Here is a 72,089-nt window from a genome sequence, read left to right on the forward strand (position 1 = left end):
AGGTTTTATTGGCTCATGGTTCTGCAGACTGTACAGGAAGCACAGTGCCAGCATCTGCTTCTGGGGAGGCCTCAGGAAGCTTTTAGTCATGGCAGAAGACGAAGAAGGAGCAAGTGCTTCACATGGCAAAAGCAGGAGTGAGGGAGAGTTGGGGGAGTGTTACACACTTTTAAATGACCACATCTTGTGAGAACTCACTATCACCAAGCAGCACCAAGCTGTGAAAGCTGCATCCCCATGACCCAAATGCCTCCCACCAGACCCCCACCTCCAGCATCGGGTATTACAATTCAACATGAGATTTGGGTGGAGACAAATATACAAACTACATCAGTGTGAAGCTTTATTTCTGAGTTCTCTATTCTGTTCCATTGGTCTGTGTGTCTGTTTCTGTATCAGTACCATGATGTTTTGGTTACTGTGGACTTACTGTAGTTTGAAGTTGGATAATGTGATGCTGCTGCCTTTGTTTTTGTTTATTTGTTTGTTTGTTTTGTTTTTTGCTTATGATTGCTTTGGCTTTTGGAGTTCTTTTCTGGTTCATATGAATTTTAAAATAGTTTTTCTAATTCTGTGAAAAATGACTTTGGTAGTTTGGTAGGAATAGTGCTGATCTGTAGATTGTTTTGATAAGATGGATTAAAGATTTAAACATAAGACCTGGGAACTACAAGAATCTAGATGAAAATGCAGGAAATGCCATTCTAGGCATCAGCCTTAGGAAAGAATTTATGGCTAAGACCTCAAAAGCAATTGCAACAAAAAAAGAAAACTGACAAGTGGAACCTAATTAAACTAATGAGCTTTTGCACAGCAAAAGAAACTATCAACAGAGTAAACAGACAACCTACAGAATGGGAAACAATACTTGCAAAGTGCATCTGACCGAAGTCTAATAAAGGCTAATATCCAGAATGTATAAGGAACTTGAATCAACAAGAAAAAAAAAACTACATTAAAAATGGGCAAAGGACATGAACGGATACTTCTCAAAAGAAGACATCCAAGCAGCCAAGAAAGATATGAACAAATACTCAACATTACTCATTATCAGAGAAATGCAAATCAAAACCACAATGAGATACCATCTCATACCAGTCAGAATAGCTATTATTTAAAAAGTCAAAAATAACAGCTGCTGGTGGGTCTGTGGAGAAAAGGGAACACTGTACTGTTGGTGGGAATGTAAATTAGTTCAGCCACTGTGGAAAGCAGTTTGGAGATTTCTCAAAGAACTCAAAACAGAACTACCATTCGACCCAGCAATCCCATTACTAAGTATATACCCAAAGGAGAAGAAATTGTTAAAAGACACATGCGCTCATGTGTTCATGATAGCACTATTCACAATAGCAAAGACATGGAATCAACATAGTTGCCCATCAGTGATGGGTTAGATAAAGAAAATATGGTACATACACACTATAGAATACCACACAGCCTAAAAAAGAACAAAATCGTGTCTTTTGCAGCAACATGGATGCAGCCGGAGGCCATTATCCTAAGCAAGTTAAGGCAGGAACAGAAAACCAAATACTGCATATTCTCACTTTTAAATGGAAGCTAAACATTTGGTACACTTAGACATAAAGATGGTAACGATAGACACTGGGGGCTACTACAGCTGGGAAACAGGGAGGGGGAAAGGGCTGAAAACTACCTGTTGGGTATTATGCTTATCACCTGGGTGACAGGATCATTTGTACCCCAAACCTCAGCATTACTGAATATACCCATGTAACAAACCTGCACATGTACCTCCTGAATCTAAAATAACACTTGAAATTATTGGAATAAAAATAAAAGTGATACCTTTGGAACATGCCCAGTACAACCACAGGACAGCGAAGCAGAGGAAATTCGAGGTATCAGCTTTCAGTAGAAAATCAAAGTGATGTGTTTCAGAACAGATTTTGACGTTGACATGACTTTCTAGTTGACTTTTTTAGTATTCCTCTTGCTATTCAGAACATTGTGATTAAAAGTCAGTTTCTTTCACTTTTGTTATATACATATATATTTATATATTTTTGATATATATTGTGTATAAAATAGATTATTAGGAAAAAAAATCTTGGTTTCTTCAAAGAATCAAGTAAAGAGGGTGATGTTTTTAAGACCCTTTTTCCTAGTGGTTGCACTTCATGAATTTATAATTCTGGAACTTATGCTGTTTATTTTATGTTACTTTTTAATGTATGTTCCTCTACAAAGTAAGCTTCTGAAAAATGAATGCAAAAGTCCCACGGGCCGGGCATGCTGGCTCACGCCTGTAATCCCAGCACTTTGGGAGGCCTAGACGGGTGGATCACCTGAGCTCAGGTTTCAAGACCAGCCTGACTAACATGGAGAAACCCCATCTCTACTAAAAATACAAAATTAGCCAGGCATGGTGGCACATGCCTGTAATCCCAGCTACTCAGGAGGCTCGGGCAGGACAATCGCTTAAACCCAGGAGACGGAGGTTGCAGTGAGCTGAGATCGCGCCATTGCATTCCAGCCTGGGCAACGAGAGCAAAACTCCGTCTCAAAAAAAAGTCCCTTGTATATATTAAAAGGAGATGGTTTTGCCACAAACTGTAGTTAAGGCAAACAGTTAACTTAAATTTACTATGGACCAAAAGTAGAGATTATTAGATTATTTAATTTAATTATACAATGTATAGAAAGTTTTTTAGTGTAGTGCTTTTCAGATGTAACTATTGGGAGTGTATTTTGAAATACATATCACATATAGCAAAAAGAAAAGGAAAACAACCTATTTTTAAAATTACATTGCAATATATACATATATAAATATAAATACATATATTCACTGTGATAGCATCCAAAATGGCCCACATGAACTCCCACCTCCTGATATTCTCAACTCTGATTCTCTCCACATTGTGCCATTGTTGGTCCATGCGACCAATATCATGTGGAAGAAGAGATGTCACTTCTGTGATTAGGTTTTCAAAGACTGTGGCTTACATCCAACTTCCCTCGCTCTTTCTCTCATGTGCTTTCTCTCTCAATATCATTGCTCTAGGAGAAGCCAGATGACATTTTGTGAAAGTTTTTCTAGCATCCTACAGAATGGAGGCCTGGCAACAACCGTGAGTGAGCTGAGAAGCAGATTTTCTCCAGCGCCACCCGAGCCTTGAGATGATGGCAGCCCTGGGGACAAGTTAACTACAACTTTCCAAAGGCCCTGATCCAGAACAACTCCACTAAGCCAGTCTCGGATCCTGACCCTCAGAAACGCTATAAGATAATAAATGTTTGTTGTTTTAAGATATTAGTTTGGGGGCAATTCATTACACCACAAGGGGGACCTACTATAGTTGTCAATGTGGAGCAGAAAAGAAACATTTAGGATTTTTTTGAAGTTTTTAATAATTCAAGCCTATTACCAACACATCAATCTGTTTTCTGTTTTACATTGAAATTATATGAGAGTATGGAGACTTGCTCTGAGAATTCCTGTTTCTAAATGCATTATGGGCTTTCTTATTTTCTCTTAGGTCTTGAAAAAAAGCCAATGTCAGTTAATGTCACCCAAAAGCACAGGGATTTTACTCAAATATTTCTTGGATGATATAGTACTTTTTAGGAAAAACATCTGCCACAAAAATGTTTGTCTCAAAATGATGTTTTGCTGGCGTAGATCACTACTGCAAGTGCCTAGCTCTCCTGTGCAGAAGGGCATGCTTTGCACAGTGCATGGCTATTATCGGTGCTATGTAATTGTCCATCATCACAGAACTATGATATTAGTGCTCAGAGTCTATCAGTCAGTTGGGAGATGTTTTGGCTTAAATGATGTTCTTTGTTTCACTGAGTTGTGTCATGTCAAGATATTCTGCTGTTACTAAAATAGAACACATAATGCTAGATTAAATACCTAATTTCTTAAAATGGGACTGTCTGGTTTTCTAATTCCAGAGGAATTCAATGATCTAATGGTTTCACTATCAATCCATCAGCAATCCTTCTCTAAGAGTGTCTATTGGAGTCTTAGGGACCCAGACTAGCTGAATATTCTTACCAGGTAAGCCTTTTGTTGAAGCTTCAGATTACAGTGAAAACAGTAGTGGTGGGGAGAGGAACAGGAATGGGTCTTTGATTCATTTGCCAGGGCTGCCTAACAAAGTACTATGAACTGGGTGACTTAAACAATATAAATTTATTTCTCACAGTTTTGGAGGCTGGAAGTCCAAGATCAAGGTGTTGGCAGGGTTGGTTTCTTCTGAGGCCCTCTCTTCTTAGCTTGTAAAGAGTTGTCCTTCCTCTGTGTCTCCATATGGTCTCGCTTTGTGCGTGTTGTGCCCTACTCATCTCTTATTTTATGATCATCAGTCATATTGAATTAGGGTCCATCCTAATGACCTTATTTTACCTCTTTAAAGACCCTGTCTCCAAATACAATCACATTCTGAGGTACTTCAACATGTAAATTTTGGGGAGACATTATCAACCCACAAGAGAATCAAAATGTATTGCTTAGGTAAAAAACTAAAATAGCAAACAAATAAAATCATTGGAAATTTTCAGCAGAGCTGAATAAGTGATATGTAATATAATAAAAGAGGTAACAAGAGCAGCCTTCTTGTAAGTAAATTTTATGATAGTTCTTATATGTTTTTTACCCGTAGTTTTTATTTCTTCTGCGTAAAAGATTTGTGATACTTATTTGATATAATTAGCTCACTTCCAAGAAAGACCAATGTTCAAATATAGTTTTTTTTATAAAATCTACATTAACAGATAATCTATTAAGCTTATATTATCTGGTGTGTGTGTGTTTGTCTAAATAAAGAGAAACTAGTAATTCACTTATACTAGACAATAATATTAACCCGGACCAATCTTTCTTTTCTCATCCATCATTTTTTAAATTATCCCAAATAAAAAAAGAGAAAATGTCAATATTCTACCAACTTAATGAGTATACAATAGGTGCTATAACTATTAGCATTATTATTCTTGCTTGTGCTGTGAGGCCTGATGAAGCAATTGATGCCCAGTCCTTCTCATACGACCTCCCAAACAGAGTCACTGTTAAGACAGGTCCAGATGTTGGCTTCAGACTAAACAAGCGTCCATCAGTTGACACCTGATTAAAACAAAAAAGTAGGCAAAGGCTACCTTCAAGTTTTACAATCCCATAACTCACTTTTAAAATTTACTATAACAGAATGAAGAAACAAAAATACTGGCCAAATTCTGTTCTATCAGAAAAATTTGAAATGTTGCTGAGTACAAGAAAAATTGGAGCTATGAAACTGGCACTGATTCATTTATTAGTGAGATGCCCATAATCAATATCTTCTAATTTACTTACCTGTGGAAGTGCCGTAAGAGTTAATAAACACAAACCAGTGGATTTGGCAGTATACGGAAGAGAAACCTCGTCCTCTCAGACAAGATAAAGACTCCCCACAATGGCCCGAAGCAATTGACTAACAGGGGTTTGAACTGAGCATCTGTCATCTCCTGTCTCTTGCTCACCACAACCGCCTCACCATTCCATTGTCCTCCCTCACCCCAGCAGTGGTTTCTACCAGGAATGGGGAGTGAGAGGAGAACTTGCAGGAAGTCAGCGGAAGAATGTGGCTGGGCAGAGCACATGTGCAGCAAGGGATTATTTCTGAACTTTAAAAAGTTTTTACTTTTTTGCCAACATCAGCCACTGTCGAATTCCCTCTTCTTCAGCTTCGCCTTGTCTCTTTTCCTTCTACCATCACACAGAGCCTTGACTCACTTGATGAGAGGGACTCCTTTCAACTTTCCTAGGCCATCACTCCCCAGTGATCCTAAGGGGCTCCACTGGGACTGGTTCTGAAACTACTCTTCATTGAATCTTGTTTCTACTTGGAAGACCTTAAACTCCCTATAATACCCAAAATAAGATTTTTTTTTATTCTCAAGGACTCAGTAATTATTATGTTAAGAATTTCCAAGCAAGAAATGCAGCCTGCTCAATGTCCTTCATGATCCCCAAGGATAATCTTACCCTTTCCAGATGGAAATTTTTATGATATTTGTAAGCATTTGAGCAGGTTTTTATATCAAAAACTGCTTCCTCTTACATGAAACTAATTGGCAATATTCAAAGATTCTTACCTGAAATTCTCCAGGTGCAAGCTGATTTTCACTCAGCAATACCTCAGGAAAGACATACTGGGTTCCGAAAGTGCCACTGAGGGAGAACATTTCAAACCTGGTAGAAGCTGTTTCGACTGAGTCACCGCAAGTGTTTAAATTAGTCGTTTTACACTTCAACAGGGTACAAATCTAGGGAAGTCATGAAAACCAGTAAGTCATAAGAAAGTCATGTGGGATATGTGAATTTGCTTGATTTAATCATTTCGTGGTGTATACACATATCAAAACATCACATCATACACTGTAAGGATATATAATTTTCATTTGTTAATGACAATAAAGCTAGGGTAAATTTTAAAGATAAAAAATAGAATAAAATAATTAAATAAAATGCTAGATGCTCTTAAAAAAACATGAGAAATTCAACTGAAATAATCTCTTGATCTAGAAAAATGCCTATGCCACTTTATTTGGTAAAATAATGTTACTTCTTCATTAGAGTCATCCAGCTTATTACTGAATAATTAATACAACTAATAATAAAAATAAAGAACTTTAAGCCCCAGTGCCTCCTGCAATTCACTGTCAAAAAGATTAGCCATGTAAAAGCAATCAGATCCTTGGCCTATAGCCATGAACAGCTATATCTTCATTGTTCTGAAGTTACTAATGATTTTAATTATCAAGAATTTAAATGTGTTTAAAGGTTTAATTTAGGCACCTGTGTAAATCATATCTTATTGCCTGTTTCACACAATAAAAGAGCTTCAGAGTTGTAATGAGCCCTAGAGTGGACCTAGAGGCAACCCCTGTAATCTGGAAAAGTCATATCCTCTATACTGTGCAAGAACTGAAACACTTCTCCATTCAGTTTTTCTTCCACTATAGTACGTAGCTATTTGAATATAAAATCTAAGTATGTGAGTCATCTCACCATGCAGATGAAAAGTTTCCAAAAGGAGATCCATATTCATTTAATGCCATCTGTACGGCATATTCCAAGTCACATTCATTTCTTGCTTGACTAAAGCAGTAGCTGCTAACTGGTCTTATTGTTTCCACTTTGCAGGTGGAAAGTAATCACTTCAGTGCAAGTGTATTAAGATGGGATAAAAGTAAATTTCAGGTAAAGGTAGAATGAACACATGCTTCAATTTTATTTCCTACAGTTCTTCAAAAGAACACTAATTTTTTAACCCACAAAGATAGGAAAATAGGAGGATAGACCACAGCACAGTTTTAAAAACTAGGATGTTGATACAAAAAGTAGTAATTGATTTAGCAGACCCAAGAAAACCAGGTCCTAAACTAGCAGTAGAAACAGCCAAGATTCGACCCTATCTACACTGCAAAGCACTCAAATTAATCACTGGGATTGCTCTGTACCTAGAGCTGGGAGTAAAGTTGTGGCAGTCAAAGGAAAATAAATGAGCAGAAAGTTGTGAAGGATGCCTTGGATACTAAGTCCTCCAAAAAACCAGGTAACTGATCCTCCCCTACTCCAGTAAATAACTGAGAATGTTTCCAGACAGGGTAAAGTGGATGGTCTTTAGATGAACGTTGAAGAGACATAGGTGAAGGGGATTACCTGAATAAATAATACTGAATATTGAAAACCCTCCCCCTCCACCCCCACCCACACCTTGCAAGGCCATTTTCCCGAGTTGGATCCCTAATGCTGTCAGCAAGGATTTATCTTTCAGGAATAGGGTTGCCAGGTAAAACACAGGGCAAGACTCCCAGTTAAATCTGAAGTTCAGATACGCAACAAATAATTTTTTAGTATAAGTATGTCTTAAATATTGAATGGGACATACTTACACTTTAAAAAAGAAAAAAAAATGTTTATCTGGGCTGGGAGCAGTGGCTCCCGCCTGTAATCCCAGAACTTTGGGAGGCTGAGGCAGGCGGATCACTTGAGGTCAGGAATTTGAGACCAGCCTGGCGAACACGGTGAAACCCCATCTGTACCAAAAATATAAAAAATCAGCTGGGAGTGGTGGCATGAACCTGTAATCCCAGCTACTCGGGAGGCTGAAGCAGGAGAATTGCTTGAACCCGGGAGGCAGAGGTTGCAGTGAGTGGAGATCGTGCCATTGCACTCCAGCCTTGGCAACAGAGAGAGACCCTCTCAAAAAAAAACAAAGTTTATCTGAACTTCAAATTTACCTGAAGATCCTGTATTTTGATTTCCTAAATTAGGCAACTGATTCAAGAAGGAAATTAGAAGAATCTTGAAACCTGGGAGACCTGACCATCCCAAGAGGAAGTCTCTAAAGACACTTACCTCAGAATTCCCCCCAGCAAAAGGTCCAGCTAGATCATTCTATCACGAAGCTCAAAATTGGCAAGTGTTACTCACATGCTCAGAATTTTCTGTGAGTTTGTGGTAATCCCCAAGAGTTACCAGATACGTGAGAAAAACTTTTGCATGAAAAAGCAAATAAAAAAGCAGATAAAAGCAACTTAAAAGAAGCAGGGGGGAGGAGCTTCAATAAAAAATTTCCTAAATAGCCTCAGAGAGAGAAGAAAAAATAATACACGCACAAAACAACAACAAGTGTTGAAGAAAAAGTAAAACTCCGAAGACAAGAAAAAAGAGTTCCTGGAAATTAAGAACATGTTAACAAAAATAAAAGATTCAGTACAAGATTTGGAAGATCAAGAGGAGGAAATCTCTCACAAAGTAGAGGAGAAAAATAAAGTAGTAAAAAAATAGCAGAGAAAATGTCGGAAAATTAGAGCCCCAATCCAAGAGGCAAAAGATCCCAATAATAAGAGTTTCAGAAAAAGAGAAAAAGAAAACGGAAAGGAAGAAATTCCGCATGCATTCTGGGGAAGGTGTGGAATGAGGAATACACATACAAAGAATCAGGAATCAGAAGAACTTCAGAATTCTCAACAGCAACATAAGATGGGAAGATATAATACATTCACAATCCTGAAGAAAAGTCATAACCACCTTTGAATTCCATGCCCAGGGAAATACTTAACTAAATTTAAGAGGAAAGGCACTTTCACACCGGTAAGTCTCAAAAATCTTGCATCCCGATCACTCTCTTTCCAGAAACTGTTAACAAGAAAGAGGGCACAAGCCCAAAACAAGGAAGACAGGGAACAGAAAACAGGAAATCCACACAGGGAAGTGGTAAAGAAAAATCTTCACCATGAGGATAAAGGGAGATTCCAGGATGACTCCTATCGTGTACAAGGCATGGAGAGCAGCCAGTTCAGATTAGAGCAATGTGACTAGACAGTGTTGACTACAACAGAACAAAGGAGCAAATAAATGTAGAAGGAGAAAAACAGAGAACCCAAAACAAGGAAATAGCTAAGAGAGCATTCCTAGGATGACAGTAAAGGAAATCTCAATATGACAACTGTGCAGAATGACTAGAGGGAAACCAGTGCAGGGAAAGGTTATTATTTTTAGCTCAAGCTAAACCTATGAAAATGATATTGTGGGAAAATTATTCTGAGATGCTGTTGGAAAATATGGGGTTTTAACAAAAAGTCAAAGAAAATTAACTAAATTTAAAAAAAAAGGCAATTAATAACTTTAGGAAAAACAGAAAAAATATAAAAGCAAAACTCTGAGTGATGTTTGCAATGACATATTGATATAAACAAAATTATGCATATTCGCTATAGAATGCTTGGAAAACCTGTGTGGCAAGATAGTGGTTTATTTCACTTTTACCTCTCTTTGTTTCTCTTCCCTTGGTTTGGAGGTAGCTTTTGGTGATAATTGAGATTTTTCAAGCATAATATATCATCACAGACTATGAAAAATTAAAAATATAATATTATACCAAAATTCCTTATCTTGGTATAATCTATCTAAAATTATAAATATAATATTATACCAAAATCCAAAATCCTCTGAAAATAAAGGATTTTTGTAGCCCACTGGCACATTGGCATTAAGACCTAACTTGAATTAACGTAAGGCTATAACATTTTTATTCAAGCTATTTAAGGTGAATAATCCAATGTTTTCCAATAGATATATTAATATGTTTGATTCTGGGTATTTTCCCAGACTCTGCTGGTAATATCAAGTAATATGTATTATTATCTTTAAGTAGGAAGATTCCAAAACATATCTGGTACCAATCGTTTAGGTGGAATATCACCGTCTAGCAAGATAAACAGAAAGCTTGGTTTTACTTGACAAAGCTAACCTACCTCACAACACTAAGAAAGAACTTCCCACAACTCTCTTTAGGTAGAGCCAAGACTCTGGAGGAGGCAAAAAGGTAGGAAAAGATTGAGGAGGCAGGAAGGAAAAGGAGGGAAGAAGAGCTAAGAGATTACTCTCTTGTTTTGTGACCAACTTTTTTTAACTTAAAAATAATACATCACAATTTATATTTTAATTTTAAAAATTTATATAGCCATATAATACCAAATGTATGTCACATATATAAGGCTATATATGTTAATATACCATATAGTATATGGTAATAATTTTATGGCAATAAATGTTCTTTTACAGTATAATTCATTTAATTTCCAGTTGTTGGACACTTTGTACCTGTGTTCATGATTCTATTTTTCCCTCTTTCCTCCAGCATCTTAGAACACTGAGTAGGAGTAATGATTCCTTCTATATTTTATTTTATTTTGAGACAGAGTCTCACTCTGTTGCCTAGGCTGGAATGCAGTGGCACAATTTCAGCTCACTGCAACCTCCGTCTCCCAGGATCAAGCAATTCTCCTGTCTCAGCCTCCCAAGTAGCTGGGATTGCAGGCGCCTGCCACCATGCCTGGCTGATTTTTGTATTTTTAGTAGAGACAGGGTTTCACCATGTTGGACAGGCTGGTCACAAACTCCTGATCTCAGGTGATCTGCCCGCCTTGATCTCCCAAAGTGCTGAGATTACAGGCCACTGCACTGGGCCTGATTCCTCTCATATTTTATGTATTTTTTCCTTTTGTAGCTCTTTCTCTTAGACCTACAAAGGCAATCAAGGCTCTCTCGTTTGTTGAGAAACACACACACACACACACACACACACACATACACACATACACACACATTTCTCCTGACCATGAGTCTCTGTTAAGCCCTTGTCTTGCTTCTCTTCTTCTTGTCTCAGATAAGATTTCTTGGGGAAAAAAATGCATTCACTTTCCTTTGACTTTTCAACCCAGTATAATCTGCCCATCATCCTATCATTATGAGCTCAGGAAATTCTGCCAAAATTATACTCAAAAATGCTAATAATGGTCAACGTATTGTGTTAATACACCTCATGATTTCTTTCTTCCAAGAGTCTCTACTTCCTTGGCATCTACCAGATGTTCTCTTTTTAAATTTTCCTTTATTTCTCAATTGTAATTGCAGGTTTCTTGTCCTCTGTCCTTTCCTGCCCCAAATACCGAAGCTCCCAAAGGTTCTACCTTGTCAATAGTTCTTTACTGTCAGTACAGGCTCCTTTGTCGTGTCATTCAGTCTTGTTTGCTTAATTGCCCCTTGTATCTTGCTGATTTTTGAAACAATATTTCTAATTCTAGTATCTCCCTTAAGCATCAGACCAAAGTATTCAACAGACAACTGGCTGGGTCCAGCTGAATGTCTAATAACTACTTCAAAACCAGCACATCTATAACTGAACTCAGCCTCTATCCACTGTCAGCCAGTCTGCTCCTCTCTTGCCTCCTGATCTGTCAGAGGCATCTCACCCACCCAGCCATTCTTGCCAGAAACCTGCCACATTCTGGACTCTTCATTACGTTTTCCTGTTCCACATCAAATTAGCCACTGAGTTCCGTTTTCTAAATATTTCTAGACTCCATGCCCTGCTTTTATTCTGACAAACACAATCTTGGTCCAGACCCTTAATAAGACTATTTTAATAATCTAGTCTTTTGGGTCTTTGCTCCATCATCTACAGAGTAGTAAAAATGATGTACTCAAAGGTAGATCTGACCACATCATTACCTCAGTGGACCACTTCCACCAGCTGACCCGCAGAATAAAGGCTGAATCGTAAGTGTGCTAGGTAAGATCCTGCAGGACAGGATGTTGCTCCCAGGCTTATTTCCCACCAACCCCAGCTTCGCAAGCTATGCCTTAGTTGCCTCAGTAGCACTGACCTACTTGCTGTTCCCTGCAGACCCTGCTCCTGCCTGCATCCACTCCCTTGTTCATGCTCTTCACACCACAAAGAATCCCCTCCTACTCTTTTTCATCTGGATAATAGCATCAGCTCCAGAAACTTCCCTGCATTCCCAAATTAATCTAAGTGGAGCTCTTTAGTACTCCTGCAGCAAAATGTGCATTCTAGGGACTATCACATGCCAACCTATGCTGAAATTACCTGTTCAAATGTCTTTCTCTATTACTAAAGACTGAATTCTTCAAGAGGAGGATCTATGCTTATTTATCTTCATATCGTTAACACTAAATAAATACCTGGCATATAGTAGGCCTTCATTTGCTAAAATGGAAAAGTATCGGTAGAGTAGCTATCATAGAGCAAACAAAATACTGTGCAGTTGGCATAATTTCAGCACTCAAGGGGTTCTCAGTCTCAAATAAGTATGTGAATACTATGACATAATATGTCTTTGATAAAGCTAAACATGGTACGCATAGGGTGTCCTGGGAGCACATAAAGGATGTACTTAACTCAGCTGGGGAGGTAGGCGTAGCTCTGTGGGAAATATCCAGGCAGCCTCCTTGGTGAAGATAACACCTGAAAAGTGCTATGAAAGATGAGTAGGTGGGGCTCGCCATGGATAAAGGACCAAACAATCTGTGCAAACACTTCGAGGTTCTACAGGTGCTAGCAAATAGGAGATGGGAAAATATCTCAATATTGCAGAAGCCCAGGATATATGTAAGTAGAAGTGAGATTAGAGGATAGAGAATAGGAAGGGACCACACATCTAGACTTTGTGTGTCTTTCATGTTAAGAAATTTGATTTGTCAATTAGAAGTCAGTGAAGAATTTTAAGCCAGACTGTATTATAATCAAAAACAGCTTTTTGTGATTTCTGTAACCACAGTGTAGAGAACTGACTGGATGGAGCTGAGATTGTCAGACTGTCAACAGGAAGCCCTGTTAAGTGACATAAGATGGGGGCCAGACCAAGGAAGAGAAGAGCAGAATGAGAGGACCATGGAGGCCACTTGCGAGCAATGAGAGATTGGATCTTTGCAGCAATAAACCATTCCATTGAACAATCTTGGTGGTCAACTCCATTCACATCCAGGATATACTTAGTGTCAAACTCTTTATAAAGCAAGATAGGCGTTTGTGAACATATAGGGAAAATGGCTTAATTTGTTCAGGCAGGAAATAAAATAGGTTTTCAATGAACTCCTGTTATAATTATCTGTAATTTGAATATTTATTTTTAATACTGCTACTGCCAGTAAATGTTCTGCCTTTTCCCAATCAGCTTAGAATTGAACTGACATCTAAGATTTCAAGATTTAGCAAATAGGCTGGGCACAGTGGCTCACGCCTATAATCTCAACACTTTGGGAGGCTGAGGTGGGCGGATCACCTGAGCTCGGGAAGTTCGAGACCACCCTGGCCAATATGGTGAAACCCTGTCTCTACTGAAAAAAAAAAAAAAAAAAAATTAGCCAGGCGTGGTGGCACTCGCCTGTAGTGCCAGCTACTTGGGAGGCTGAGGCGTGAGAATTGCTGACACACCACTGCACTCCATCTTGAGCTACAGAGTGAGACTGTCTCAGAAAAAAAACAAAGATTTAGCAAATAAATTTAGCCTGTATTTATAGGCTTCCCAGCTAAAGTTGAATTTCGAATAAGCAACAAAATTTTTAGCATACGTAAATCCCCAAGAGTGGGATATGCTTATACTAAAAAATCATTCATTATTTATCTAAACTGTATACTTAACTGAGTGTCTTTATTTTATCCAGTAACTCTTCCGACATCAAAATATTACCTGTAGATAATAGCGCCCTTCCACAGTGTGCAGTCCATCAAATGCCCCTAGGGCGTACACTTCATCTGGTATGTTCTCAGCCATCTCGTAGCTTAGATGACAGCAGAGATCTTTCTGACAAACTGTATAATTTCCTGCAACTCCTGTGAGCTTCACAAAAGTGAATTCATCGAAAAAGACAGTGCCCTTAAATTCCTGGTTTCCTGACGAGAGCGCTTCTATACTGCTGGCATAGGAAGTCCAGTTCACCACTGCAGAATGGGATGGGTGGGAATCCAGTTGTGAGAGGAGGAGTTTTCCCTCTTCTGTCTTCATATCATAATGAAAAGCTCTTGAAGAATTGGGTGCATAGATGCCACTTCCTGGAAGTAATAAGTTGAAAACATCATTTGAAATGGGAAAGTAAAAAGGGAGTTCATAATTGTTATTACTATTTTAAACACATATTCACATTTTACTCCCTCTAAGTCATATGTTTTATTAATTTCAGTAAAACATGCTGATAAAGACAGAGAAGTGAGAGGAAATCAATTAAAGTATGAAACCAAGAAGCCAAGAAGGGAGAGTTGTGTGTAAGAAGTCATATATTTTGAAAAAAAAAATCAAGTTAAATAAAACCAAATAAATCTACAAAACAATTTAGACTGAGATTGATTCTATAGCATATTAACAGCTAGATGTTCAAAAATTAGGAGCTGGAAAACATTGTATTAAGGAGTGTGCGTTAGCTAGAAAAACATGTTTTTTTTTTTTTTTCTTTTCTTTTCTGATTACTTCAGCCTGCATATCTTTAAGATCACACATTACCTGTCATTTTCTTTGAGGGGTAATGTATGTTGGATGCAAGGAAATTGACCCTCATGCCCATAGCCCAAGCTGAGTGGAATTCAACAGCTGACAAATGTGGCAAAACATTCATCCAAGCTGTTGGGAATAGTATGGTGTCCACGTGGAAATCTTTCACCAAGGTAACAGCAGGATCATGGAAGAGTATATCAAAGCATGTGAAAATGCCAAGACTTCCAAAGGTGGTATTGAAAGTCACAATCTCAGGCTCCTTGGGGACATTGAATTGATCTTCACCCATGAAAAGGTTTTGCTGCAATAAACAGAAGATAAAGAGAAAAAAATTATTTTAGGAAGTTGATCTGGACATCACAGTGTGGGGAAAAATACAAGCTCACATCTTAGTGCCAGTTTCATCTATGATCAGTGTTTTCATGGGAAATGAGTTTGCTTTAGAGAATCAGAGGCCATTCCAGCTAAATTGGGCCTTTAGTTCAGTCCCCACATTACAGATATGTACATGGGTATCTTTATCTATAAAGACCCTTTGGAATCTTATAAGACATAAGAGTAAAATAGATTACTTCTATTTGCCAAGTATACTTAACTGTTTTCCTTGGCAAGGAACTTTGTTTGCTCCATTCTCCTCAAGACAGAGTCTATGTGGTAAGCAGTTTTTCATTCTAGCCTTGACCCATTGCCAGGGTATGTCTTTAAAAGGACAAAGTCCAAAAGGCAACATTATGCAACATAATGCACTTAGCACTTTCTGACTGCCACACGCTCCTAAAAACACACTCCTGTGTTCTTGTATGTGCACGGAACCCCTTAAGCCTCTTTATAGGAGCTTTCCACACTTCATCATTACTTTCTATGCTTTGCCTCTACTCTGTTTCTAAAGTATGCTTATAATTATCAATAACATATTTTTCTCCTTGCCCACTTTATTTCATTAGGCATTAATTAATTGGATTATTTGTAAATTAATTTTACCTTATGGTAGCGTGCCACCAGTTTTCCTTGAGAATCAAATACCACATCAGTGTTGTATTGGTAACGGCCATCAGGGGGACACCGAGGATCACTGGTATTGCATGGCTTCTTGTCCCCAATGTTTGCCACAACATAGATAGAGTTGTTCTTGGCCAGGCAGCTGAGTCTTTCTTGTACTGGGGTCTGGCCAAATCTGATATGTTTATTGGAGGAAAAAAATCTTTGTAAATCAATCTTGACTTTCAACAAAATCCTGAATGATAGTTGCCTGAACCTATTATTTGATATATGCAAAAATAAATTCTAAATAACAATAATTAGAGGAGAAGGATTAAGACAAGAAAGGAGTTCAGAGGAAGCCCATGCTTGAGTAAAATTGTTTGTAGGAACCTACTGTAGGATAAGATTCCAGACCACGTATTTTTTCTTCATAGCATTTATCATAATCTATAGTCATATTTTCACTTATGTGTTTGTCTTATAATGTCTGCAACATCCTGTGGATATCATAGGTCAATGACTTACATATCCTGTTTACTAAACTTATGTCTAACAGAAGAGAGGCATTAAAAAACATTTTGGGGTGGGTGTGGTTGCTCATGCCTGTAATTCCAGCACTTTGGAAGTCCAAGGAGGAAGGATTGCTTGAGCCCAGGAGTTTGAGACCAGCCTGGGCAACAAAGCAAGACCATCTCTCTACAAAAAATGAAAAAAAAAAAAAAAAAAAATAGCCAGGCATAGTGGTGTGTGCCTGTAGTCTCAGATATTTGGGAGACTGATGTGAGAGGATTGCTTGAACTTGGGAGTTTGAGGCTACAGTGAGTTCCACTGCATTCCAACCTGGGCAACAGAGCAAAACCCTGTCTCAAAAAACAAATTTTGGGGGGCCGGGTGCGGTAACTCACGCCTGTAATCCCAACATTTTGGGAAGCCGAGGTGGGTGGATCACCTGAGGTCAGGAGTTCGAGACCAGCCAGACTAACATGAAGAAACCCCGTCTCTACTAAAAATACAAAATTAGCTGGGCCTGGTGGCACACGCATATAATCCCAGCTACTCAAGAGGCTGAGGCTGGAGAATCGCTTGATCTTGGGAGGCAGAGGTTGTGGTGAGCTGAGATCATGCCATTGCACTCCTTCCTAGGCAACAAGAGCAAGACTCCATCTCAAAAAAAATTTTTTTTTGAATGAGTTAACAAAAATTTAGAGGTAGGGGGATGCTGGGAAGATAGCAGAGCAGGGAATTTTTCTCCCCATCTAGATAACAATTGCACTGTTGGAATCTAATGTTACTATTTTGGAGCTCTAGTGCTTGCAACTTCCAGAGGAATGCTTGGAAGGTAACTTACAGTTAATTTCAGTCCATTTTAGCGCTTAGCTCAGTAGTGGTTACCAATTCCTCATCCCCTGTCCCTGTGACAGGCTGCCATGTCTGTGTTCCTAAAGCAGCTTGCAGGCAGCTTATGGGAGCAGGGTGGACAATAATGACCTTGTCTTTCAAATATACAAGATCTGCATTCTGATCACTAATTGCTGCTTCTGATCATGGAGGTACAAACCCAAAGGCAAGCAGCTATGGTTGTGTATACACACACACACACACACACACACACCATTTTTGCAGGCTCTCTCTCTCTGGCTGAAGTGCCTTCCAGGAGATTTAAAGAGCCAGTGTCTTATTTATTTATTTATTTTCTCTTTTTCTCCTTTGAGTAGTGAGACATTTAAGGAATAAACAATTAAATATACAGGGAAATTTAGAAAGTCGCCATACATGCCCAGGGAAAGGCACAGACTCATAAAAGGTCTAAGAAGACCTTAAATTTACATCTCAAGCTGATCCTCAACACAAACATCCTACAACAACAACAGAAAAACAAACGAACAAACATAGCAAACCCAGAGAATCTGATTCCCAGAGTAACCATGTGATAAGATTCAAATGTCTAGTTATCAACCAAAAAAAATCACAAATCATACAAAGAAACAGGAAAGTATGACTCATTCAAAAGAAAGGAAAAATAAACCAACTAAAATCATCCCTGAAAAGGACCACTTGACAGACCTACTAAACACAGACTTTAAAACAATGGTTTTACAGAAGCCTAAGAAAATAAAGGAAGATGTGGAGAAAATCAAAAAACAAAACAAAGTAGAAATATCAATAAAAAGATAGAAAACCTAAAAGAAATCTGGAGCTGAAAATTACAATAACTGAAATGAATATTTTACAGGAGGATTCGAAGACCAATTCAGGCATGTAGAAAAAAGAAACAGTGAACTGGAAGACAGGACCATTGAAATTATTGAGTCTGCACAACAGCAAAAAATATTAAAGAAAATTGAACAGAGCCTTAGGAATACCATCAAGTGTCCAACACATGCATTGTGGGAGTCTCAGAAGGAGAAGAGAGATTATTTGAAGTAATAATGGCTGAAAACTTCCCAAACTTGAAGAAATATATGAATATAAAGATCCAAGAAGCTCAACAAACTCCAAGAGAATGAATTCAAAGAGACTCACACTAAGACACACTATAATCAAATTGTAGAAAGCCAAAGACAAAATGAGAATCTTGAAAGCAGCAAGACAGAAGTGACTCATACATACAAGGGATCCCCAATAAGATTATTGGCAGATTTCTCATCAATAACTTGGGAGACCAGAAAGCATTGAGCTGATATATTTGAAGTACTGAAAGAAAAAAAAAATCTGACAACCAAGAATTCTATATCCATCAGAACTGCCCTCAAAATTGAGGGAGAAATTAAGACATTCTCAGATTTGAGAAGAAAGGAAAGAGAGAGGGGAGGGGAGGGGAGTGGAGGGGAGGGGAGGGGAGGAGAGGAGAGGAGAGGAGAGCAGAGGAGAGGAGAGGAGAGGGCACAGTGGCTCATGCCTGTAATCCTAGCACTTTGCGAGACCAAGGCCAGTGGAACACCTGAGGTCAGGAGATCGAGACCATCCTGGCTAACACGGTGAAACCCCGTCTCCACTAAAAATACAAAAAATTAGCCAGGCGTGGTGGCAGGCGCCTGTAGTCCCAGCTACTCAGGAGGCTGAGGCAGGAGAATGGTGTGAACTTGGGAGGTGGAGCTTGCAGTGAGCTGAGACTGCACCTGCACTCCAGCCTGGGTGACAGCAAGACTCCGTCTCAAAAAAAATAAATAAATAAATAAAAATAAATTAAAAAAAAAAAAAGAAAGAAAGAAGGGAGGCAGGGAGGAAGGAAGGAAGGAAGGATGAATATTGAGCTTTGCACAAGAGGCTAAGATTTGTTCCAAATTTAGTAACAAATAGGTACTATTAAAGCCTTTGAAGACAGAAGCAACCTGGTCAAAATTTTCTTCATAAAGATAAATAAAACATGGATTACAGAATGTACTGGAACAATGAGAGACTAAACGCAGGGGACTCATTAGGAAGATGTCACCATAGTTCAAATAAGAGGTAACAAGGATTGGCTAGGGCAGTACCAGCTAGAATGAAACTATGGAAATCCTGGAGCATTTGTTAATGCCTGATTTTTTTATTCTTCTTCAAAGTTACCAACAATTGTCCCAGTAAAGCAATTAAAATACAATTTTGAAAATAATATTTAACATATTGCTATATTTATCCTCTATTGCACAACTTTGAAATGATAAATGGTTATTGAAGAATAGTCAAGAAGGCTAAGATAACTGTTGTGTGAATAAAAATTTGGTGACATCAAATATTGGCTACTAGATCTACAAACTAATTTGTATAATTAATATAAGGAAAGCCATAGCAATCATCTATAGAACATATCCTTGAAAAAGATCAGAAAAGGATATAATAACACATATGGAAAATTATTATTTCAATGCGTTTCTAAGAAAGAACAACCATTCAGTAGTTTAACCCACCTTTGCTTCAATTAATATCTGAAATGCATAGATATAAATTACAACACATTGAACCACTTGAAACATGTTTACCCCCAGTCTTTTTGGATCACCTGAAGTGGTGGAATAGGTAGGTTGGTGTTTTGGATTTCTGAAACAGTTCTGCTGACAAACATATTTTCCTACTGTCTCTATTAGTCTTCATGTATTCTAATATATTTCAATTCAAGCTACATTTCTCAGGCTGTTTGGCATATACATAAAATGCTCCAAAATTAGGCCACATGTCCTGATCTAGGGTTTAAAAATTCAGTTTGCTTATGTATGCCTGAAGTCTGCCTGTTGCTTCATCCATGATATTTGCTGAGTCCTTAATCCATGCAGAGTTTTGTCCTGGGCACAGAAGGAGGAGGTGAAAGAGAATAATTGAAATGCATTTTCTAAGGCTGCTTTCAAAGTGTTCAATCTCTAGGTATAACAAAAATCATCAATTATCGAAAAGATATTTACTAATCTAAAATCAGCACATGTTAAATATTCAACAAATATTCATTAGGTTTTGACGCAACACAAAGCATTATATTAGACATGTGGGCAACTAGGGGAAGAATATTCCAGGCAGAGCTGTCCAAGCGCACAATGTGAGAGACATAGAAATGTCAGATGTGGTTGCTATGCTTATAAAGCATTAGGCTTACTGAAGAAACAATGTGTGCACACAAAACTCTGAAATAACAGTATGAAATAATATGCAATCAAATATCAAAATGCCTTTTCAGCCCTTCAGCTCCAAGCTGACCCTCATGAGGGCAATATGATCTTGGTGGCTCTGCAGAGACATCTGCCCAGGAAGGCTCCCCCTCCCTGGGCCTCTCTCTTTGCTTTGTTTCCTAGGCCTCTGAGATTGGATTTTGTGGGGTGAGGTGAGGGCAGGCCCAAGAAGGGTGGTTACCACTGAGCCTCAATCACTATCAATATGGTAGAGGTACTGACACCTGACTCTCAGAAACTGCTACACCAGCTGAACACCGTGTTGGAACAGAAGTCTAGATGTCAGTTAAAGATCTGTGGCTTGAGACTAATTGAGTTTGCACATGATAGACAATAGCCTCAGAATGACTGCAAGGCTACAGGACTTTGAAGTACAAGATGTTAGTCTAATTCAGTTCTTTGGCTTTAAGATAAAGGCATTTTCTCTGTGAATGTACTGGACAGATTCCTGTGTTAAATGAAGGTGCAGCCCAAGCACCTTGGATGTGTTGGACTGAGCTGCTTCTTTTTGGCTGTAAAATCAATAGAAGAGGAAAGGGATGTCCCATTGGCAACTGATGTGTTCCAAATAAGTGAATATAAGTTCATGGTTTCAGACTTGATGAGAATGGAAAAGATTGTATTGGAGAAGGTGTAGTGTAAAGTGAAAGCTACTACTGCCTTTCAATTTCTACAACTTCACTATTCATTCATTCAATAGAACTTGCCATTTGAAAGGAGAAGTGACCTCAATTTTGACTGGAAGCACAATTTAAGGCATGTCAAGATCAAATGCTCTAAACTTTAGAGTCTAAATCAAAGCCTTCTGTGTTGATACCGTCTATAATCATATTGGAGATCCAAAAACATAAGTTAATAAAATGAGTAGAATGTCTTCAGAAACATTCCAAGATAAATCGTAGAGATGTGACCTTCTGGCAAGAGCTTGTATCCAAGTGTTTAACTGAATGTTCATCAAACAAATGTTCCAAATCAAACATTCAGAAGTTGAAATGGATTGTTTCTGGGCATACTGCATTGCAACTGAAGCATAGTTACTGCAGAAAAATTCACCATCCAACAATTCCTGAATTGGTTCCCTAATTGGTAAATTTGGTTCATTGTTATTCTCCATATAGAGAAAATTTCCCAACGCTATAATTTTCTTTTGCAATTAAAATATTAATTATCTTCAAAATAAACAAAATGAAGTTGGAATCACACAGGGGAAAATGACTTCACTGATCTTTCAGTTAATGTTTGAAGGCATTTACTACACAGAAACTATAACACCTCAATAGTAAGGAATTATCCAACCTCTGATATGTAAGTTAGCCATTTCATGATCTTTTCAGCTTTGAAAACAGCATCTTTCTTAATAGCATGAATTTTGAAAGTAGCACTAAAATTGTGTTTTTATTACACATCTTGCTGTGTGTAGACCCACGCTCAGGCTCATTTTAAGTTACACAAGCCTGAGTAAGACAATAGGGACAAAAAGTTTAAACCATATGTGAACAAATTTGAAACTATTCATAGGTAAGCAAAATCAATATGAATTTGGATATTGTACCTAAAGAAAAAGTAAGATATGGCAGATGGTCTCCACTTTGGGTTTCTGAAAACTGTCAGGGTGTTTTGACACTGTAGTTACATATCATTGCTACAGCAGTTAGGCGACTGTAAAGCAGTTATATGCTTGGTCACTGCATATATGATATATACTTGTCATCTAAATTTTATTGAAAAAAAAATTTGCAGAGGCATTGTCTGCCCCAACCCTCTAGAGCTCTGCCCCTCAGATGCTGTAAGGTGAAAGAGAGGGCCCCGACAAGGATGGGACAATGGCAGCAGGCTGGCCACATGCACAGCCACCACTACCCCTGGCCTGTGGCCACTCCTGGGACAGGAACTGCTGGGCCACCCGCTGACACCCATCTTGGCTATCCCCACTGCTTCCCAAACCCTGTTCCAGTCTGGGGCTGAGCCTGAGTGGGATGGGAAGAAGTCAAGACCCCAAGCAGAACACCAGAGGCTGGACACAAAGCAGGGCACCCTGGGGATGAAACTCTGGGGAGGGTGGAGATGGGAAGGATGGAATGGACATGCTATGAGCTCGCTCACACATCTCCATTTAAATTTCTTAACTCACAGTAATTATTTATCTTTTTCTACTCGAAACTAAATGTTGACATTCATGTGATTATGAATCTTAGATATAAACACTTCACATTTAACAGTAATATTTAAGCAGACTTCAGATAAGTTTGGGGTCTTTTTTTGTTTCTTTAAATAAGGTTATAGTAGCAGCAAAAAACTCCTCTGAAGCCTTTCTCCATAGCCCTGCTCTATACATTCCCTAATGGCATAATGGATTTAAGCTATGAAGCCTCAAAACATCACAACTACATTAAGGCGATGTTCTCAAATTTAGGGAAACTGCCTAATTAATATGCTATGGTGGAACTATGTGTTGATTTAAGTTCATCTGTGAAACATTCAAATCAAAGCTAAAACTGTAAATATGAAATGCTAATGACAAGTCTGGAAAGGTACACTGTGACTCTTCATTTCTAACATTGATCTAACTTTTTATATTGGATCAATATATTGTATTTAGGTGGTATTAAAAATGATAACCTATTTAATTTAAATGTTAAATTTTAAACTATGAGGTCTACATCAAAACCAACAATTGACTAATGAACTCTTTAGGCATAATAAAGGTTAATATTCTAGGCGGTATAAATAATTTCTTGGCACCCACAAGGCAAGTAATATATAATTCAGACATGTGCACTTTATTATACAGAAGGAATATACCTCAACATAATAAAGGCTATAGATGGCATATATGTCAGCACCCACGGCTAACATCCTATGGAATGGGGAAAAGCTGAAAGCCTTTGTTCTAAGAACTCTAACAAGACAAGGAAGCCCACCTTCACCACTTCTATTCAACATCATACTGGAAGTCCTAGCCAGAGCAATCAGGCAAGAGGAAGAAATAAAAGATGAGGACGAAGCAGAGGAAGATGGCCAAATAAAACCTTCCAGCGATTGTCTTCCTGCAGGATCACCAAACTGAACAACCATCCACACAAGAATGCATCTTCATAAGAGCCAAAAATCAGAAGAGTAATAACAGTACCTTGTTTTAAAATCATATCAAGGAAAGAGGCACTGAAGGGGGTAGGAAAGACAGTCTTTAATTGCCAACACCACTCTCCCCCATCCTCCAGGTTACCACATGGTGTGGAGAGAAAATTTGTGCCCTTGGGGGAAGGAAAGTACAGTGATTGTGGGACTTTACATTGGAAGTCAGCGTTGCCATGTAACAGCAGAAAGCAACATGGCACAGAATTCAGCCAGTGCCCACAGAGGGCACATTTAGAACAGCTCTTGTCAGAGAGGAATTGTCCTACCCGGCAGTCAGAACCTGAGTTACACCAAGCATCACCAATGTGGGATAAAGTTCTCTGAGATTCTAAATAAACTTGAAAGGCAGTCTAGGCCAGGGGTTCCCAATCCCTATGCCACGGACTATGGCCTGTTAGGAACTGGGCTGCACAGCAGTACCAGTCCATGGCCTGTTAGAAACTGGCTGCACAGTAGGAGATGAGTGGCATTACTGCCTGAGCTCCGCCTCCTGTCAGATCAGTTGCAGCATTAGATTCTCATAGGAATGGAAGCCTGTTGTGAACTGTGCATCTGAGGAATCTAGGTTGCATGTTCCTTATGAGAATTTAACTAATGCCTGACAATCTGAGGTGGAACAGTTTTATCCAGAAAGCATCCTCCATCCTGTCCATTAAAAAATTGTCTTCCACAAAACCAGTCCCTGGTGCCAAAAACGTTGGGGACAGCTGATTTAGGCCACAAAGACTACAATTCCTAGGCAAGTCCTAGTCTAGTGCTGTACTGAGCTCAGAACCAGTAGCCTTGGAGTGCACATAACCTAGTAAGACACCAGCTGGAGTAGTCAAAGGAGTGGTTGCATCATCCCTCCTCCAACTCCGGGCAGCACAGCTCACAGCTTTGAGAGAGACTCCGTCCCTCTGCCTTAAGAAAGGAGACAGGAGCATAAAGAGGACTTTGTCTTGCAACTTGGATAACAGCTCAACCACAGTAAAATAAAACACCAAGCAGAGTACTGAATCCCCCAACCCAGGCCCTAGCTCCCTGATGGTATTTCTAGACATACAGTGGGCTATAAGGGAACTTCCTGCCTTGAATGGAAGGACCCAGTCCTGGCAAGAATCATCACCTGCTAACTAAAGAGCCCTTGGGCTTTGAATAAACATCGGTGATAGCCAGGCAGCACTCACCACGAGGCTTGGGTGGGACCCAGTACCATGCTGGTTTCAGGTGTGGTGGCCATGGGAAGAGATTCATGCTTCAGGAAAGGAGAGGGAAGAGTAAAAGGACTTTGTCTTACAAATTGGGTACCAACTTAGCCACAGTAACATAAAGCACCAAGCAGACTCCTAAAGTCCTCAATTCCAGGACTTAGCTCCTGGATGGCATTTCTAGACCCACCCTGAGCCAGAAAAGAACCCACTGCCCTCTCCTATAAGAAATGCTAAAGAAATTCCTTCAATCTGAAAGGAAAAGACATCAATAACCAATAAGAAAGCATCTTAAGGTACAAAACTCACTAGTAAGTACACAGACAAACATGGAGTGTTATAACTCTGTAATTGTGGTGTAAACTTCTCATATCTTAAGTAGAAAAACTAAAAGATGAACCAATAAAAAATAAAAACTATAAAAGCTTTTTAAGACATAGACAGTAAAAGATATAAATAGAAACTATTAAAAATTAAAAGTATGGGGGATGAAGTTAAAGTATGAAGCGTTTATTAGCTTTCTCTTTGCTTATTAGTTTATACAATCAATGTTAAGTTGTCATCAGTTTAAAATAATGAATTATAAGTCGTTATTTACAAGCTGCATGATAACATCAAATCAAAAAACCTACAACAGATACACAAAAAATGAAAAGCAAAAATTAAAACATACCATCAGAGAAAAACACCTTCACAAAAAGGAAGACAGGAAGAAAGGAAGACAACACCACAAAACAACCAGAAAACAAAAAAACAAAATAGGAGTATGTCCTTACTTAACAATAAAACATTGAACTAGATACCCATATGCAGAAGAATGAAAGTAGACCCCTATCTCTCACCATATACAAAAATCAAATGAAAATGAATTATATACTTAAATATTTGACCTCAAACTATGAAACTACTAAAAGAAAACTTTGGGGAAACTCTCCAGGACATTGGTCTGGACAAAGATTTCTTGAGTAATACCCCACAGGCACAGGCAACCAAAGCAAAAATGGACAAATGGAATCACATGAAGGTAAAAAGCTTCTGCACAGCACGGGAAACGATCAAGAAAGTGAAGAGACAACCCACAGATTGCGATAAAATATTTGCAAACTATCCATCTGATAAGGGATTAACCAGAATATGTAAGAAGTCCAAACAACTCTATAGGAAAAAAATCTAATAATCCAATCCAAAAATAGGCGAAAGATTTGAATAGACATTTCTCAAAAGAAGTTATACAAATGGCAAACAGGCATGTGAAAACGTGCTCAACATCACTGATCATCAGAAAAATGCAAATCAACTGGGCGCAGTGGCTCATACCTGTAATCTCAGCACTTCTAGAGGCTGAGGCAAGAGGATAACCTGAGGTCAGGAGTTCGAGACCAGCCTGGACAACATGGTGGAACCCGTCTCTACTAAAAATACAAAAATTAGCCGGGTATAGTGGCGGCACCTGTAATCCCAGCTACTCGTGAGGCTGAGGCAGGAGAATCGCTTGAACCCAGGAGGCGGAGGTTGCAGTGAGTCAGTATCCCACCATTGCACTTCAACCTGGGAGACAAGAGTGAGGCTCTGTCTCAAAAAAAAAAAAAAAAAAGCAAATCAAAACTACTATTATATCATCTCACACCTGTTAAAATGACTTGTAACAAATGCTGGTGAGGATGTAGAAAAAAGGGAACCCTCATACACTGTTAGTGGGAATGTAAATTAGTACAGTCACTGTGGAGAACAGTTTGAAGGTTTCTCAAAAAACTAAAAATAGAGCCACCACACGATCTAGCAATCCCACTGCTGGGTATATACTCCTCAAAAAGAAAATCAGTATATAGAAAAGATATCTGCACTTTCATGTTTATTGCAACTCTGTTCACAATAGCCAAAATTTGAAAACAACCGTGTGGTACATGTACACAATAAAGTACTATTCAGCCACAAAAAGAATGAGATCCAGTCATTTGCAATAATATCAATGGAACTGGAGATCATTAGGTTATGTGAAATAATATAAGTTAGGCACAGAAAGACAAACATCACATGTTCTCACTTATTTGTGCAATCTAAAAATCAAAACAATTGAACCCATGGAGATACAGATAGAGAATAGAAAGATGGTTACCAGAGGCTGGGAAGGGTAGTTAGGGGAGGGGTGGAGAGAAAGTGAGGAGATTAATGGATACAAAAAAAATAGTTAGAATGAATGAATAAGGTCTAGTATTCGATAGCACAACACGGTGACTATAATCAATAATAACTTAATTGTCCATTTTAAATTACCTAAAAGAGTATAATTGAATGGTTTGTAATACAAAGGATAGATGCTTGAGGGGATGGAAACCCCATTCCTCATGATGTGATTATTACCATTGCATGCTTGTGTACAAACATCAAAACATCTCATGTACCCTATAAATATATACATCTACTATATACCCATGAAAGTTAAAAATAATTAACAAAAAAAGTTGAATAAGTAAATTCATCTTTAATTTAGGTTATTAGACGTAGTTTGTCTCTGAAGAAATATGCAAGCTTTCTTCTATGATGCAATGAAAGTATCTGAACAAAACGGTACTTCTCTTAGCTGCTCAGAAACTCTTAGAACTATACTTAATATCCAGTTGTAATGAGCAGCTCTTTACCATGATGCCTCATAACAACGGCTTCCTCTATTCGTATGGGTTCTAGTTTGTTGTTAGAACTAAAGTATCCTATTTTTAATTATATTAGATATAATTAGAAACTTCAAATCCTTCTGGAACGATATGACATATAAATGCTAAATAAATTAATTAAATAAAAAAGAAAAGTGATGAGAGCCTGTTCCTTTAACACTCAGTCTAAGAGGTGATGTAGGTCCCAAAAGTTTGGTGAATATGAGAAGAGAAAGCAATCGACTATGTGCATACCTCAAACATACTCAGTAAGATGAGATCTGATTCTATGAGAGCAGGGAAGGATATTGAGTCCTCCCTTTCTCTCACATCCTACATCCAGTCTTTCAGCAAAACCTGCCAGTGCTACTTTCAAACTTTATTCGGAATCTGTCCACTTCTCAATACCTAAACTTCTACCATCTCTTGGTCTCAGACCCATCATCTCTCTGCCAAAATGATCACAACAGCTTTTTAACTGCCCTGTACTTCTTTGGTGACCTATACCCTGGAGTCTGTTCTCTACATTGCGTTCCTCCTGCCCTTCTGCCTCCATTTCCTACTTTTCTCCACTTCTGTCACATCCCTGTAACCACACTAACCCTTTTTCTGTTCCATAGGTTAGACACATACTCTGACCAGAGGATCTTGGAATTTAGAATTCCCTCAGCCTGGAGTGCACTTTTCTCAGATACTCATATGATCTATCGCCTCATTTCTTTCAGGTCTTTGCTGAAATCTCACTGTGATGCCCTCTGACAACCTTTTAAAAATTTCAGCCCCACGCTTGCCACCCTATTCACCTTCCCCATTTTATGTTTTCCATAACATTTATTTCCACCTCATATCATAGATAGGTAGACAGATGAAAGAAACCTATATAAAGACAGGTAGATAGATAATAGATAGATAGATAATTATCTTTTAAAAAAATTTATTACCTCCCCACACTAGAATATAAATTTCAAGAGGACAGGAATTTTTAATCTGTTCTGTTCACTTCATTGCCCAGAACAATGTCTAGACATAATAGGTACTCAAAAAAATTTGCAGAGTTAATAAATTAAGGCAGCTGGGCGTGATGGCTCATACCTGTAATCCCAGCACTTTGGGAAGCTGAGCAGGTGGATCACTTGAGGCCAGGAGTTCAAGACCAGCCTGGCCAACATGGTGGAACCCATCTCTACTGAAAATATGAAAAACTAGCTGGGTGTTGTGGCTCACACCTGTCATTCTCGGGAGGCTGAGGCACGAGAATTGCTTGGACCCGGGGGATAGAGGTTGCAGTGAGCTGAGATCACACCACTGCACTCCAGCTTGGGCGACACAGAGTCTCTCTCTCAAAAAAAAAAAAAAAAATTGAGAGAGAGAATTAAGGCAAGACATTCAGACATCATTAGTTGATGGAAAACACAAATGGGCAACCGGGTTCCTTGAAATGAAGTGAATGGGACATCCTTGTGGGGACGTTCAGGAGGCCCTTGGAGATGAGGTTCTAGGGAAAGGCCATTCAGAAATAAGTCAATTCAATTCATAGTGGAAGTGATAGCAGAGAGCTTGCCTTTTAGAAACTGAAGCACTGACATATGACATGATTAAATAAGAAATAATTATGACACAATTCAATATGAATAGAGTAAATGATTATGATTAGTAACACTGGAATTTGTCAAAATCCACCTTGTCAAAATCAAGGTGTCTTTGTAAGTTTTTGTGGGTTGGTTGGTTTGTTTGTTTTTGAGACAGAGTCTAGCTCTGTCACCCAGGCTGGAGTGCTGTGCCACTATCTTGGCTCACTGCAACCTCTGCCTCCCGGGTTCAAGAGTTCTCCCTGCCTCAGCCTCCCAAGTAGCTGCGATTATAGATGCCCACCACCATGCCCCACTAATTTTTGTATTTTTAGTAGAGATGGGATTTTGATTAACTGGCCAGGCTGGTCTCGCACTCTTGACCTCAGGTGATCCTCCCGCCTCAGCCTCCCAAAGTGCTGGAATTACAGGCATGTGCCACCACAGCCAGCCTCTTTATGTGGGTTTTTTTCTTTTATTATTATTATTATACTTTAAGTTCTGAGATACATGTACAGAACGTGCAGGTTTGTTACATAGGTATACATGTGCTATGGTGGTTTGCTGCACCCACCAACCCATCATCTACATTAGGTATTTCTCCTAACGCCATCCCTCCCTTAGCCCCTGACTCCCCGACAGGCCCCGGTGTGTGATGTTCCTCTCCCTGTATCCATGTATTCTCATTGTTCAGCTCCCACTTATGAGTGAGAACATGCAATGTTTTGTTTTCTGTTCCTGTGTTAGTTTGTTGAGAATGATGGTTTCCAGCTTTATCCATGTCCCTGCAAAGCACATGAACTCATCCTTTTTTATGGCTGCATAGTGTTCCATGGTGTATATGTGCCACATTTTCTTTATCCAGTCTAACATTGATGGGCATTTGGGTTGGTTCCAAGTCTTTGCTATTGTGAACAGTGCTGCAATAAACATATGTGTGCATGTGTCTTTATAGTAAAATGATTTATGATCCTTTGGTATATACCCAGTAATGGGATTGCTGGGTCAAATGGTATTTCTGGTTCTAGATCCTCAAGGAATTGCCACACTGTCTTCCACAATGGTTGAACTAATTTATACTCCCACCAACAGTGTAAAAACATTCCTCTTTCTTCACATCCTCTCCAGCATCTGTTGTTCCCTGACTTTTTAATCATCACCATTCTAAGTGGCGTTGTGTGATTTTGAGAATAGTTCCAAAAGAGGAATTCCTAAAACAATTTTAGCCATGTGTATTCAGAAAGAAGTATGTGAACCGACGTGATTTTCTTAGGTGTGTAAGATATTGGTTTCCTTACATTAAAATTAATAGTGCTGCTTTCATCACACTTAATATCTCTTTAGCCTAGACCTGACTTAAACCACTTACAATACTGTGCCATATCACCTCTTAGATTACAATCAGCTTACACTTTAAGGACTTTACTACATTAACCTCATCAGCTATCTTATCAATGAGAAAGGAAAACTATTCATCTTAAACTGATGTGACTCTATTTTGCCATTTACTCATACAGTTTTCAAATCACAGACCCACACAGGGAAATATTTTTCTGTTCACTGGTGAGGAGTCAGAGACCAGAGATGTTCACATTGAATGTGATGATTTCTAAGCTACCTTCTCACTCTGATTTCTGTGACTTCATAATTCATATTTACTCTCCCAGTAAATATACCCATAGTAGATGAAAAATAAGCTATACTGAAACTTAAGAGTTGATCGTGGATCTATGCAATGATCATCAACAAAGTTTTCCCAGCTAAATCAAGTTAGTGTTTACTAGTGAATTTTTCACAAGTTGTTTCTTTACCTGTTAGGATCATTACAGGGGATCCAGTTTACTTCAGCGTCTGGGATGTCCTCCAAGTATGGGTAGAGAGAGTCCCTGTTGAAGTTCCAGCCATAAATAGCATCTTCTGGAGTCACAATAATATGCGCACCCTGTTAAAAATGCAACTTAATCCAAAGGGGGGCCTGCAAAAGGAGCTGAGGAACTGAGTGGCTGAGTAACAACTATTTGGGCTTCCCCCTACACCCCTTAAATCTTATTTTGTTTTCTATATTTTTATAATTATTTTCTTTTCCAAAGCATTTTAATTTCCTTTATTTCAGTGCACTGTCGCTTCTTTTCATTTTTCTTTTCTTTTCTTTATTTCTAATTTTAGATTCAGAGGGTACATATGCAGGTTTGTTACATGGATATGTTACATAATGGTGAGGTTTGGGCTTCTAGTCAAGCATTATTTTTTCTCTCTCTGTCTCTTTTTTTTTTTTTTTCAGATGTAGTTTCGCTCTATTGTTGCCCAGGCTGGAGTGCAATGGCGCGATCTCGGCTCACCACAACCTCCACCTCCCGGGTTCAAGCAATTCTCCCGCCTCAGCCTCATGAGTAGCTAGGATCACAGGCACCCGCCACCATGCCTGGCCAATTTTTGTATTTTTAGTAGAGATGGGGTTTCTCCATATTGGTCAGGATGGTCTTGAACTCCCAACCTCAGGTGATCTGCCTGCCTCAGCCTCTCAAAGTGTTGGAATTACAGACATGAGCCACCACGCCCGGCTTAGTCAAGCATTTTAATTTTCTAATCCTGCCATTGTTGTTTCCTATGGCAGTCGTTAACTATAAACCTAGCTCGTCCTGGAACCAAGCCTCTCCTTGAACTTTGGCTGATGATTGTGCCTGTGTCAAGACTGATTAATAACTTAAATGCTCTGTTTGTTTCCTCCTCTGCCCCAGCCTTCCCCCACAAACATGATTCCTGCTTCTCAGAAAAAGTGGAAACACAAACTGGTTACTTGAACTGTGCCATGCCTACAAGTACTGCCTGAGCTAACCTGGGCACCTTCCAATTAGAGAGTCACCTTAAAAAGCTCTGTGACCTTCAAGGAGATAGTTGGACTAAGGGTGAAAAAGAACATCAGAACTCCTGATAACCTTTTAAATATTAGTATATTTAAGAATATAGGGCAGTCACGGTAGCTCATGCCTGTAATCCCAGCACTTTGGGAGCCTGAGGCAGGTGGATCACCTGAGGTCAGGAGTTCAAGTCCAGCCTGGGCAACATGGCAAAACCCAGTATCTACAAAAAATATACAAAACTTAGCTGGGCACAGTGGCATGCGTCTGTGGTCCCAGCTACTCTGGAGGCTTTAGTGGGAGAATCACCTGAGCCCGGGAAGTCAAGGCTGCAGCGAGACGTGATCACACCACTACACTCCATCCTGGGTGACAGAGTGAGACCCTGTCTCAACAACAACACAAAAGAATATATATTTATAGATATATGTAATACACATTTATCCATGACTTTTGTCACACTTCATATATTCCTGGTCTACCCCTAATCGATTAATAGCTTTTAAAATAATATTCGTGTAAACCACAATTTATACTGCATGATTAACTTTAAACTGAAACCTTCACTCAACTTAAGGACTCACAATGCCTTACATATACTTTTATCTTGTAATTAGAATGAAGTATGAAGTATATAATGCATGCTGGCAAGGAATTGAAAACTTAAATTTGTTTTCAGATTAGAAATTTATTCAAAAACCTGCAAACCCTTAATAGCACATGAGTACATGAAGGCCACTAATACTCTGAAAATAGCACCTAGTCCCTGACCTATTTAGCCTCCATCCTCCATCTGTACCAGAAAAGGGGAACAAAGATGTTGAATTTACGGCCAGTTCCTCAAAGTTCTGCCGCTTCTTGATAATGAGCAAATTGTTCTTTTCTTAACTTTGTTCTTACTGTTAGGGAAGTGTCCTTGCTCTAATATTGAGAGGAAAGTAGAATTCTAACTGTAAAATAAAGGTTCTTGGCTACTCTGATACATACGTCGTCTTAAAGTGTAACTGACCCTGACAGTGGCCCTGTCTCCTAGGACCCCCTCCTTTCTCATAGAATCCAGTACACTGGAGAGATGGTAGAGATGGTACCTGATCCGCTGCTGATGTGATCGCTCCTTCCAAAATGTCCAGATTCCGATTCATTAATGCCAAAGCCTCCTCACGAGACACTGGTGTTAGGGTGGCATTGGGCAATATCACTGCATGCTCGTAAACAGCTGCAGTGAAAGTGTCCTGGCAGCTGGCTCTTGAGACATAGAAAAGCAAAATTGCCACATAAGCCGGCAACTGAGTAGTCATGCTGAAGTCCAATGACTGCTGAAAAACAGAGCCTGTCCTGGTATTTATAGAAAGAAGACACGTGGTGTCCAGAGCTTAGTACCTTAAAAACAAACTACGGAAGTTAATTAAGAAAACGCTAGGATTTCATAGCATTGTTAGATAACAAAAGACCCTCCCTTATTGCAGTAATTTGTGAAGATTAAATCAAGAACTGTATGTACATTAGTTCGCTAGGGCTGCCTAACAAAATACAATAAACTGGGTGGTGTAAAAAATAAAAAATTTATTGCTTTGCAGTTCTGGAGGGTAGGAGTCCCAGATGAAGGTGTCAGTAGAGTTGGTTCCTCCTGAGGGCAGTGAAGGAAGGATGTGTTCCAGGCCTCTCTCCTTGACCCATAGATGGTGCCTTCTCCTGTGTCTCTTCATATGCTATTCTCCCCATGTGTGTGCCTGTGTCCAAGTTTTCCCTTTTTATGAGGACACCACTCTAATCTTTAACACGGGGAAAGGGAAAATCCCAGCTCTAGCATTTTTTTGTTATCGTTGTTGTTTGTTTATTGTTGTTGTTGTTTCAGACGGAGTTTCACTCTTGTCATCAAGGCTGGAGTGCAGTGGCGCAATCTCTGCTCACTGCAACCTCCGCCTCTCGGGTTCATGTGATTCTCCTGCCTCAGCCTCCCAAGTAGCTGGGATTACAGGCACCCGCCACCGTGCCATGCTAATTTTTTGTATTTTTAGTAGAGACGGGGTTTCGCCATGTTGGGCAGGCTGGTCTCAAATTCCTGACCTCAGGTGATCCACCTGCTTTGTTTTTATGCCAACTAAGGGCAGAAGAAAAAAGCCAAGTGAAGGTCATAAACCCAGGGGTACTGGCTCACTGAAAGACTGAGACTTAATCACAGGACCAATTAGATTTAGTGCCCTCTGTACTCCAGTATAACTTCATCTTAACTAATTAGATCTGAAATGACCCCGTTTCCAAAAAAGATTACATTCTAAGATACTGGCAGTTAGGACTTCAACATATAAATTTTTGGAACTCATATATTTTGGAATGTCAACACATAGACATTCAAATAATTTTAAAACTTTATTATTATCTTCATTTGAATATTTCAGCTCCACACTTTGATTTACTTTATTTTCCTCAAAATAGGGAAGCCAGGACAAAGAGGAATACAACAGCATCTCCCACTTTCTCTGGGTCAGGAATCTGGGGGCAGTTTAGCTGGTGCCTCTGGCTCACGGTCTCTTTCACAAGGCTGCAGTCAAGCAGCTGCCAGGGCTAGCTATATCAAGGCTTGACTCCAGGAGGATTCACTTCCAAGCTCCAAGCTCCCTCATGTGGCCGACGGCAGGGCTCAAGACCTCATTCGTTGTTGCCCAGAGACATGAGTTCCTAGTGATGCAAACCTCACCATAGAGCAGCCCGCATTATGGTATCTGGATTCCCTTAGAGCCAGAGAGCAAGTGAACCCACTGGAGATGGAAGCCACGGATGCTTCGTAATGTAATTGGGGAAGCAACACCTCATCACTTTTGTTGTATTCTATCTAATAAAGCATTAGGAACCATCTTGAAGCTGCTTATCACAGAGGCAACAGAGGTGTATAAAGAATCAGAGCAAAAAAATAAATAAATAAAAAATGAGAGCTGGGGAGCAAGATCCAGAGAGAGGAGAAGGAAATTATATAAAATAGAAAAACTGTTCATAGATTTTGATATTGAGTAAGTTGGCAAATTTTGTTTCAGTTGTGCATTAAGTATAATATTTACAGAATTAGTGTTTATGTTTTTCCATTTTATTTTTAGATCTATTTGTCTTTGAATGGTATTTTTATAGTTCAATCTGCAAACAGGCATATCTAATTTTTTACTTTAGTAACTATAATGCATTCATTCTGCAATTGCCAAGGTAACCCAGAGGTTGTGGTTGGCTGGTCCTCCTGAGTCTCCAGTAAACAGCAGCTTCTCTGACTGCTTGCTGACCTCTTAGGGCCTTTCCATGCCCAGGTGGGTGGGAATACCACATATTTCACAAAAAGATGTCATTATTATGTAACAATTTATAAAAGGAAGCACTGAAATAAAAGTTAAAATTGAGATGAGTTGCCAAGAGGTTAAAAAATTACTTCTTGCCCTTCTTAGATTAAAAATATTAAACCTCCGATGGAGTTTCTAGTCCAACTCATAGAGAGCTTGGCAGTCATTTTTCCCATGCTCACAAGAAAAAAGCTAAACAAATGAAAATCAACAACTTTTCTAAGATGCATCAGAGAATTGAGATCACAGGATAAACTGCGGTCCTCACAATTGGAGAGATAGGCAGATACAGAGGTTAAGAGTGTACTGGGAGCAGAGTCCTCTGCGGCTGGCGCCAGTACCGTGGGGTCACTTGAACTGTAATTGACGAATTGCTGGAGGCACAGGGTGGACAACCTTGAGAGTTCTGGTCTGTTCTTCTTAACAAAAGCCTGCCCTCAAAGTAAAGTATTTTACCAGAGCCTAACCTACCTAGGGGAAGGAAAAATTCCAACCCCAGCCACTCTAATCTTTAACGTGGGGAAAGGGAAAATCTCATCTCTAGCTTGTCTTTATGCCAACTAATGGCAGAAGAAAAAAGCCAAGTGAAGTTCATAAACCCAGGGGTACAGGCTCACTAAAAGACTGAGACTAAATCATAGGACCAATAACCCTGTCCCTCCTCCAGCATGTCACTGCCACATGAATCTAGCTTTTCTGGTCTACCTAGCATGTACTAGCTGAGAGCAAATCTTCAGATGAAATAATGCAGTTCAGCCGGGTGCCGTGGCTAATGCCTATAATCCCAGCACTTTATGAGGCTGAGATGGGAGGATCACCAAAGGTCAGGAGTTTGAGAGGAGCCTGACCAACATGGAGAAACCCGTCTCTACTAAAAATACAAAAATTAGCTGGGCATGGAGGGGAGCGGTGTGGGGGGTGGGGGCGCCTACAATCCCAGCTACTCGGGAGGCTGAGGCAGGAAAATTGCTTGAACCCGGGAGGCGGAGGTTGCCTCGAGCCGAGATAGCGCCATTGCACTCCAGCTTGGTGACAGAGTGAGACTCAGTCTCAGAAAAAAAAAAAAGAAAAAAGAAAAAAGAAAGAAAGAAATAGAAATAGAAACAGTGCAGTTCTTGCAGTAGAGTATCATCAGCAGGACATGGACCTGGGAGGCACCAGCAGCCTCTACTACAACTCCTAGGCTGGTTCTCTGGACCCTTAACCCTACTGCTACAGCCGGCCAAGGTCCCCAAATGCAGCCCTTCTGCTAACACAGAGTAGAAACTGGGAGAATTGTCTCCAAGGAAATGACTTTGAGTGTAGACAAAAGCCCTAATTGATACCTCCAGACTCCTCCAACCAAACTTGCATAGATGGAGCAGATTGCCTTTTGCAAGAAAAACATGACATCACACTGTCCAGAATAGGGCAAGACCCACAGTATTCTGGATTTTGCCAGCAGAGCAGTGATCACCCCACCCCAGGCAGCAGGTCCCCAGAGGAACTCAGAAGCAAGTCCTGCCCAGCTTACACAGAGAGAACCAGAAACAAGGGAAAAGGAGGGGAGAGCAAGGACTGAGCGGAGTGGGCACTGCCTCTTGCACTTCACCTGGTGGACTCTGAAAAGCCATGTGCACAGCGTGTAAAAGTGTGTCCATATACTTGTGTCTGATAAAAGATTGATGAGCCGTCGGCCTCTGCATTGCTACTCAATATATACGCCCATATTTTAGTATTTAGTGGCTACAACACAATGTCAATTCTTTTGTTGACATTAATCTGGTTTTAGGAAAAACAATCCATTTTTCCTCTGCTCTCATACCACAACAACTAACACAAAAGACTGGTTACTCCCAAGTAGGTGGAGATTTCTTCCCACTAGAAAGCAAGCAATTGACTCTGCACAGACATCAGCTGGCTATCTTCCAGTTCAATCCAAACAGTATTTATCCAAAGATAGCATCAGATCCCGCATATTAAGGGCTCAGTCCCACAAAACCGCCCCCTCCTTCCCACCAGTAACAAGTCTGGGCTTCCAGATCTTCCGACCAAATGGCTCTGGGTTGGGGTTTCCATGACCCTTTTTTTTGGGTTCAGTTAATTTGCTAGAGCGGCTCACAGAACTCAGGGAAACACTTACCTTTAGTGGCTTATTGTAAAGGATATTACAAAGGATACAAATGAAGAGGTGCATAGAGCGAGGTATGGGGGAAGGACTGGAGAGTCTTCCACGCACCCCTAGATGTGCCACCCTCCAGGAACCCTCCACGTGTTCAGCTGTAAGGAAACTCTCGGAACTCTGTCCTTTTGGGTTTTTATGGAAGCTTCATTACACAGTCACGATTGACAACCGTGTAGAAATGCGATTGGACAAAAAGGATATGATCCCATACTAACAGTTTGAGTGGGGAAACCCAGTAAAGCTTGTCTGTTCAGGTTTGTCTTGACATCTATAACATTTCTTCCTCTAGGGTATGGGGTGGGACCCTCTCTGAAATGAGGGTCTTTTGAGCCACAATCAGATTACAGTCCTGACTTAGGCAGGTAAAGAGAGGACAGGGGAAGGTCAGAGAGGGAGATTCTGTTTCATGAGGCCTGCTCCTGAGGCCTAAAACCCCCTAATGTTAAAACAAACAAACAAACAAAAAACCCTAACAAAGGATATGGGAGTTATAAGCCAGGAACTATAATATCACAAGTTGTTAATGTTACAAGAATACATATTTTTGCATAGGACTTAATAAAACTATTTTTGCATTGTTAATGTAGCCTGTAAACATGATGATGTGGCTTGAACTTGCTCTCATGAAAGAAAAAATTTTTTTGCTTACCAGTGAGTTATACTCTGCTGTATCAGAAATATTAATTAAAGCCATGAAAGTGGCTTCACTCTCCGTAGAAAGAGTTTAGATGAGGAAGATATAGCTGTGAGATCTGAGTCTAGCAGAGTGCATCATTTATATCAATGACAAACAAAATAAGTGTGGTTGGGGGAGGGAGAAGAGACAAAAAGTTCAAAGAAAATAAAAAGTGAAAGGCATTAAAATGTGGGGGGTAAAATTACTCCAAGAAGTACAGGTTTAGTAAGAGCTGAGAACTGACCGCGAGATTTGACTTTTTTTTTTTTTAGACAAGGTCTCACTCTGTTGCCCAGGCTGGAGTGCAGTGGTACAATCTTGGCTCACTGCAGCCTCCACCTCCTGGGCTCAAGTGATCCTCCCACCCCAGCCTCTCCAGTAGCTGGGATCACAACAGCATACTCGGCTAATTTGCTGCTGTTGTTATCGTTTGTAGAGACAAGGTTTTGCTATATTGTCCAGGCTGGTCTCAAACTCCTTGGCTCAAGCCATCTGCCTGCTTTGTCCTTCCAAAGTGCTGAGATTACAGGTGTGAGTTACCGTAGCCTGCCCCGAGATTTGATTTTAAAGTTCCTTTTAATAAAGAGAGGGGGGCAGGAGTCAGCTTACATAAAAATGCCATGAGGTGAGAGGTGCCGAGGAAGCTGGGGCGTCCAGAGTGCATGATGCAGCCTCCAGACAACTGGCTTAGGAAAGAGAAGAAAGAATTCTAGAAGGAACCAATGTGAGGTGATAAAGAGGGAAGATGCCCACCTCCTGCACACAGAGGAATCAGGGGCACAAACCTAAGATCCGAGAGTGATAGCCCCTGAAGAGAGAATCCAGGAAAGATGGGAGAGGGAAACCGAGTGCATTTTCTGCCACCCAGAATGTCTCTGACTTCCTGGTACTGGACTGAATTATAGCAGGTGGAAATAAACACCTAGGAAAAGTTCAGCAATGCATTTTTCAAACATTCTGTGGACATAAGAGGTGTCTCCTACATAACCCAGAGAACCCAGCTGCTCTTCAGCATATCTCTTTCCAGAGTTAATCAGTGACCAACAAGAAAAATGACTAAGAGAGCCAGGACAGTGGGCCAGAGGTATTTGGGGAAAAGGTGACATGGTGGTCCCGTCTAGGAAGCTCCCAGCCTGGCACTGCCTGCAATAAACCCCTGACCACTGAAAAGGGCTCAACCAAGATTGGGTAGATTTCAGAACAGAATAATTTCAGAAGGAAATGAGATGTGATCTGAACGACATAATTTATTTGATTTTATTTATTTATTTGTTTTTTATTTTTTATTTATTTTTTTATTTTTTTGAGACGGAGTTTTGCTTTTCTTGCCCCAGGCCGGAGTGCAATGATGCGGTCTCAGCTCACTGCAACCTCCGTCTCCTGGATTCAAGTGATTCTCCTGTCTCAGCCTCCCAAGTAGCTGGGATTACAGGCACGCACCACCACCCCCAACTAATTTTTGTATTTTTAGTAGAGACAGGGTTTCACCATGTTGGCCAGGCTGGTCTCAAACTCCTGACCTCAGGTGATCTGTCCACCTCAGCTTCCCAATGTGCTGGAATTACACGTGTGAGCCACCACGCCCGGCTGACATAATTTATTTTTTAAAAAATTTCTGTTTTGGCTGGCCCTGTGGCTCACACCTGTAATCTCAGCACTTTGGGAGGCCAAGGATAGCAAATCACTTGAGGTCAGGAGTTCAAGACCAGCCTGGCCTGGCCAACATGATGAAACCCTGTCTCTACCAAAAATATAAACAATTAGCCAGGTGTGGTGGCATGAGCCTGAAGTCCCAGCTACTTGGGAGGCTGAGGCAGGAGAATCACTTGAACCAGGGATGAAGGGGGCCAGCCCCTCCGCGCCTATGGGTATTTCTCGTCAGATGGGATAAGAGACTGAGAAAAGAAATCAGACACAGAGACAAAGTATAGAGAAAGAATAGTGGGCCCAGGGGACCGGTGCTCAGCATACAGAGGACCCGCACAGGTACCAGTCTCTGAGTTCCCTCAGTATTTATTGATTACTGTTTTCACTGTTTCAGCAAGGGGAAGGCGGCAGGAAAACAGGGTGATAGTGGGGAGAAGGTCAGCAAGAAAACATGTGAGCAAAGGAATCTGTGTCACAAATAAGTTCAAGGGAAGGTACTATGCCTGGATGTGCACATAGGCCAGAGTGTAATAAAGAATAACAGAGCAGCATTGCTGCCAACATGTCTCACCTCCAGCCACAGGGCAGTTTTCTCCTATCTCAGAATAGAACAAATGTACAATTGGGTTTTATAGTGAGACATTCCATTCCCAGGGGCATGCAGGAGACAGAGGCCTTCCTCTTATCTCAACTGCAAGAGGCCTTCCTCTTTTACTAATCCTCCTCAGCACAGACCCTTCACGGGTGTCGGGCTGGGGGACGGTTAGGTGTTTCCCATCCCAAGAGGCCATATCTCAGGCTATCTCCGTGGGGAGAAACCTTGGACAATACCCGGCTTTCCTGGGCAGAGGTCCCTGCAGCTTTCCGCAGTGCATTGTGCCCCTGGTTAATCGAGAATGGAGAATGGCGATGACTTTTACCCAGCATACTGCCTGTAAACATATGTTAACAAGGCACACCCCACACAGCCCTAGATCCCTTAAACCTTGATTCCATACAACACATGTTTCTATGAGCACAAGGTTGGGGCTAAAGTTACAGATTAACAGCATCTTGAGGCAAAACAATTGTTCAGGATACAGTTCAAAATGGAGTTTCTTATGTCTTCCTTTTCTACATAGACACAGTAACAGTCTGATCTCTCTTTTCCCTACACAGGGAGGCGGAGGTTGCAGTGAGCGGAGGTCGTGCCACTGCATGCACTCCAGCCTGGGGGCCAGAGTGAGACTCCGTCTCAAAAAAAAAAAAAAAAAAATCCATTTTAAGTATCCAATTTCCATACAAATAGAACACAAGAGTCAAATTAGTCATGACTAAAGGGACAATACTAGCTAAAAAGTTGTTCATAGTTACTTTAAAAGATGTCCTTATTGTTTAACTTCCTGTATCTTAATTGGCTGGAATCAAATACCCTCTGCATATTCAAAGTTCATCCTATGTATTTACAAATGAAGTGCATTAGTCAGGGTTCTCCAGAGAAACAGAACCAACAGGAGAGAGAGAGAGAAAGGGATTTATGATAAGGTATTGGCTCAGACAGTTATGAAGGCTGAGAAATCCCACAGTCTGGTCTGCCATTTGCGAGCTGGAGATGCGGAAAGCCAGGGGTGTCATTCGAAGGCCTGAGAGCTGGAGAGTTGATGGTGTCAATTCCAGTCCAGACCTGAAGGCCTGAGAACCAGGAGCACATACATGTAGGCAGGAGAAGATCTCTATCCAGCTCAAGTAGTCTGGCAGAAAATGAATTCAAACCTCCTCCTTCTTGTTTTTCTCTGCAGACCCTCAAGGGACTGGACGATGCCCATCCACACTGGGGAGGACCGTCTGCTTTACTCAGTCCACCAATTCAAATGCTATGCTCTTCCTTGAAACACCCCCACAGACACACCCAGAAACAATGGTTAACCAGCTATCTGGGCATATTATGACCCAGTCAAATCAACACATAAAATTAACCATCATATGATGGAAACAACACTTGCATACATTAGTGCAGTTACTGCAAAAGGATTTTTCTAGGACCTCCTCCTATTTAAATATATGTTCCACTATACATATACATACTCACATATACTTAAACTCACATACATGGAGGATGAATGCAGCTCCCATAAGTGAACCTGTGCTATACCAAACATGTAAAATGTGAAATTTGCACACACACTTGTTGCTTTTCAAATCTGCTTAAGTTTATTGTATTTGTTTCCATAAGTTTATGACATCTCTTCTGAACAGACACTAACGGATCTCTTTTTTTTCTTCCTCTCTTAGCCAGGCTAATCCTAAAACGGCCTTGCTAAAGGAGATCACTGGAATTTCCCAGATCCCTGCCCTAAGCGTGGAGGGTCCTTCTCAAACACTCTTCCATACAGGGCCATAACTAAGACAGGCAAAGGGGCTCCACTTCGGCTCCTCAAGCATCCATCTCTTGAAATCTGGTCAAAGAAAGCAAAGGATTAACTTCAGTGCAGAGTTTAGGTTACAACCTAGAGCCCTTCTCTGGCAAGATCACTCCCTCCTAAAGCAGTGTAGAATGGTAAAAATCACACAGGATTTGCTGTTGGAAGACCCAGGTTCATGTTTCAAGTCTGAAAGTAGAGGGACTTTGCGTGAAAGTGCAGCAAACAAATTTGTTGCCCAGGTGGTCAAATAAGAATATGTATAAAAATATGTTCTTCAAACTCATGAAACACTATACAAAATATTAGTTATTACTATAATTATAACTTCTCAAAATAGCATACCCAGAAAATAAGTTGTAGATGCATTATTTAGTGTATTTAATTTGCACCTTCTACATCATGCAAATGACATTATTGCCATTATCAGCAGTCAATATTTTTATTTTAGCTTCTCTGTGAATTTACTGTTGCCTTGAATGTCAACATCACATTTATGTTAAAAAAATAAACCCTAAATTCTCCATCACAGCCTAATGGCAATCTAAAACCACAACCTGTATTCCATATCATAGTTTCCACGTCTTTAAAGTGTTTCTTGTAGAATGTGAACCACGATATTGCTATACTCTCATTATTTCAAAGATTTTCATTATGCTGCTCTACCCATCTGCTCTGCTCAAAGGAATTTATCATCCTGCACACCTCCTACCTCATAATGTCTTTCAGCGGCAAGCTGACTCCCACTTAGAATGATCTGTGGGAAAACATAACGTGTTCCGAATGTGCCACTGAGGGAGAAGTCTTCAAACTTGGTAAAAGCTGATCCCACAGGTTCTCCACATGTTTCCAGGTCAGTGGTTTGACACTTCAGTAATGTGCATATCTAAGGAAGAAAAGAAAAGAGGAGTCGGAAAACTTACAAATATTTTCTCAGCTAAATAATGCAATTTCAAACTATAAAGGAATATTTAAATTGCCTCATAAGAAGTATTTTTCAAACTGCAGGTAACAACTTATTAGTGAATCCTAAAATCAGTTTAGTGGGTCAGGATTAGCACTTTTTAAACTGAAGTCAAATAGAATAGACTAGGATTTTAAAAATCAGAGTGCATTACACATAATAATAGCTATTTCTAATTCTATTTTAAATTATTTCATAAACTATTTCTATTAAATATCTTTTTTTAATTCAGTCACACATCCACTTGGCTACACTGGGTTATGAGGTAAAATATCCTTCTTTCTCTGGATTTAGTTGAAGACAATTTGAAAAACACTGCTCTAAAGTAACCTGATGGGAAAAGAGAATACACAGAAATTGCAGTTTTTGAAACCTGAACCTGGCCTGCTGAGAACTAATCAATTTGCTTTATATTTTTGCCTTGCAATTAAAAGAACTAATTCTGTTCTGAACAAATAATGTGTTCTGGGGACAAAATTCAGTGATAAATATAACATTACTAATTATAAAATTAGCTAAATCCAGCCCAATTTTCAAAGAAAGGCAATGACAACCTAGAAGAAAAAGTAATAATAAGGCCACTCTAACATATTTAAGCATTTCTACCTGTAAGTAATATTGGCCTTCTACTGTGTGCAGTCCATCAAAAGCACTTAGGGCATAGACCTCATCTGTTCGCTTCTCAGACATCTTGTAAGTTAAATGACAACACAGATCTTTCTGGCAAACTGTGTAATTTCCTGTATTTCTCTCAAGTTCAGTGAAGGTAAACTCATCAAAATAAATCATCCCCGGAAAATCTGACTGTTCAGAGGAAAATGGCTTGACACTGCTGGCATACGCATGCCAGTCAACAGCTGCAGGGTAGGTGGGCTCACGGCGGGGCCGAGACTTCAGTTCTGATAGCAACAGCTGACCACTCTCTGTTTCCATGTCATAGTGATACACCTTGACTGCTTCTGGGGCGTAGATTCCACTCCCTACAAGCAACATAAAGAAAAACAAACATTGGTTTCAGATTTGTTATGGTGACCAACTAATAGAATATTCCTATGTGAAATTAAATACAAAGTTATTAAAGCACGTTTTCAAGATAGTTAAGGAGATAGCTGTTACATTGGCCTAAGTTCCAATTTGACTCTGTGTCCTCCATAAGGTACTACTGGCACTGAAATTATCATTTGACATGGAGGGCATAGTTTTAAGCTAACTTAGCAACAAACTAGAAAACTCCCCCAACGTGAAGAATAATTTTAGCTCTCCACTGATGATTTAGTTTATTTGTGTTTGGGATTTGTTATTCAACAAACAACAAAGCAGTTAAAGAGGAAGCCTGTATTACTTTGAACATGAATATGATAAAGGAGAAACTCTAAAAACCTGATTAAGTCAAAAGAGATTTTTATCGCTTCAACAAGTTTTTTTTAATGCTTGAAATATTTTTATTTATTTGTATTTTTTTCTTCCAACTTTTATTTTAGGTATAGAAGGGGAACGTGTGAAGGTTTGTTACATGGGTAAATTGCATGTTGCTGGGGTTTGGTGTGCAAATGATTTTGTCACCCAGGTAGTGAGCATAGTATCCAATAGGTAGTTTTTCAATCATCACCCTCCTCCCACCGTCCACCCTCAAGTAAGCCCCGGTGTCTATTGTTCCCTTCTTTGTGTTCATGTGTACTCCATGTTTAACTTCAACTCGTGAGAACATGCAGTATTTGATTTTCTGTTCCTGTGTTAATTCACTGAGGATAATGACCTCCAGTTGCATCCATCTTGTTGCAAAGGACATTATTTCATTCTTTGTTATGGCCATGTAGTATTCCATGGTGTATATGTATCAGATTTTCTTTATCCACTTCACCGTTGATGAGCACCTGGGTTGATTCCATGTTATTGCTATTGCAAAAAGTGCTGCAATTAACATAGAAGCGCATGTGTCTTTATGGTAGAATGATTTATATTCCTTCAGGTGTATACCTATTAATGGGATTGCTGAGTCGAATGGCAGTTCTGTTTTAAGTTCTCTGAGAAATCGCCAAACTGCTTTCTACTGTGGCTGAACTAATTTGCATTTTCACCAGCAGTGTATAAACGTTCCCTTTTTCTTCACAACCTTGCCAGCATCTGTTTTTTTATTTTTTAATCATAGCCATTCTGACTGGAGTGAGGTGGTATCTCATTGTATTTTGATTTGCATTTCTCTAATGATTAGTGATGTTGAGCATTTTTACATGCTTATTGGCCACATGTATGTCTTCTTTTGAGAAGTGTCTGTTCATGTCCTTTGTCCATTTTTTAATGGGATAGTTTGTTTTTTGTTTGTTGATTTGTTTAAGTTCCTTATGGATTCTAGATATTAGATCTTTATGAAATGCATAGTTTGCAAACATTTTTTTCTGCTCTGTAGGTTATCTCTTTACTCTAAACAACCAGACTTATTTTGATATTACTAATGCACATTGGCTAGGAAGTTTCTTAGAACTGGCTTTGATTTTTTTATGTGACTTCCTCCAGCTCCAATTTCCTTTCAAGTAAAATTGAGATAATAATGTTTGCCTCCTTTATTCACAAGGACAATGAATGTTCCTTAAGTAGGAACAAATGCTATTATTAATTTTGTGATGTTAAAATTGGTAATAAAGTTATTAAACAAAAGTTTGTGGCTTGAAAATCTATGAAGCCTTCCTAAGACTGTCACTCCCACTTGGTGCAGGCCCGTGTGAGTTACCTGTCATGTGCATGCTGGTGTTGTGGGTATTTGCAGCAAGTAGATTGACTCCCATGGCCTTGGCCCATGCTGAATGGAAGGGAACAGCCGAGAGGAGGGGCAGCGTGTTGTACCATGCTGTGGGGTAGAGAATGCTGTCAACTTGAAACTTATCCACCACCACCACAGCTGGGTCATGAGAAAAAATGTCAAAGCAAGTAAAAATGCCAAACTTCCCAAAGGGAGTGTCAAAAGTCACAAGTTCTGAATCCTTGGGGAAATCAAACTGAATTTCAGGTGCAAAAAGATTGTACTGTTAATAAAAAGCAAAGAAGAAGAAAATTAATAAGAAAACTGCCAAATAGACGTGACCAATTAAGTCTTTCCCCGTTAAATCTTTCCTCTCATGTATGTTGACATGCAGGTTTAAAACTGTTACACATAGGCCATGTGTGGTGGCTTACGCCTGTAATCCCAGCACTTTAGGAGGCTGAGGCGGGTGGATCACTTGAGGTCAGGAGTTCGAGACCAGCCTGGCCAATGTGGTGAAACCCTGTCTCTACTATAAATATCAAAAAAAATTAGCCAGGCATGATAGCATGTGCCTGTAATCCCAGATATTCGCAGGCTGAGGCAGGAGGAGCCCCTGAACCCAGGAGGCCGAGTTGCAGTGAGCCGAGATCACACCACTGCACTCCAGCCTGGGCAACAGAGTGAGATTCCATTTCCAAAATCAACAACAACAAAATAAAACTGTTATACATACATTTGTAAAAATCATCCCCACTATACCATAATCTATAAATTTTCTTACTGTGACATTAATAAAAAAACTTTATTTTTTTACAACCAATGAATGAAACCACATGTACAAATGATATTTAAAATGTGAAAATTTATATCTTAAAATCACAGGTTGAAATCTTGAATCCTACACTTCTCAGATTGTTTTCCACTGTATTCTTTAAATTTCAACAGCACTACCATGTTAATAAAATAAACTTTGTCCTGTGTCCCAATGATACTGCCAGGTTTATGGAAGTGAAGTCCGTTGAAAATTAATTTAGATAATGCAGTTGCTACATATTATTAATTAGTAAGCCATTAGTAATTTTATTTTACTTTTCAGCCTGATTCTTTTTCCAAAACTCCACTTAACCTGGGCTCAAGAGTACAGCATATGTTTTGCTCAGGTTTTTGTTTGGCCTGTTGTGTGCATGTGTGTGCTCTGGAGAGAGCTACTTCCCACCTCTGTGGTCCATGGAGGCCTCTTGCTCCTCCATTCTCCTCCCATGTGGCAGCCTATCCTTCATCCTTTGGTGATTAGCTCAGGAAAGGCACATCACCTATTGAATTAAGGAGTGATAAGGCCTTTGCAGGGTTCTAGGAGGGAGAAATGCACCCTTCCTGTAGATTTTGTTGATAAAGATGTGAATTTCGTGTTGCTCCAGCAATGTGGCTTCTAAAAGGAGAGTTCCCCTGAGAAAGAAGCTGTAACAAAGGACTAGGAGAGCTAGAGGGGTGGATGATAACTTTGGAGCCTCTGAGTGTCAGACTGCACTGAAATGAGACCTATCCTTTCTATGATACACATTTTTACATGTGCATAAGCAAGAAAATTTCCATCTTTTTAAAGCCATTTTCAGTTGAGGTTTTGTTTTCATTGCAATCAAAAAAGTCCTAATGGAATATATGGTAGCTTAGTATGAAATGCTAACAAATTGGGCTAAAAAATGAACCTGATATTAAATCATGAATGAAACAGAATGTTTACTTCTTTTTCAGAGAACATTAAAAGCTTTGTGTGGCTATTGTCACATCCATTTAAATATTCTACCATATTCTGTTTTATGATAAATGCAAACCCAGAACGCTTATATGGAACTGAATTAAATCTCCTTTTCAACTATGATGTAATAATTATAAGATACATCTATAACAGTTCTCTCCCCAACATTCAACAAACAAACACAAATACATACCACAAGCACACAGAAGAAGTAACAAGTTGAGCTAAGGCACAAGTGATTCTCACCTTATTGTAGCGTGCCACCAGTTTTCCCTGAGAATCAAACACCACATCAGTGTTGTATTGGTAACGGCCATCAGGGGGACACTGAGAGTCACTGGCATTGCATGGCTTCTTGTCCCCAATATTAGCCACGACATAGATAGAGTTGTCCTTGGCCAGGCAGCTGAGTCTTTGTTGCACTGGTGTGTTGCCGAATCTAATTCAATAGACATTTCCTCAAACTTACTATATTTTAGTGATTTCTGAAATACCAAAGTGATACTTTGTTTGCCCATTACCCATAACACAACAGCTCTAGGTCAAGAATCAACAGAAAATATTTTAAAACTCTCATGTGATGTAGTGTTTATCTTCCTGAAAGCTAACCTAATTTACTACGCCAAACTCCAGATTACAGTACAAGACTGAAGGAAAGAAAAGACGGAAGAGGAAGAGGAGGATGAAAAGAAGCAGCACGTTCTCTTATGAAGTGCTCGCAGGAAGATAAATGAAGCTCTTGAAATTTAGCAGACTCTGCTAATGGAGAGGACCTTTTCTATAATCCAAGCCATCAGTTGTACAAGTTTGCTAATAGGAGATGCGGTTGGAAACAGAAACGCCAGGTGACAGTAAATAGTTTGTACCCTCCAGATTGTCTCTATAAAAAACAAATATAGCAGTAAGTAATGGAAATGTTAAAAATTAAAATAAAAAATAAAAAGCACTTTACTGTGCTGGCTCAGTTTCCTCATCTGTCAAATGTAATATAATAGCTTCCTTTCTGCCTTAGTGGATCCACATGAGAAATCCTGAGATAAGTACAGACATGAAATTGTTTTACCAAGTCCATCCACATTAAAGATATTTATCCTTGATATAAGAAGAGAATGTGGCATGGTGATAGCTGGCTTCAAATATTTGAAAGGCTTAATTTATAGGAGATGGGTCATATGTGTGAACATAGCATAGAATGCAGGAAAAAGATGAAAGGAAGTTAAAGTGAGGCAGATTTCAGCAGAAAATAAGACAAAAAATGTTTAGCAACCAGCTCACTCTGTCAAATAAGTGGATTTGCTAGTCACTAAAAATTTTATTATAATATGGTGCATCTAGGCCCTTAGAGTCCATTCCACTAGCACTGCTTAAAGGACATAGCTGTTTTAATTCCAGCCAATCTAATGGCCAATCATGAGATCATAAGCCTTCCTTTTTTCACATATTTGTAATGCAAATAGTAATGCCAACTACATAAATTGAATGTAATAATGTGTATCTTATACCAGGTACAGTTCTTGGGACCAAGTAAGTGCTCAGTAAATGAAAATTGCTATTATGGATTGTGTGATTAGAGGCCATTCCATGTCTCTCTATGAACTCACAGCCCCTCTGCAATTGAGGTTAAACTAACCTTTGAATAAAAAGGACAGATTAATGGCCTACTGGTTTAGACCTTTTCTTTTTATTTTCTTCTTTAAAAAACAGAGAAATACTATTAATATTCATATTCATTAAGACCTTTAATAAGTTTATCATGTCCTTTGTTTAATTTTTCTTTTCTTGACTAAATAATTTGAGTTATTTAATATTTCCTAATAGTTACTCATGAAAAAGCCCATGGAACTGTTTGACATGTCAGCATTCTAAATATTTCAACACACAAAGATGACCACATGACTCTCTACTATTCTCTTCAGGGATAAATATCACTAGGGAGAAAACTGACTTTCTTTTCCAATATTATCATTATATTAAATACTGGATTTCTCCTTTTTGTAACACACAACTGAAAGGTTGCGATTTGAATAAGTAGGTGTAAGAGTTCACAATGTTGACATTTCATCAGTCACTTACTATCCCAACTTAAAATAATTTATCAATAGCTAATTATCAAATTTATGGATATCTTTTCCCTGGAAAAGTCAGTTTCATTAGCCCAGTCAAACACAGTACATTTTAGTGTAAGCCTCATCAACTGCAGCAAATAATGATTCCTTCCTGTTCTGGGAAACGCCTCATAAGCAAGTAGATGTTGAGTCATAGTGACATGGTTTCTGTAAACACAGACCACGCAATGTTTAGAGAATATTTTTCCAAAGGGAAAAATCCCAGAGTGAGGCCTGACTCACATAGCTGAGCCTGAATGTTGTACCATTAAGCGTGACTTTCCACTTAATTTTACATAGGTAAAATTATCAAAGAAGTTTCTCTTTTTGCACAATAGGTGTAGTTCTAAACAGGTGCATGTAAATTTAAAATTAGCAAGTTAAATGACTTCTTAACCCATCAATTTTGCCATTTAAAGAAATAACCTTAAACTATTTTTAAAAGTTAATACAACTAAAATAATCTATTTCACAGATATCATATTTATTATGCATATTTTCTTTAAGAAAGTTATGCCTAAATTACATCTACTAATAATTACTAAAGGCTCTCAAAGGACAAGAACACAAAGAAGTTCAGACTCAGTCCCTTCTGTTAAAAAAAAAAAAAAAGGAATAGTGACAGCTAGCATTGGAGAGTGCATTACAATGTACAAATTCCATGTGTATTACTTCATTACTCTTGTCTACTCTGTAAGAGAATTAAGGGGCTCTATTATCCCTGTTTTACAGGTAAAGAAACAGAAATGTTAAGCATTTAGGTTATATGCTTACATCACTCAGCTAGGTGGTCGTAAAATGTGGTCCCAGAAGTAGGGCTTCCTTTTTCAAGTCCTATACAATTTCCACTGGCCATATTGATTGCATTGTAAATGATAGTGATAGCAAAGCTCTTTGGAAACAGGCTCATTCATCTTCTTACTCTTCCTGTGAAGGAGGCAGGTGTCCATGGATGAACCAACTTACTTGTATTTGGGACACAGGTTCTAGATATTCCAACTTTTTCACTTTGTTCAAACCCAATTGAACACATTTACTATAAAAATTGTGTATATACCTACTATTTGTTTTTTTGAGATGGAGTCTCACTCTGTTGCCCAGTCTGGAGTGCAGTGGCATGATCTCGGCTCACTGCAACCTCTGCCTCCTGGGTTCAAGCAATTCTCCTGCCTCAGCCTCTTGAGTAGCTGGGATTATAGGCATGCACAACCACACCCAGCTAATGTTTGTATTTTTTAGTAGAGATGGGGTTTCACCATGTTGGCCAGGCTCGTCTCGAACTCCTGACCTCAGGTGATTTGCCCACCTCCACCTCCTAAAGTGCTGGGATTACAGGCGTGAGCCACCACACCCAGCCTATACCTACTATTTTTTTTAAGACAAGGTCTTACTGTCACCCAGGCTGGAGTGCAGTGGTGCAATCATAGCTCACTGCAGCCTCAAACTCCTGGGCTCCAGTGATCCTCCTGCTTCAGCCTCTAGAGTAGCTGGGATTATAGGTGTGTGCCACCACACCTGGTTAAATTTTTTATTTGCAGAAATAGGGTCTGGCTTTGCTGCGCAGGCTGGTCTCAAACTTCTGGCTTCAAGCAGCCCTCCTCCTTTGGCTTCCCACAGTAATGGGATTACAAGTGTGAGCCACCATGCCTGGTCACACCTACTATTCTTGAAAGACAATTGCAACAAATAACCAACTAGTCATCAGTATCTCAAGTCATTTACCAGACAGGAGATATGCCAGATGATATACATTATGAAACATAAGCAGTATCTGCAGATTCAACACTATTTATTTTCTTCTTCTTTTTTTTTTTTGAGACAGAGTCTCGCTCCATCTTTCAAGCAATTCTCCTGCCTCAGCCTCCCGAGTAACTGGGATTACAGGCACACACCACTATGCCCAGCTAATTTTTGTATTTTAATAGAGATGGGGTTTTACCACGTCGACCAGGCTGGTCTCAAACTCCTGATCTCAAGTAATCCGCCTGCCTTGGCCTCCCAAACTGCTGGGATTATAGGCATGACCCACAGCACCTGGCCTCAACACTATTTCTAACTACCAATGTCATTTTTTCACAGATTTAGAAACAAATTTCTAAAATTCATATGGAACCAAAAAAGAGCCTGAATCGCCAAACCAATCCTAAGCAAAAAGAACAAAGCCTGAGGCATCACATTACCCAAGGCTACAGTAATCAAAACAACATGGTACTGTTAGAAAAACAGACACATAGACCAATAGAACAGAATAGAGAGCCTAGAAACAAAGCCGCACACCTACAGCCATCTGCAGCTCAAACAAAGTTCACAAAAATAAGCATGGGGAAAGGACTCCTTATTCAACAAAAGGTGCTGGAATATCTGGCTAGCCATACGCAGAATATTGAAACTGGATCCCTATCTTTCACCATATACAAAAACTAACTCAAGATGGATTAAAGATTTAAATATATGACATCAAACTATAAGAATCCTAGAAGAAAATCTAAGAAACACCAGTCTGGACATGAACCTTGGAAAATAATTTATGACTAAGTCCTCAAAAGCAATTGCAACAAAAACAAAAATTGACACATAGGACCTAATTTAACTAAAGAGCTCTGTACAGCAAAAGCAACTATCAACAGAGTAAATAGACAACCTACAGAATGGGAGAAAATATTTGCAAACTAGGCATCTAACAAAGGTCTACTATCCAGAATCCATAAGGAACTGAAATCAATAAGCAAAAACAAAACAAATAACCCCATTGAAAAGTGGGCAAAAGACACGAACAGACACTTCTCAAAAGAGGACATACAAGTGGCCAAAAAACATGTGAACAAACACTCAACATCACTTATCATCAGAGAAATGCCAAGTAAAACCACAATGAGATATCATCTCACACCAGTCAGAATGACTATTAACAAAAAGTCAAATAATAAAAGATGCTATGGAGAAAAGAGAATGCTTATACAGTATTGGTGGAAATGTAAATTAGTTCAGCCATTGTGGAAAGCAGTTTGGAGATTTCTCAGAGAACTTAAAACACAGCGACTATTTGACTCCCAATCCCATTACTAGGTATATACCCAAAAGAAAAGAAATCATTCTACCAAAAAGACTCCTGCACTTGTATGTCCATCGCAGCACTTTTCACAACAGCAAAGATATGGAATTAACCTAGGTGCCCACAAGAAGGAACAAAATCAAGTCTTTTGCAGCAACAAAGGACATTATCCTCAGTGAGTTAACACAGGAACAGAAAACCAAATACTGCATGTTCTCACTTAAAAGTGGGAGCTAAGCATTGGGAACTCATGGCCATAAAGATGAGAACAATAGACACTGGGAACTAATAGAGGGGAGAGAGAGAGAGAGGAAGGCAAGGGCTGAAAACCTTCCTATTGGATACTACGCTGGGTGGTGCAATCATTGTACCCCAATCCTCAGCGTCATGCAATTTGCCCATGTAACAAACCTGCACATGTACTCCCTCAATCTAAACTAAAAGTTGAAATTGCAGGGCAAAAAAAGCATCTCCATCCTATGCCACAGACTGACTATATATCAACACAATTACCAGTCAAGTTCAGTGAGTTTACTGTTGGTGTTTTAAAAAATCACAACTTTTTGTTTAGAAATTAATGACATGACATTACCTCCAGGGGTCTCTACATGGAATCCAGTTCACTCTAGGGTCTGGTATATCCTCTAGATAGGGGTAAATGCTCTCCCTGGTGAAGACCCAACCATAGATTCCATCTTCTGGGGTCACAATGATATGTGCACCCTGCTCGAAACAAGTGGGGCAAAAAAAGTTTCTCATTAATTCCAAATACTCTTTTACCAAACTGCAAGTCTCGTTTACAAGTATAAAAGGGTAATACCTGCTTCGCTGCCAGCTTAACTGCTTTCTCCAAAACATCTATGTTCTTGTTCATCAGAAGCAAAGCTTCTTCTTTTGAAACAGGTGTTTCTGTTCTGTTTGGTAGTATCACCGCATGCTCATATACTGCAGCAATAAAAGTGTCCAGTGCACCAACACTCAGGGCAAGGAGGGCAAAAACTGCCACACATTTTGGAAAATGTGATATAATCATAACTAAAATTTAGTGATGTTTGAAAAACAAACTCAGATTCTTAACGTTTTGTTTCACTGGAAAAACTTTACATTAAATCCTTTCCGGCGATCAGCTGTTTATATTTTCTTGCACGTACATTACACAACACAGCATTGAGAAAGGATGTTGTGCAAGAAAACTGACAGCCAGGACGTAATTGGATTGATTCAAGTGTACAGTGCAGTTGTTGACATTGTTCAGAGTCAACTCAACACTAAAAGATTGAGCCAACCAGATGAATTCATCCCAGTCCAAAACACACTGGCAGTTGAAGTCTTTTCTTTTAATAAAAAAAAAATTTTCCTGGTAAGCCAATATTTCTATTAATAGGGCCAATATTGGAAGGTAGTCATCAGAGCAACAATTTGTTGAACACTCTACTTACATATTTGTATGGCCATTTCTATTTGAAAAGCCCTTGTTCTCCATCTGTCTGAGTTCCAGCTCCCCCTAGAGTCCTCCCAAATCCACCCCAGTCCTAAGTGTTATTTCTGAACTCCTATAGCATTTTTTTCTGTGCTGCTGAATGTCTCTCACTCCTTGCTGTTGTCTTGACCTTTAATTTAAAATTATACCAATACTTAATATTATATATGTATGTTTTGTCTTCTTAAAGAGATTAAAAAGAAACTTGCTGTTTTCTTTCAGAACATCCATGTCCAGTAAACATCTAGATAGAGATGATATATCCTGGGATGTGGCCCCTGGAGGGTAAGGGAAGTGTCCTGCTCACTGTTGAACCTCATCACCCCGGGACATGTGTGACAGATGGTGAAAGCTCAATATATGAATGAATGTTGAATGAAGGAATCTACTACCTGATGGGCCAGTCTATTCCACCTTTGAACATTGCCAATTTTAAGAACATTCTTTCTTGTTATTGAGATGCAATTTACTTCACCTGTCTTCTACAGTTTAAACCTGCTTCCATATGAAGACTAATCAATAATTCAAAAAGTTTTAAGTTCTCCTTTAATTCTTTTATTTTTTAAACATATCATCCTTATAAGTCCCTTAAGGGCAGGGTCACATTATAATTCTCTGCTGCTTCTATAGAATTTTATACTGTGCTAAGCTCTGTAAATGTTTTTTGATTAGTTAAATTCACTTCCCTCGCCTAATTTTGGATTGAATCCCCTTGTTTGAATATGAGTTAATTTAAAATGTAGAATTTTTTTTAAGGTTTAAATCTCTGATTCTAGAACCATTAACACTGCTTCTCCCTCTTGAGAGTCTTTCTAAGATCTAGGGAAACTTGTAAGTTATGGAGATTTGTGTCTATTTTGGGTTTGGTTCGGTTCTATAATTCAAAGTCCCTTGGTTTCAATAAACGTTTCCATTATCCAAATATTTCTGCTCCCAGGTACCCCACAGTGTTTCCATATGTCCTTATGCCCTGATACCATTTCAGGGAACAAGGGCATATGAACATAAATTCAGCCCTAAATTCTGAATTTATGTCTGACATAAATTATTTTCATCAGACATCAGACATAAGTTCTTTTCAAAAAAAATTTCTGAGGAGAAGAGGGAAGCTACGTAAGACAGATGGATTGATCTGGGATGAGAAGAAAATAATTTTCATATTTCAAGTTGAAATTCTAACTCTTTTCTTGGTTCACCTGACTTTCTGAATAGAATCAAAAGGAAACATATAGGAATTCCCCTTCATTCTCCCAGTCCCTAGTTCCAGGAAATGTACCAGCTTTTTTTGTGTTGAAATCAATAGAAACTTGAGTTAAATATTTTATTACCCAATGTTGTTGGTAATGTTTTTGCTTCCTAGGTGTATAAGGCATGCAGATATGAGTTATTTGAAACACTGTATTGGTACATAATCCTTATGACAGTCTGGCATTATTGTAGGATTAAGAAGTTTAGAGTCAGAAGTTTTGTATTACAATAAATATAATTCTTCTTTTAAATATGTAAGGGACACATTTTAAAGGAGAGAAGAGGTGCTGGAATAAAATATCTAAGAGTTTATTGGCTTTCCCCAAATCTTTATTTCTAACACTCATTGTAAAATCTCCTCTCCATCCCCCTTAACAAGATCCTGACCCCATGAACAAGAATTCTTTCAGGCTCTCCATCAGCCTCTCTGATCCCACTCCTCCCACCCTAACCCTCAATACTGTAATCCATTAGAGTTCCCTTGACCATTGCTATCATTAATTAAGATACTTCCCATGCATATATTGAATCAGAGCAGACAGTAAGAGCCTTCTTTCTCTTGGTTCCATTTTATGTTTTGTGTTCTTAGCTAAAAGTACTCTTCTTATTATAACATGATCACTGTTGCTCTGATCCTGGAATGATTCTGACCAAATCCTGCCTTTCGAGCTCAAATCCATTGTCTCTCCAGTCTTGTTGCTATTCCCTTCTCTAAACTCTTAATGCACTTATGGCCAGTAGCCACATTGTTGTTCACTGTCTGTCAGTCCCTTACTCTACCCTCTCCCCTGGCCCCAGGTTTTTTTCTACTTCATACCTTCAACTATCTTCTACAAAAGGATAATGACTGTGTCTCTATCTTTAGCTCAAACTTCCGTTCTGAACTTCAGGCCTATTTATCCAACTCAAAAGAGCTCCCTTCCACAATCTCCCACCAAGTATCAACTCACCTGCCAGCCATTTGTACCTATAAATTCTGCCTCCCCCCATCCTTACTATAAATGACTGTTCTTGACCCTACTTAAGTCTAGCCCCTATCTTTGAGCACTGGATCCCAAGGACATTGCTCTAGAAGTTCTTCTCTCTTACTTTGTTTATTTTTTTGTTTGTTTGTTTTTGAGACAGGGTCTCACTCTGCCACCCAGGCTGGAGTGTAGTGGTATAAACATGGCTCACTGCAACCTCCACTTCCCAGGTTCAAAAGATTCTCCTGCCTCAGCCTCCCAAGTAGCTGGGATTACAGGCATCTGCCCCCACACCTGGCTAATTTTTGTATTTTTAGCAGAGATGGAGTTTTATCATGTTGGCCAGGGTGGTCTCGAACTCCTGACCTCAAGTGATCTGCTCACCTCGGCCTCTCAAAGTGCTGGGATTATAGGTGTGAACAGCCACGCTCGGCCTTTTTTTTTTTTTTTTTTGAGATGGAATCTTGCTCCATCACCCAGGCTGGAGCGCAGTGGCGCAATCTTGGCTCACTGCAACCTCTATCTCCCAGGTTCAAGCAATTCTCCTCCCTCAGCCTCCAGAGTAGCTGGGCTTTCAGACGCACATCACCATGTCTGGCTGATTTTTGTATTTTCTGTAGAGAGGGGGTTTCATCATGTTAGCCAGTCTAGTCTCGAACTCCTGACCTCAAGTGATCCACCCACCTCGGCCTCCCAAAGTGCTGGGATTATAGGCATGAGCCACCGTGCCCGGCCCCGTTACTGTTTATCATCAATTTTCCTTTCTCTATTGGATACAATAAAGAAAACACAAATATCCTATTATATATTCTACAACTATCCTGTAATATTTTCTATCTTAAAAAAAAAACCCTTTTGATTTGACATCCCCTTCCAATTCCTGCCCCATTTCTCAGCTTTATTTTACAACAAAATTCCTTTACACGATGGTATGTACTCCTTGCCTCAATTCCTGTCCTCCCAACAGGATTTTACCCCCATGACTTCACTGCCTTGTCCAGTTCCCATTAATCTCCCTATTACTAAGTCCAATGGTCAATTCTCAATCTCATCTTACTCAATGTCTTGGTAGTATTTGGCACAGCTGCCATTATCTCATTCTTAGTGTACTTTCTTCTTCACACTCTTTTAGTTTTCCTCTTTCTTTCTTCTTAGTTTTTGTATTTGTTTACTTTGTTTTGTTTCTTTGGACTTTTTTTTCTGGTTTCTACTTATCATCCCTGACTTGGCAACATTGGTGCACCCTGGGGCCCAACCTTTGGAAGTCTTCTGTTCCTATCTACACTCACTTCCTAGGTGATTACATCCATTTCATCTCTTTAGATACCATTTATATATTTCTTAATATTAGTGACTCACAGATTTATATATCTACCTCAAACCTCTCTTGAGAACTCTAGACTCTTATGTCTGGCAACAGTCTACTCAAAATCTCCACTTGGATGTATGAAGGCTTATCTGATCAACATGAACAAAACTGAGTTCCTGACCTTCTCCTCCTGATGCTCTTTCACCAGCAGTCTTTCAGATCTTAATTAATGGCTTCTCTCGTCTCCCTTTTGTTCAGGCCAAAAACCTTGGAGTCATCCTTACTTCTTTCTGTCTCTCTCACTCTACGCACGTTCAATAAGTGGTCTTTTACTACAGCAACTGTGGTCCAAGCCATCATTATCACTAGTCTGGATTATTCCCAAACCCCTGCACCTGGTTTTTGTACCACTACTTCTACATTTGCACAACAACAATCAGAGCCCTTCTATTAAAATGTAAGACTAATCGTATCATTCCTCTGCTCAAAACCTATCAATGGCCTGGGCGCAGTGACTCACACCTGTAATCCCAGCACTTTGGGAAGCCAAGGTGGGCGGATCACCTGAGGTCAGGAGACCAGCCTGACCAACATGGAGAAACCCCCTCTCTACTAAAAATACAAAATTAGCTGAGCATAGTGGCATGCACCTGTAATCCCACCTATTTAGGAGGCTGAGGCAGGAGAATCACTTGAACCCGGGAGTCAGAGGTTGCAGTGAGCTGAGATTGCACCACTGCACTCCAGCCTGGGCAACAAGAGTGAAACTCCATCTCAAAAAAAAAAAAAAACAAAAAAAACCTATCAGTGGCGTTCGACTTTACTCAGAGTAAAAGGCCAAGTTCTTACAATGCCTAAAAAAACCACTATAAGCTGTCACTTCTAACAATTCCTACTACTTTTCCCATGTTCACTCAGCTCCAGTTGCATTGACTTCTTTGCTGTTCCTCAAGCATGTCCCCGTACCTGTCTCCACTACCCTGAGGGGACTGCTGCAATTGGCTCCTTCCTGGCCACTCTGCCTTTAGAACTTCTTCCTCCACTCCATCCTTCAAACAACCATCAAATCTAGCTAGTTTTTAAACTGCTTAGTCCCTCATGGCTACTTGACTCTAAAACTCTTCAATGTGTCTTTCTCTCAGCTTCTGGATAAAGTCTAGACTTCATTTGTGTTCCAACACTGACTCTGGACTATCTCTCCAGTCTTATTTTTTACATCGTCTGTCCTTATCCTTCCTCCTTGCATCCTCTTCTTCCCTAATACATTAAACACTGCTTGAAGCATACTTCCATGTCTTTCCGTGCATGACCAACTCTATTGAGAATGCCCTGATTATCTTATTCTGCTTGTCTGTGACATCTTTCTGGTCTTCCAAGGTAGAATTGATCCATTTCTGGTCCTTGTATTGATCATAGCACTATCATATTTTATTATTATATGTATTAAATGAGATCCTTGAAAATGCTTAGCACAGTGTGAGACATACTCTAAACGCTCATTATTTAATTGCTATGATAATGAGTGGTAGTGATGATGGCAGTGTTGATGTTCTGTCTCTTCTTCTAGACTGAGATCTTTCAGAAATAGAATGTTTGTTTTATTTATCACCATCCAGCACAGGGCTTGCCTGACCTACAGTATGCACCCAAAAATTCATTTGATTTTTTAAAATGCACAAGAAGACATGTACAAGAATGCTCAGAGAAGCTTTAGTTATAATAGAAAATAATACTACTAATAATTGCAATAAACAAACAACTAAAAAAGGAGAAAACTTAAGTATATGTTAAACTTGACCATGCAACAAAAATCCAGGAACAAACGTTCTTCAAAATGATGATGCAGAATTGGCTAACATTGCTTCATGGTTCAGCATTCAGCTTATTACTGAGAAATCACATAAGCACCACAAAGTACATTATATATTCGAGATAAAGGATATATATAGACGCTAAACCTGTGTTTTCACATAGATGTATCCAAAGGTCATGGCTTCAGTAACTTTCTTATAGTGAAGAAAATGCCAGGTCAAAGAAAGTCCATGTCAGCTCACATCACTCCACGTCACCACTCCATGTTAGAGAAAGCCCAAAATAGTTATGCTACCTGCCTACTGATGCCTGGTTGAGGGGCCATGATCACATGCCTGGGTCCACCACCACATCGTGGCTGAATGCAACCACATTTTGTATGTTAGCACATCATCTGGTTTACCCACAATTTCCATACAGCAGGCCTGGCCATACTCACCATATCCATCACCTGGAGAACGGACAAATGAATAATGCTTTATCGGTTGTACCAGGCAAGATGCAACCAGAAAACAGAAACCATCCCAATTATTTTAAGAAAATTTAATATAAAGATCTAGCCCAACATGTATTTGATGAATAAAGGGCAAAAAAATGAACACTGGGGTAACTCTGAGATAGTAACTACAGGAAGCAGCTACTACTCCAAGCGTGTGAACAGACGGAAGAGGAGAGTGTTAGAAGCTGGAAGGTGACTGGAGGAGCCTGTAGAGCTGAGGCTCAGGAGTGGGAGAAGAGGGTGCTCTCCAGCTGGTGCTGATGAATCAGATCCTCATAGGGGCCCCATGGAGCTGGACCTCGGTACTGGCTGGTGCTGGTATTTTTGAAGAATGGCAATAATGCTGGTTCTGAGAGTGTGGAAAAAAAACCCTGGAAACTAGAACCAATGGCTACTAGAACAAACTGCTGCTGCCAGGTACAATAGTGTGGATGGGAAGACACTGATAGGTCAGCTAACAGGACAAGTCCCTTTCCTCTTCCAATCTAGGTGTCCCTCTAGTGCCCCCTACTGGCAGAACTTAGCAGGGAGCAGCCACACAAAAAAAGAATATGGAAGGGTGGGTTTGGAGCTGAGAGATAATAACTTAGTAATCTGTATATCCGTATAACTGTGCACCATAAAGCAGTGAAAACAGTACACCATAAAGCAGTGAAAGTGAATGAAATAGAGCAATGTTTTTTTTTACTTGGGCTAAGCTCACAATGTTGAGTATAAAAATAAGAAACATGCAAAATGTGAGTAATTTGCCATATACAGAATACAAATTTGAAAAAGATGCAAAATTGTACCAAGTAGGGTTGTGTACATACATAGAAAACTACCAAGAAGTCATGGGAATAATCTATCACAATCTTAGGAGAGGGATTTCCTCAGCGGGAAGGGGATGGGGACAAGAGGAGATGTGCTGGGGCCGGGACACAGAGGCTTCTGCTCTATTCATATTGTCTTATTGCATAAGCTGGGCTGTGGGTCCGTGGGTGATTGTTATGCAAAACAATCTGTGTGTCAGAAACATTTGCAGAAATAAAATGTTTAAATAACTTGGAATATGCATTTGTTTTCTTTTTTGAGACAGTGTCTCACTCTGTTGCCAAGGCTGGAGTGCAGTGGCAGGATCTCAGCTCATTGCAACCTCCATCTCCCGGGCTCAAGAGATCCGCCCACCTCAGCCTCCCAAGTAGCTGGGACTACAGGTGCCTGCCACCACACCCAGCTAATTTTTGTGCTTTTAGTAGAGACAGGGTTTCACCATGTTGGCCAGGCTGGTCTCGAACTCCTGACCTCAAGTAATCCACCTGCCTCAGCCTCCAAAGTGCTGGGATTACAGGCATGAGCCACCACGCCCGGCTGAGTTTTTTTTATATATGATTGTTAGCTGCATAAATGTCTTCTTTCGAGAAGTGTCTGTTCATACCCTTTGCCCACTTTTTAATGGGGTTTTTTTTCTTGTAGAAAAAAGTTCCTTGTAGATTCTGGATATTGGGCCTTTGTCAGGTGGATAGATTGCAAAATTTTTGTTTAAGTTCCTTGTAGATTCTGGATATTGGGCCTTTGTCAGGTGGATAGATTGCAAAATTTTTGTTTAAGTTCCTTGTAGATTGTTGGATATTGAACCTTTGTCAGAAGGAGAGATTGCAAAAATTTTCTCCCTTTCTATAGTTTGTCTGTTCACTCTGATGATAGTTCCATTTGCTGTGCAGAAGCTCTTCGGTTTAGGTTCCACTTGTCACTTTTTGCTTTTGGTGCAATTGCCTTTGGTGTTTTTGTCATGAAATCTTTGTTCATGCCTATGTCCTGAATGATATTGTCTACATTTTCTTCTAAGGTTTTTATAGTTTTGGGTTTTACATCTAAGTCGTTAATCCATCTTCAGTTAATTTTTGTATAAGGTGTAAGGAAGGGGTCCAGTTTCCATTTTCTGCCTGTGGCTAGCCAGTTTTCCCAGCATCATTTATTAAATAGGGAATACTTTCCCCATTGCATGTTTTTGTCCAGTTTGACAAAGATCAGATGGTAGTAGATGTGCAGTATTTTTTAAATTAATTTCTGAAATGCAAAATGAAACAGAACAGGGAAGCAAAGGTTTATAACATAACTGATTAAAGCTTTTAGCAGGGTTGTTCAATCCACATTCAAACAAAATAAGATGTCACAGAATTCTTGAAAACAGGTAAATTGAAATTAGTCAGTTCACTCTCATTTTTTTTCTCCTTTGACTTAGCTTCATGTGGTCTAGAAATTCTCAAATAAATTGTTGATTTTTTTTTTTCGGACACAAGATCTTGCTCTTTTGTCCAGGCTGGAGTGTAGTGGCGTGATCACAGCTCACTGCAGTCTTGACCTCAGAGGCTCAAGTGATCCTCCCACTTCAGCCTCCCGAGTAGCTGAGAACACAGGCACACACCACCACACCTGGCTGGCTTTTTGTATTTTTGGTACACACAGGGTTTTACCATGTTGCTCAGGCTGGTCTTGAACTCTTGAGCTCAAGCAGTCCTCCTTCCTCAGCTTCCCAAAGTACAGGGATTACAGGCATGTTTTCTTTCCCATTCCAAGTACTTTCTGTCTTATTTGCATACTCAAGAAATCCTCTTCACAGTTGTCCCTGTTTCTTTATCCAAATGTCTTCTCAGGAATGCTTTCATTGGAAGTAGCTGCGTGTGGCTCAGTGTAAGCGTGTGAGTGTGGGTGTGGGTGTAATAACCATATTGACCTAAGCAGGCATCCAGCCTCAGATATCTTTTAGAACATTATCGCCTACGGAGTATCTTGGAATGATGGTCAGAATGGAGTTAGAAATGTAAAAAGAATTTAGGAAAGAAGCCAAAACAGAAAGAATGCTAACAGAAATCACCTGTACAGAGCAATGAGCCAACACTATGAGGACAGGTCAAAATGCAAAGAAAGTAGAAAGTAGGGGCAGCGTAACTGCAAAGTAGGTTGTGAGCATATCACAGAAATTATGGAAATAGATCATATCAAAGGGGGCAATGTCACAGAGTGGCAAAGGGAGCAAAGAGAATACATAGACCACTGTCTCAGTACTTAGTGCTTGGGATATAGTAGGTGATCAATGCTTCCTGAATGAATTAAGGAAGGCTAGGTAGTGAGCCCTGAGAGAAGGCTGCTGCTGAGCATGTGACTTTGTAATACAGGGGGCTGTAACCAGGAAGTTGTAAAAGAGCATTTCAGGAAAAAAGCCTAATGAAAGCCAAATAGGAGAAAATAAGAGCTTTGTTTACTATCTCCAGAACCACAAGGGACTCAAGAACTAACATGAAATTTTAAAATGGGATGAGGCTGGGCGCGGTGGCTCACGCCTGTAATTCCAGCACTTTGGGAGGCCAAGGCGGGCGGATCATGAGGTCAGGAGATCGAGACCATCCTGGCTAACACGGTGAAACCCCGTCTCTACTAAAAATACAAAAAATTAGCCAGACGTGGTGGCAGGCGCCTGTAGTCCCAGCTGCTCAGGAGGCTGAGGCAGGAGAATGGCGTGAACCCAGGAGGCAGAGCTTGAAGTGAGCAGAGATCGCGCCACTGCACTCCAGCCTGGGCGACAGAGCGAGACTCTGTCTCAAAATAAATAAATAAATAAATAAATAAATAAATAAATAAAAATAAAATGGGATGAAAGACAGTTATCAAAGAAATATTAAGGCCAAATGAAACTATGCTTGGGTTGTTTGATAAAATAAAATGTATGTGAGAAACCACTGTGGAGATGGGTTAAAATGTGGTGCAGGCAATTTTACAGTAGAGCATTAAGTGCTCTTTAATTTCCTTGGCACTTGGTGCTTTTGTTTTTTGTTTGAGGTACAGCTGACAGCTCCAAGCTTGAATCAGAACTGTCCCTTTCTGTGAAAGGAGCTCCTTGCTTGTATCTTACTCAAACCAGTTGGTTTAAGGTCAGCTGTTGATTTTCAATCAACATCTAAACTTCTGCAAATGAAACATCATTGCCCAAGAGCCAAAATACATGCTTCAAAACCACTGCACAACATCTAACTTCCTCAAGCAAAACTTGGCAAATTTTAAATGTCCCAAACTTTACGAAAAGAAAAAAGAAGCCAGGCGTAGTGTGGCTCATGCCTGTAATCCCAGCACGTTGGGAGGCCAAGGTGGGTGGATCACCTGAGGTCAGGAGTTCGAGACCAGCCTGGCCAACATGGCGAAACTCCATCTCTAGTAAAAATGCCAAAATTAGCCGGGCATGGTGGTGGGTGCCTGTAATTCCAGCTACTTGGGAGGCTGAGGCAGGAGAAGCACTTGAACCCAGGAGGCGGAGGTTGCAATGAGCTGAACTTCCCGCCATTGTACTCCAGCTTGGGTGACAGAGTGAGACTCTGTCTCAAAAAAGAAAAAAAGAAAAGAAAAGAAAAGAAAAGAGAACATAAAACTTTGATGATTATGTGATTTGGACTATATACACAAATGCATGTTCATTACAGCTTTAAAATTACCATCTTCGATGTCCCAATGCTGAACATAGGGAATATGTATGCTCTTCTCAAAATGAAATACAAAGTATGGCTTAACTTCCATATTCCTTCTCTTAATAGTAACCACGAGATTATAAAAGGAATCTTACTTTTCTAGTGTATTTTAGTAGAATTTTAAAATCAAATCCATAAGTAGGTTTATGACAATATGTAAAAACAAAAGATAAATGCTTCAACTGTGATTTTTTTATGTAAAAGTGTTGAACTTAAAAATGCTTTGAGAGATAAAAATCAGAAAATAAATCTGAAAATTCAAAATCAGTTCTTTAATTTTAAGAGTATCTGAATTAAATGATCAATAACATATATACTAGCATACTTCAAGTAGCATGGAATATGTGTATTTTGTAAAAAGTCAACCAAATGCTGAAAATAGTGTAACTTTTAACTGTCATGGTCTTTGTGTTATGAGATTTCTGCCTGTTAAATTATGCCATAGCCTTAAGGTGGGACAGTTGGGGCTATGAGTGCCCTGGGTCAGGTCTCCTTTGATATGAACTTGGAATAGCTGTCAATTCTTCTAGCACTCAAAACTATGTTCACTGTAGAAATAAATGTCAACATTACCTTTTGATTAGAAAGTAAATCTCCTGATAAACATTAGCACAGAAAACTAGGTGAATTCAAATTGTCTTTAATGTCAAAGGGAATTCAGCATAAACCTCTAAATTACCAGCATTACTATTCTCTTCAAGGGCACAGCTATGTTTGCAATGGCCCTGAAACTCCTCACTCCCATACATACAAACCCACACAAAGTCTCAAGCAAATGAGGCTGGAGCTGGAGTTTGATCTTCATTTATCTGACCCAGACACCCAGGCTCTTTCCATTGTTCCACACTGCAACATTTCAGAGTAGCCAAAAACATGGACAACATTATCATAATACTTAAAAAATAATTCTTGATGAGAAAAAATATTTAGGACTCACTGGTCTATACTACTGAAATAGCCCTTCAAAGTTTCTTAATAAACTTGGGAAGCTGATAAACACATTTAGCCAAGTATATGATGCAGAAGCTGAGTGAGAAAGAGACGTCCTATACCATTACAATATTTTGCAAAGCTATGATCATTAATAATATGAATATTAGCAAGTAAGTTATTGCTGAATTGCTTGTCCCACATGAGCTGTAAAGTGAGTCCTTTGTGTACCACCTCCCAAAAAGTGACACTGTTAGTATAGGCCCAGATGATCCATTCTTGTTTACCAAACGCCCATCTTTCAGCACCTAAAGGTGGGAAAAGTACAGTCAGCTTTCTTAACATACAAGTTAAAAGCAAATTAATCATTTTGAAACCATCCTAGATATAATGTATAGTCAAATCATTCCTGATTTAGGAGGATGTAGCAAGTAAGCCAGGCAGGGGACAGCCATTTACTATATAATGAAGACTAGAGCAATTCAAGAGGGCCCAAGATTTTAGTTTCAACAATCAAATGTAACCATTAATGGAAAGTCAAAACCAGCAGCAGCAATTCATTGAGTTCGATTATGTGCAAGACAATCAGGAACCAGAGAGGTATACATCACATCCTTCCCTCAAGAAGCTTAAGAGCTAATGGTGAAATGGAGCGGATTCTAAACATAAAGAGAGAAATCAGTGTATCAGTGTATCAGAGAAGAAAACAGGTAAGTGCTTAGGCGATCTGAGAAAAAAAAAACTGAACTGGTCTGTTTCACGGAGTGGGACACAAGCTGCCAAAAACTCCAGCTGTTAGGAATTTCTTTCAAGGGCTGTATGGCGGAAGACAGTGTGGGAAGTGGACATTGAATCAGCAAAGGCTCATTCTGAGACAGAAGTGTGTGTGACAGGTCAAGGCAATGTGAGTTCTCATTCTAGACTGGTTAAAACCAGTGGTGTGCTGGAGCTAGTGGTGCACAGGCTCATGAGAACAGATTGTTAAATTTCCAGGAAATTGGACAGCGGGCTGTTAAACACAGCCATTCTTTTCTTCCCCCCCTTGTTTGAGATGGAGTCTCACTCTGTCACCCAGGCTGGAGTGCAGTGGCACAATCTTGGCTCACTGCAACCTCTGCCTGCTGGGTTCAAGTGATTCTCCTGCCTCAGCCTCCCTGGTAGCTGGGATTACAGGGACGTGCCACCAAGCCCAGCTATATTTTGTATTTTTAGTAGAGACAGGGCTTCACCATGTTGCCCAGGCTGGTCTTGAGCTTCTGGCCTCAAATGGTCCTTCCAACTCAGCCTCGCAAAGTGCTGGGATTACAGGTGTGAGCTATCAAGCTCTGCCAACAGATCCATTCTTGAAGCTGGTGGGATCATGGTGGGAATATTGACACAATGAAACTTGGCAAATTCCGTAAATCAGGGCTTTTTGTTTTCTACCTCAGAGAAGGAATTGTTTAAAGTTACATCACACCACTGGCTAGGGCTGAAGATTAGTGAAGAAGAGAAGAAGGAATATGATCAGAGGAAGGTGGAGATCAGACTGTGAAAAGCATCAATGACTAGATCTAGCCTGAAGCCACAGTGGAGTCTTCATAAGAGAGGAATGTGTACAAAGCAACTGAACAAGAATAGAAGGAAACATGCATAGACAGTCAATAAACAGAACAAGAATAAAACAAAATAAACCCATTAGTTGTGGAAATGGAGTTGGAATGGAGAAGAAATTGAAAATTGCGAAATTAGTTGGAGTGGAGAAGAAATTGAAAATTAGGAAAATAGATGCTTTATAACTGGAAGGAGAAAATGACTAAATATCCTAGAAGATAATGATTGTACTTCACCGTTCACAAAGTGCCTTCACATGCATTATCATATTTGATCCTCGCCAAATCAGTGAGGAAAATATTCTCTTCTATGAGTAGGAAATTCAGAGGTTAAGTGACTTTCCCAAGGTTATCTAACTAGTTAGTTACAGAGAACGGACTCTGCCAGTGCTTCTGACAATACACCAGAGTTGCCCAAGGTGCTAAAGCAAGATGTTTCCACATTTGTGGGCATGGTCAGTAACACCACCCTTTTAACATAAAACTAAAGTAGTGGGGTGGGGGGGGTTGAGGATACACAGCAAGTGTGTTGAAATCTCTGCAATAGTGGTCCTCTAAGATAACGTGTAAATATTTACGGAGAGAGTGTGCATCCATCAACAGAACTGAGAAACTACTCAAGAAGCCATAATGAGCATGACTGATGTAAAACATTTGTCATCTTCAATATTATGGCTGCTCTCTCCAGAAACAACATATTCACAGAAGGGCCATGCCCTGCAAGGTCTCTAGAGAAAAGACGCACTAAAAAAACCAAGAATGGGTTATTGGACTTTTTTGGCTCTTTTTGAGGAAAGTAGGCACCTTGATCCTACATGGTTTTTAGATCACCAGCCCTAAAGAGGAGAAACACATCGCCTCAGGCTTCCGTGGCTTCTTGGAAATCTTTTCCAAGAATGCCCAACTCCTTTTGCTTTAATTCTGCACTCACAAAACAAACTGATCTATCATTTGTACTTTTGAGAGGATTTGCCAATGAAGAGTCTCCTTGACATACAATTCATTGTTCCCGGCTAAGGGAACCTATTTTTTTAAATAACAAGTTGGTGTTCTCGCTTATCTATCTTGCAAATTTGATTAGTATCTGTTCCTTAGAACCTGATGAACTTCAGTGAAAGTCATGCCACAGAGAATCTACACTTATAAAATAAAGACCTGCCTCACCCTCACCATGATGCTCCCTCCAAGGGACTGCAGTTCCAAAGACCCTCCCCGCCAGCTGTCACTTGGCTCTTTCATATCTTTTTTGGTGTAATGCAATCTATATCTCATTTCCTTCTTCTGCAAATGGTCTGGAGCAGGTGAGACAAGATCCAAATGATGATTATAGGTGCCCAATTTAAATGGTAGGTGCTATGCCCCCCATCCCTCCTTCCTTCCATCCAAGAAGGAGCCAGAGATGGGATACAGCATGACAAGTTCACATAATCATTAAAAGTTGAGACCTACTGATACCACATTTACCCTGATGTGATTATTACACATTGCATGTCTGTATCAAAATATCTCCTGTAGCCCATAAATGTATACACCTACTATGTACCCACAAAAATTAAAAACAAGGCCGGGCATGGTGGCTCATGCCTGTAATTCCAGAACTTTGGGAGGTCGAGGCGGCAGATCACTAGAGGTCAGGAATTGGAGACCAGCCTGGCCAACGTGGTGAAACCCCATCTCCACTAAAAATACAAAAAGTAGCTGGGCGAGTGGTGGCATGCTCCTGTAGTCCCAGCTACTTATGAGGCTGAGGCAGGAGACTTGCTTGAACCCGAGAGGCAGAGGTTGCAGTGAGCTGAGATCGCACCACTGCACTCCAGTCTGGGCGACACAGCGAGACTCCATCTCAAATAATAATAATAATTAAAAATAATAAAAAAAATTTTTTAAGAGTTGAGATGTACAAATACTATGGAGTTAAGCATTTAAACATGTATTCTCTTGTATCATTCTCTAACTCTTCTTAACTGCCTGAAGCCATTTGGGATGAAATTTTTAAAACAAAGAAAGGAAGTAGTAATGGAATAAATTATTTACATTCTCCAACTCTTCATGCACTATCACCATCCACCTTCAAACACTTATGTGGTTCAGAGTAAGAGTGAAATGGTATTTCTGGCTTTGGACCTTTAACCTAGTTTGGGAACTCTCTAGCTTTTTTTTTTGTCCTTCTCCCATGGATGAAGTAGTTTCATCAGGTAAATGTTCAGTCCTACTTTGGGACAATTCCTCAAAGAGATAGATTTCTATGAGTACAAGACATGGAAAAAGTGGCAAAGTAGTACCAGAAAATTAGATTGTATGCTCAGTTTAAATGTTCAGGCTTACAGAATATAATGCATCAATATGGCTAGACCCCATGTCCTCTTAAGTTTACCCTGGTGACCCTAATTTCCCTCTCTCACTTCTTTGAAGTGACCTCAGATAGATATTTATGTCAGTCCAGCCACGTTTTAGCTACTAGATTTTAGCCCCAGACTCCTTGCTGTAGATCTAATCATGATTTTCTGTAGTTGGCACTTCAGCTTTTATTCCAGCCTCAATTTGCTCATGAGATTCTACCTAAACAGGTTCTATGGCAGCAAAGGATTCCTGATCTTTGGATTTTATAGCCTTAAGGCTACACTGTATGTTAAATTGTTGGTTTCACAGAATTAAGTATCTTTATAAGTACGATATATTCCACTCTGATAACACAGCAGACACAGATACATGACCATAAGCAATCTGCAATTTTAAAGACTTCCTTACTTGATGCCTTGATTGAATTAACTTGGACCCTATCTTATAGGCCATGCAATGATTTCACCCTAGTTACTGAAACCCTGCCACTGTTTGCCACAACTCAGAGAAGATATTAATATTCAAACCACTGGAGTATGTGTATGTATGTGTGTATGTGCGTGTGTTTAAGTGTTGTATATTAGCAGATATAAGCCTGCAGAGTCATAATTCTAATTTGAAGCCAGCTTAATTTGTGAATTAATTAGCTACAGCCACTATAATTTGTGAACAAACGCTGGGTGCAGTGGTGCATGCCTTTAAGTCCTAGCTACTCAGGAGGCTGAGGCAGGAGGATTGCTTGAGCCCAGGAGTTTGAGGCTTCAGTGAGCTATGATCATGCCACTGCACTCTAATCTGGGTGACAGAGCAAGACCTTGTTTAAAAAAAAAAAAATGTGAAATAAATATCTGATTTTCTGTTTGTCTTCACATGTGACAAAAGAAAATTAAAAATCTATAAACAAACATTCTTCAATGAATGGTATCTCAAACTCACAGTTCTAGGTATGTTCTTTATTATGTTCTTCCAATGAAGTGTCATCATTTTATAATTAGTTATTATAAATTTAAAAAATGATCACAAAATTTTCCCCTCCTTGACCCATGTCCTTTTGCCATGTGATTTTATAGCTCTTCCCATTGAGAGGTCTGAATTCTTTATTTCTCTACCACTTGAATCAACATTGCTCATGTAACTTCCTGTGTTGATGCAACATTTGCAAACACGGTGCAAGCAGAGACTTGCAAAGAATTTGCAAAAATTGTTTTCTCTTGATGCTTCTGGACTCATTCAGCTAACATGTGAACAAGCTCAGGTTTGCTAAAAGATGAGAGACCACAGGGAGAGATGGCCTTAATAATCCCAGCTGTCTGAGACAAGGCAATCACAAACTGGTCAGTCCTAGTCAACCCACTAGCCAATGGCAGACATAATGAGCCCAGCCAACGTCAACTGAGCCTATCTCAGACTAGAAAAACAGCCTACCTACACCAAGTTCAAATTGCCAACCCACAGAACCAGGGCTAAAGAAATGGTTTTGAGGAAATTTGTCACACAGCGGAAGTTAACTGGCAGAGTGGCTATAGCTTGTTTTACTTGGCTTCAGAGAACATATAAAATGAAAATACTCTTATAAAATTCCTCTTACCTCAAATTTTCCAGGTGACAGCTGAATTTCGGTAAGTAGCACTTCAGGAAAAACATACTCTGTTCCAAATGTGCCACTGAGGGAGAACATTTCAAATCTTGTAGAAGCAGTTTCTACTGGCCGTCCACAAGTTGCCAAATTAGCAGTTTTGCACTTCAGCATTGTGCAGACCTATGTGGAACAAATGCAGATAAAACGCAATGCCTTACATCAAAGTTACTTGTACCAGAAATGTTGCCTTAGTTTTTAACCACAGCGAAGCAAACATTATCTTTCTCAGAAAAGAGATTTGGATCATGTTTCTTATAATTAATAGCTTTATTAAAAATGGCAAGTGAATTGAGAATCAACCCACTTCCTAAATAACAAGTGGATTAAGAGAAATAAGTCAGTTTAGAATTAGAGTTAAACCATTAGTTTGGTATGTCAGATGATGGCATTGAGCTCAATGAAGTGGAGATCTTTGGGCAACAATAGTCCTGAAGCTGAAAGGATATTAAAATTTTTTCCACCCTTGAATCTCACCTCTCTTCCCAATCCTTTTCTTTAGAAGAAGGCAGTGGGACACGGAGTATAATAGGAAAATACAAATTCAGAGCCAACATTCTATAAAAAGTTTTCATCTTTAAAATCTGTCATTTGAAAACAATACAAGGCCAGATGTGGTGGTTCACACATGTTATCCCAGCAATTTGGGAGGCCGAGGCAGTCAGATCACCAGAGGTGAGGAGTTGGAGACCAGCCTGGCCAACATGGTGAAACCCCGTCTCTACTAAAAATATTATATATATAATATATATATATATATTTCCAGGTGTGGTGGCACACGCCTATAGTCCCAGCTACTCAGGAGGCTGAGGCACAAGAATCGCTTGAACCTGGGAGGCAGAGGTTGTAGTAAGCCGAGATCATGCTACTGCACTCCAGCCTGGGCGACAGAGTGAGACTCTGTCTCAAAAAAAAAAAAAAAAAAGAAAGAAAAGAAAAAGAAAGCTATACAAAAACCAGGACATCTGATTAGAAGGGAAACTAAAATAAAAGTAGTATCCCTATTTACTGTTAGTTTTGCAAGTGAAAATAAGACTGTTTATAATTTAGATATGTTGGCAAACCCACTTAAGGAAGTCTTCTTGATGTTCTCTACAATAGGTTGGTTTA

General features: G+C 39.6%; 3 protein-coding genes and 1 pseudogene across 3 annotated transcripts in view; 1 reads left to right on the top strand and 3 right to left on the bottom strand.

Moving 5' to 3' along the window:
* Positions 1 to 2,624: 2,624 nt before the first annotated feature.
* Positions 2,625 to 33,161, bottom strand: LOC116472399 (pantetheinase). Its single transcript, XM_032159170.2, has 7 exons — positions 32,932 to 33,161; positions 30,797 to 30,927; positions 15,799 to 15,991; positions 14,827 to 15,118; positions 14,020 to 14,381; positions 6,109 to 6,279; positions 2,625 to 5,098 (listed from the first exon to the last, which is right to left on the bottom strand). The coding sequence occupies exons 1-7, from the start codon at positions 33,139 to 33,141 to the stop codon at positions 4,916 to 4,918; spliced, it is 1,542 nt and encodes a 513-aa protein (XP_032015061.1). The 5' UTR covers positions 33,142 to 33,161; the 3' UTR covers positions 2,625 to 4,915.
* Positions 20,644 to 21,521, top strand: LOC116472410 (cyclin-G1-like; annotated as a pseudogene).
* Positions 33,162 to 41,959: 8,798 nt separating the features above from the next.
* On the bottom strand, positions 41,960 to 53,702 carry VNN3 (vascular non-inflammatory molecule 3). Its single transcript, XM_032159179.2, has 7 exons — positions 53,490 to 53,702; positions 53,262 to 53,392; positions 47,759 to 47,951; positions 45,745 to 46,036; positions 43,623 to 43,996; positions 42,765 to 42,938; positions 41,960 to 42,088 (listed from the first exon to the last, which is right to left on the bottom strand). Exons 1-7 carry the CDS (start codon positions 53,700 to 53,702, stop codon positions 41,960 to 41,962), a joined length of 1,506 nt encoding a protein of 501 aa, XP_032015070.1.
* Positions 53,703 to 65,524: 11,822 nt separating this feature from the next.
* LOC116472484 (pantetheine hydrolase VNN2) overlaps positions 65,525 to 72,089 on the bottom strand; it is a 14,193-nt gene continuing 7,628 nt past the window's right edge. Inside the window, exons 6-7 of the mRNA XM_032159210.2 lie at positions 70,932 to 71,102; positions 65,525 to 65,719 (exon numbers count right to left, since the gene is read on the bottom strand). Of these exons, the coding sequence (XP_032015101.1) occupies positions 65,528 to 65,719; positions 70,932 to 71,102 (363 nt within the window). The 3' untranslated portion in view covers positions 65,525 to 65,527. The remainder of the gene's footprint in view (positions 65,720 to 70,931; positions 71,103 to 72,089) is intronic.

This window comes from Hylobates moloch, unplaced genomic scaffold, assembly GCF_009828535.3.
Source record: "Hylobates moloch isolate HMO894 unplaced genomic scaffold, HMol_V3 SCAFFOLD_2, whole genome shotgun sequence".
Taxonomy (NCBI): domain Eukaryota; kingdom Metazoa; phylum Chordata; class Mammalia; order Primates; family Hylobatidae; genus Hylobates; species Hylobates moloch.

What these genes read in the sequence shown, in the direction of transcription:
- LOC116472399 (XM_032159170.2), bottom strand. Translation starts at nt 33,141, where the DNA reads ATGACTACTCAGTTGCCGGCTTATGTGGCAATTTTGCTTTTCTATGTC. An exon ending in TGGTGGCACGCTACCATAAG is followed by an intron (nt 15,119 to 15,798) that starts GTAAAATTAATT and finishes TGTTTATTGCAG; the next exon opens with CAAAACCTTTTCATGGGTGA. An exon ending in TTGCACCTGGAGAATTTCAG is followed by an intron (nt 5,099 to 6,108) that starts GTAAGAATCTTT and finishes TGTTTTAATCAG; the next exon opens with GTGTCAACTGATGGACGCTT.
- VNN3 (XM_032159179.2), bottom strand. Translation starts at nt 53,702, where the DNA reads ATGATTATATCACATTTTCCAAAATGTGTGGCAGTTTTTGCCCTCCTT. An exon ending in TGGTGGCACGCTACAATAAG is followed by an intron (nt 46,037 to 47,758) that starts GTGAGAATCACT and finishes TTTTATTAACAG; the next exon opens with TACAATCTTTTTGCACCTGA. An exon ending in CCGCTGAAAGACATTATGAG is followed by an intron (nt 42,089 to 42,764) that starts GTAGGAGGTGTG and finishes TTCTTTGACCAG; the next exon opens with ATTTCAAGAGATGGATGCTT.